The sequence below is a fragment of the Zalophus californianus genome, chromosome 1 (genome assembly GCF_009762305.2).
Source record: "Zalophus californianus isolate mZalCal1 chromosome 1, mZalCal1.pri.v2, whole genome shotgun sequence".
Classification (NCBI taxonomy): Eukaryota; Metazoa; Chordata; class Mammalia; order Carnivora; family Otariidae; genus Zalophus; species Zalophus californianus.
Window position 1 is genome coordinate 67,961,721 of NC_045595.1, and position 72,089 is coordinate 68,033,809.

Genomic DNA, 72,089 nt, shown 5'->3' on the forward strand with positions numbered 1-72,089 from the left:
GGAGAGGGAGAAGCAGGCTTGTCGCTGAGCAGGGAGCCCGATGCCGGGCTCGATCCCAAGACCTCAGACACTTAATGACTGAGCCACCCAGGCGCTTCCTGTGCAGGTTCTTTTAAAAGCTGAGCATATGGTGGCTCCACTATGAGAGGGGTGCTGTGACTGGGGAGGAAAGCTGGAAGAAGTATTAGGAAGGCAATCAATCAGTGGTTCCTGATGCACAGCACTCCCCAGAGGGCCCAGGGTATTCAGATGCTCTCTCTTGAATTCCTACCGTTGTCACACCCAGGGCAGAGGAGGTCTGGACCAAGGGTTTGGAAAAATTCATGTTGTCAGTTTTTCATACTGTTCTCTGAGGAAACATAAGGTGCTGCAGAGTTGGCTTCAAGGGTTTCACAGACAAATTATTTTCTACTGAAAGTGAAGATTTAACGTTCTCATGGAACACTTCTGTCATTTTTATAAGTTTTATACCAGAGATTCCCGATTCAAGGAGCCCTTAGCGTGTCTGTGATTTTTTTCATAGCACCCATAAACCGAAACAAATACCTAGGGGCTCCTTTTACATAGTAGCCAGGCCCAAATAGGTTAAAAATTTATGTTCTAACAACTTAGTGGTGATTTCAAAAACATACATAAACTGAAAGGAACGGTATTTTTATTTTTAGATGGCCACAATTCCTTAGTAATGGGACACGTACACTTGTTGGGCACTGCACAACTTCTCAAACTTTGGAATCAGATTTTGACACCACGGTTCTCATGATTTTCCTGTGATACTTGCTTTTTAACAAGCAAACATCTAAAAAGCCACCTTTAGGGGTGCCTGGGTGGCTCAGTCTGCCCTTAAGCGTCTGCCTTCGGCTCAGGTCATGATCCCGGGGTCCTGGGATCGAGCCCCATATCGGGCTCCCTGCTTGGTAGGAAGCCTGCTTCTCCCTCTCCCACTCCCCCTGCTTGTGTTCCCTCTCTCACTGTGTCTCTCTCTGTCAAATAAATAAATAAAATCTTAAAAAAAATAAAAAGCCACCTTTATAAAGATAAGGACATCATCTAAAGGAACATAACACAATCTGCTGTTGAAACAGCGAACTATCTCAAGCTACTGGTCCACGGGGTATAGGACAAAAGCCTGGTATTTTGTTGCATTCTTCTCAAAACTTTACACATGCTATGGGACCCCTAGGGGCTTGCAGTGGCACACCAGGGCTTCTTGCAGAGTTGGAAAGTGTGACTTTTACATACAGAATGCTACCTGAGATCCACTGGTGTGGCCCACAGCTGCTGGTTAGCTTGGATGGAGGACATGTTGGACAGAGAACACAGAGGGGAGGTTGACATGATGAAGCCGTGAATACAGCCATGTGTATATCAAACCTTTTTTTTTTCTTTCCAAACAAGATTTCCAAAACTTCTAACACAACCCTGAAGCTGGATAGTCACTGCATTTGCCACTGTCACCGTGAAGTTCTGGGCAGCACTGTGTGAGAGAGCACAATGCCACAGAATGACAAAAGCAGGGGACTTAGGTGCACACCGTTATTTTACTTGGAAGGAATGGAGGATTCTTCCTTGTAAGTAGCAGCTGCTTATGACAAATGTTTAGTATACTCACTTGACCAAGGGCAGAATTTCATTCTGGGATTTCTTTTTATAAAGTGGAAAGACATCGCTCTTCTCTTTACTTCAAATATCATGTGAAATTCTCTTTATGGGTAAATGAGTTCAAGGTGTGGTTTGTCATGCTTCCAGCTCTTCTCTTTCTTCAAGTAATGGGGAGGTTACGGGCTCATGAGATAATTACTGTGGGATATCTGTGAGGAACAACTGAACATTTCTCCTCACAAAGCCCTTTATAAGTAGCTGTCCGTGTAATTCCCTCTTGGGTATCAGAGCCGACCTGGCCAAGTTTGCTTTGAGTGAAGGTCCACTGGTCACTGGCCTCACCAGGCATTGAACTCAGAACTATTGTATTTTATTTGATTATTTTGTTATTTTATTATTATTATTTTTTAAGATTTTATTTTTAAGCATTCTCCAAACCCAACCTGGGGCTCGAACTCACAACCCTGAGATCAAGAGTCACCCTGAACTCGGAACAACATGCACGGGTGGGGATCTTTTTTATGAAAAAGAAATCTTGCAGCAGTTGTGTTGTACTCTTCGTCCTCTCTGAGAAATGTGCCCAAGGCAGTCACTGAGGCAGAGTTGCTGAGGAAAGAGAGGCTGAAAGAGAGAGAGAGAGAGGGAGAGACAGCAGGTGATTGGTGGTGCTGAGAATGCCCGGGGGGGACCGTTTTCTTCCCAGAGCCTTGTGAGAGGGTGAAGCGGCCGGCTCCACGCTACCGTGGAACATGGAAGATGCAGAGCTTCCTCTAACGAGGCTGCTCTTGCCCAGAAGCCAAACTTGGAGCCGAGGGGAGAGGAAGAAGGCCACTGGGATCTTCAGATAAAAACTGCGGTAAAGGTTGTGTTAAAGATGGTCTGTTCTCGGTCACACGTGTGCTGTCTACACTGACTGTGGACTTTAGATTTACAGTATCAGAAACCAGATTTTTAGTTCGTCAAGGGGCAACAGCTCAGAGAAGCCAGCTTCGATTACAGGGGTCTTACTGCACTCCAGGCAGTGCGATGGGCACTTTTTTTTTTTTTTGAGCAGATTATATGGGATCTGTGATTTTCTTGAGGCATTTTCTATAATTTATTTATTTTTTAAAGATTTTATTTATTTATTTGACAGAGAGAGACACAGTGAGAGAGGGAACACAAGCAAGGGGAGTGGGAGAGGGAGAAGCAGGCTTCCCACAGAGCAGGGAGCCCGATGCGGGGCTCGATCCCAGGACCCCGGGATCATGACCTGAGCCGAAGGCAGATGCTTAACGACTGAGCCACCCAGGCGCCCCTTGAGGCATTTTCTGAACAAACCACTGGATAATAAAATGGATGCTTGGCTGCTTGGTGAGCCAAGCCTAGAATTAAAATAAAGATAGTGGGTTTTTTTTGTTTTGTTTTGTTTTCTTAAATTTCCATTAACGTTGGGTCCCACTTCACTGTGTATATTTCTTTTCTCGGGGTAACTGTTATCAGTAACCAGCCCCAGGGATCCTTCACTGCAGTGTGCTGACATGTGCGGCACCCTCTTTAGCCAACTTCAGTCAGGCTCCTCTGGACACATTCCCAACTAGGTCTCAGCCTTGGGACTTCTGGGTCTGTCTTTGCATTGACCAATTTTTCTTTTAATTAAAAAAATTCATTTTTTTAAAGATATTTATTTATTTATTTGACAGAGAGAGAGAGATAGCGAGAGCAGGAACACAAGCAGGGGGAGTGGGAGAGGGAGAGCAGGCTTCCCGCCGAGGAGGGAGCCCGATGTGGGACTCGATGCCAGGACCCTGGGATCATGACCTGAGTGGAAGGCAGACACTTAACGACTGAACCACCCAGGCGCCCCCCCAAAAATTCTTTTTTAGTTTATTTATTTTTAGTAATATCTACACTCAATGTGGGGCTTGAACTCACGACCCCAAGAGTAAGAGTCAATACTCAACAAGAAACTTGCTAAGTCAGTTTAGGAAGAGTCCCCTCCACTCTATATCTGACCAAATTCCTCACCCCCTCGACCCCCAGGTGATGCCTCATCTCCCTGGCTTGTCTTCAGCAAGAATCTGGTCAAGTTGCTTTAACCAGAAGTATCCTGCCACCCAAAATTACCTCTTGGTAATTTTACCACCGGCTCCTCCAGCCTGCTCCTTGGCTATAAAGCCCCGCTCTCCATATTGTATTTGGAATTGAGCTCAGTTTTATACTGAGGTCTCTTTCCCCCTATCACAATAGTTCCTGAATAAAATCTGTTGTTAATGCTACTGCTGGGCTCTGGTTTTCTTTAACACATCACGCTGACACATTCTTATTCTGAGTCTCTCCTTTTGCTAGAATCCTTGCATGTCGCTACCCTGTGTCCACATTTTCCTTCTCTAGTGGTAATATTACAAGGGGTAAATCCATGCCCGGGGACCCGGAAGCTGAGCAGCAAAAGCATGTCATCCACAGAGTGTGTTTTAACACAGCAAGTTGGACAAAACCAGACCCTTAATTAGGGAACACAATGTACATTATTACACAGGTCCCCACTGGCCAGAACACAATTGTGACTGGGCCCCAGCATAGTGCAGAGGGAGAGGGAGAGCTGGGGCGTAGAGCTTGGGAACACACAAAGAAAGGCTTTGTCTGAGTGGCCGGCAGCTTAGCTGGTATCATAATCCTCTGTTTACCATTGAAAGCTGGGCACTGTGTAGTTAAAAATGTATAAGATCAAGGTCAAAGTCTTGGATGAGACAGATTTGTTCTGAAAGTGAAGATTGAAGGACAAACGAGAAACCATTTCGGTTTGTTTCTCTCTGGTTTTGATCAGTTCATTGGTAAATACCATCTTACAATAATTAGATGGTCTTACCGCTACTTATAAAACTACCCCCCCCCCGTATTTCTGCAGGAAAAATAACATTGTTGTCATGAACCTGAAAATCTCCGACTTGTCTTTTATTCTTTTAATCAAAAAACAACTTTTACAGCACATATTTTGATACATAATTTGTTAAGGGAACAATGATTGTCTAATTGTGGATATGATTTTTTGTACCTTTCAGTTTTTAGGTGAAATATGGGGATGTCCTTATCTCACCAATGGCTTTCCTAAGGTAACTTTCTTCCATAGATAATTTACTCATTTTACACTTAATTTTCAGTAATCCCCCTAACAAAATGTTTGCCATACTCTAACCCATTGTATGCTTGACTCTCTATGTGCTGATGTAAAATGGTATTATGTCTGACTGCTAATGAGTCTGGGTTTATTTTTAGGGTGATGAAAACATTATAGAATTAGGTAGTGGTGATGCCTCCACAACCTTGTGAATCTACTAAAAATCTCTTAATTTTACACCACAAAATTGTGACTTTTATGGTATGTAAATTATTATTTCAATAAAAACAATTACTTTGTGTTTTGTTTAAAAGTGGCAGGTTGGGGGCATCTGGGTGGCTCTTTCGGTTGAGTGTCTGACTCTTGATTTCGGCTCAGGTCATGATCTAAGGTCTTGAGATCGAGACCCACAAGTGCCTCTGAGCTCAGAGGGGAGTCTGCTTAAGATTCTCTCTCTCCCTCTCCCTTTGCCCCTCCCCCTGCTTGTGTGTGTGCGCGCTCTCTCTCTCTCTCTCTTTAAAATGAATACATCTTTATAAAAAAGTGGCACGTTGGGGGTGCCTGGCTGGCTCAGTTGCTGAAGCATGCGACTCTTAATCTGGGGATTGTGGGTTTGAGCTCCACGTTGGGGGTAGACATTACTTAAAAATAAACTACATTTTTTAACGTATTAAAAAAAGTGGCAGATTAACTACACATGCTTATTTTATCTATTCTCCCTTCCAAAAAATTATTAAAATTATTAATTTTATATTAATTATATTTTAAGGTATATTTTAAAAAAGTAAAGAATTAAATATTTTTTTCCAGAGGGGCAGTAGAGAATTTTTTAAAGGCTTTGGCCCCCCCCAAGAAAAGGAGACACCAAAAAGTGAGAGATTATAACACATTTTGGGGACATAGAGAGTGGATGGAGGATGGTAAGTGATTTGGCAGAGTGGGGCAAATTCCAATTTAAGTGCTTTCAGGGGTGATGCTCCAAAAATGCAGGGCAAAAGTATGTGCTACTAGGCATGGCAGGAAGCAGGACAAAGGCCTGGTGAAGCCAACGTTCCTAATGGGTTTCAAGGTTCACTGCACCAACTTGGTCTGGTCACTGGAGGTTTATTATGGAGAAATTTCCAGACTCAGAATCTGTGGAGAGAAGAGGAGAGATGGGCAGGGCTTGGAAAGGGGACACATCCACACAGTCATATGGTCTCTTGCCTCCCCGATCACAGAATCAGTAGCAAGATGTTCAAACTCCCGTACCTTCCCTACTCCGTCCAGGCTGGAAAGCAGATTACTCTTTCCTGAAAAAACTGCATGACTCTAGGGGAAAATCTTCCAGCTACTTAGATTTTGAGGTCTGCTCACATTAAGGCCAATATGGCTGCCCATTCCACCACTCATCATCAACAAGCCCTGTGCTTGTACTTGGAGCATCCAGTCACCTCTTGGATGTCTAACAGACAGAAAAGGACAGTGAAAGATCACCAGACAAAGGAAAAGGCTTTCAACAAGAAGGGGAGAGATGAAAACAAAAGAAGGATGAAGGAAACTGGGGTAAGCTCACTAACTCGATTCAAGGAACAAAGCTAACAAAGAAGCAAACAAAACAAAAAGTAAGCAACCCCCCACACAGTACAATTACTATTTTCTTAGAGTTCAGAGAAAGGACTATGTGCTTTGAAAAAGGGAAAGTCAGCAAATAAGAATGAGGTCTTAGACTTTAAAAATCTGATTCCAAAAGAAAATATAAAATTCAATAGGGGGTATATAGTGAATAAAGGTAGAACTAAAAATCAAAGAACTGGAAGTTTCCTAGAGAGAAGAATGAGGAACAATTTAGAGGATCAATTTAGTTTTCTGTCATTGCTTTTCAATAGCCAACTAATAAAAGTTTTCAGACAGAAGCAAGAAAATGAAAGGGAATAAATTAATAAAAACAACAGAAAAATTACAGAATAGAGTGTTATAAATTTCCAAGGGATAATGATCTACCAAGTGCGGATAAAAAAAGACTCACACTGAAGGACTGGGGGACTTTTAGCACAATTGGGATAAAATAAGATCTTGAACATTTCCAGAGATTTTAAAAAAACCACAGAAGAATGGGAATCTGCAAGTTCTAGAACTTCTCAACAACAGCCGTGGAGGAAGAAAAAAAATAAAAACAATACAGCCAGAATTCTGAGGAACTCTAATTTTCAATCCAGAATTCTATACCCAGACAAACAGGCAACCAAGCGGTGAGAATAGAATAAAGCTGTTTTCAGGCATTCAACACTCAAAAACATTCACTATAAATATGTATGTGTGTGTGTGCATGTGTGTCTCCTTTCTAAGGAAGATTAACTAGAGGATGTGCTTCAGAAAAATGAGGGAGCAAACCGAAAATGAGAATGATATGGGATCCAGGGCACAGGTGATCCATTACAGCAAAGCAATGAAAGGAAGTCCCCACCCTGCACTGGCTTTGAGAGCATCCAGTCTCAAAACAGAACATGAGAACAGAGAATTACAGAAGACAATAGATGGAAATGATTATTTGATGTATTGGAATGCTTGAGAAAATTGTTGGTAGATATTTGAGAGGTCTGTTAGAATATTTGGAAAACAATGAATGACACATAAATAAACAACTAAGCAAATTAAAATAAACAAATGAAAGCAAAAACAGGACGACTATTAACTCCAGGAAAAACAAAGTTGTAAAGAGAAAGGAAATAATCACAGTTGATCAGAAGTTTCTGTAGGAAATATTTACATATTTATAGGAATATAGATACTGAGATAATTGCATTCAGTGGGTGAAGGAGACCAGAGAGCAAAAAGGAGAGACTAAAAAAACCAAACCCTCATCAAGAAGCCAAAAGCCTACAATAAATAAGTACATAAATGGCTGTTTGTGGACTTATTTAGCAATGTGGAAATAAATATAGAAAAAATAGAATAAAGTTAAGTGTGGTTGCCTTCAGTGAGTGGGATTATGCAGTGGGGTGAGGTAACAAAAGGGGCTATTGTTTTGCAACATAAGCCTTTAAAAATGGGGTATAGTTGACATACAACATAAGTCTTTTAATGCCATTATATAATAACATTGTGCATGTATTATTTTGATAAATACAAAAACTAATTAAAATAGTACTTATAGGGACCGTGGTGTATTGGTTTGCTAAGGCAGCTGTAACAAATTACCACAAACCGGTGGCCTAAGTAATAGAAATGTATTTTCTCACAGTTCTCAAGGCTAGAAGTCTGAGATCAAGGTGCCAGAACAGTTGGTTTCTTCTGAGGCTGGTTCCAAATCTCTCTCTGTGACTTGTAGATGACTATCCCCCCGCCATATCTTCTCATTGTCTCCCTTCCATGTGTGTCTCCATGTCCACATATGCGGGCCCTGGGTGAAGGGTGTGTGGTTTGGTGGGGTGAGCTGGTGTGTTGGTTTGGTTGGACACGGCATATGGTTTGATGTGTGGAGTTGGTGTGGAGTGTGCCTTGGTGAAGGGTTTAACATGGAATGGATTATGTGGGATGTGGAAGGTAGGGGCCTGAAATATGTGAGTGTGTGTAGAGATATAGTGTGGATGTGGATGTGTGTGTGTGTGTGTGTGTGTGTGTGTGTGTGTGTATGTATGGTATGGCAGTAGCTTAGCTTAGCTTTTGTTTAGATTTTCCTTTGGTCTTTGTTTTAGTCTTTGTTTTTGTCTTTGTTTAGCCTTTGTTTTGTCTTTGTTTCACTCTTTGTTTAAACTTTCTTTGGCTTTTGTTTGGTCTTTCTTTAGCCTTTTGTTTAAACTTTGTGTGGCCTTTTTGTAGTCTTTGTGTAGCTTTTGTTTTTAAGTGGATCTTGGCTGAGAACCCATCAAAAATACCTTGTGTAATGAAAAACCCGGATATATAATCTCTCCCTATATATTCTGCATGCATTGAGGTAGCCTCAACCCCCCCAGGGACCTGGTACAGATGTGGAGCCTGTTGCACACAACTGCTACTTGAAGGTAAGGGAATTCCATAGGTTTTCATCTAACTTCAGGTTGTACTTTATCTTCAAGTGGCAACTGCACATTTTTGTATGGGCCATTTCATTATATTCCAGGGGGAACTTGCTGTAATAGCAGTCAAGACTGGCAGAACATAAAATGATAGAGAAAACAAGAGCAGAGGACACCAAGGTTACTCTAATGTGAGCAGAGGACTCCTCCCGGAATGTTCTGGCTAATGTTTGGGATTTGTCTGAGCCTTGGGAGAGGCTTCAAACCCTCACTAAGATTCTTTCAGGTTTAAAGCCTCATGTTTCTGGAGCTAGATTAATGGAATGATTGGCTTCTTCTTTTTCTATTTCTTCTTTTATTATTTGTCATGATTTGAAAATGAGTTTTTTCTTTTTATCTAGGAACAACATCTTCCCTCACGCAGCTGGGTTTATGCGTGGGGGATACTAATGGAACAAGAAGGCCCAAATCTTGTTAGAATTTTCTCCCTGTAGATTAGCAACCTTAGATGGAAAGATGTTAATGCTCTGTCTTGTGCAGAATTTCTTAGAAACCAGAGTTTTCCAGTGTTATGGTGGGTGGAACAAGGAAAGAAAAGATTATGTGTCAAGGGAATAAAGCAATGAACTTGGCTGGAATACTAGGAGAAAAATAGGGAAAATAATTTTTACTGTTTTGAAACAGGAAGTAAAAAACAGATTGCTGTTAGCTGTGTATCTGTGCTATTTTATGTTTATTTAGATTAACAGGAGAATGCCTTAGTGGATTTTATTTTTTATTTATTTTTAAAGATTTTATTTATTTATTTGACAGAGAGAGAGAGAGAGCATAAGTAGGCAGAGTGGCAGGCAGAGGGAGAGAGAGAAGCAGGTTCTCTGCTGAGCAGGGAGCCCGATGCGGGGCTCGATCCCAGGACCCTGAGATCATGACCTGAGCCGAAGGCAGACACTTAACGACTGAGCCACCCAGGTGCCTGCCTTAGGGGATTTTAAAAATTGTTTCAGAGGCACCTGGCTGGTTCAGTCAGTGGAGCATGTGACATATGATCTCGGGGTCATGAGTTCAAGGCCCATGTTGGGTGTGGAGCCTACTTAAAAAAATTGTTTCAGGTTTGCAGAAAAATTGCAAACTGTACAAAAATTCCAAATGTACCCAGATCACCCAAATGTTGACATTTTATCACATTTGCTTTATCATTCTCTTTCTCTGTATACATGTAAACATATTATTTTTTTCTGAGCCATTTGAGATTAATTTTCAGATATGATCAAAATCAGAAAACCAGTGTTAGGAAAATACTGTTATCTCATCCAGATACGTCTAGGTTTTGTCAACGGTTCCAGGTGTCAGTCCCAGATCATGCATCACTTTGGTTACCATGTGTCTTTAGTGTCCCTTATTCTGGAAAACACCTGAGATGGGCATTCTCTTTCATGATCTTGACAAGTTTAAAGATTATAGGCCCGTTATTTTGTTAAATGTCTCTCGGTTTGGGTTTAGTCTGATGTCTTCCCATGATTAGGTTCTGATTATGCAGTTTCAGAAGGAATATGCTTGCATTTCAGATCATACATCTCCAAATTCATACTTGAATCTGACTGTACAGACTTTTAACTTGAAGTCTGGTTTCTCTAATGGTAACTAGAATTTTTAAATGAGTACCTAAAACCTTACAAGAAAATACAAAAAATTTAAAATCCAGAGCTTTTACCGATAATTCCCAAGTATTCACCAAAAGTGTGTAAGTGCTGCCCTTTTATTAAAAATGATAATTGCTACAATATGTACATGAACTTGATAGGCATACAGTGAAGTATTTATTTTTTAAAAGATTTTATTTATTTATTTGACAGAGAGACACAGCGAGAGAGGGAACACAAGCAGGGGGGCGTGGGAGAGGGAGAAGCGGGCTTCCCACTGAGCAGGGAGCCTGATGCGGGGCTAGATCCCAGGACCCTAGGATCATGACCTGACCCGAAGGCAGACGCTTAACAACTGAGCCACCCAGGTGCCCTACAGTGAAGTATTTAACATAGATTTTTTGCATGTGTTAGATTCATGTCTACTGCTTTATGAGTGTTCATTTCATGAATGTGATCATTCTTTTCTAAGCAAAACCATCTGCTGAAAACAGATATCGTTCATAAAAGAGTGGTCCTGGATAGCCACTTCAGCCTCCCTGGCGACCTTTAGCATGTTGGCAAAGTGTCGAGAAAAGACATTTATTTGTATCCATTTTGTTTGTAAGTTGGAAAACTTCTGTTTGGAGGTGGCTGGAAGTTTTATTGTTCTGAAGGTAGAGACCAGCTTCCAAGCAGACTTCCTTTGTTTTGGGAAAGTTATCAAAATAGATTCTTAAGATTTCCAAATACAAAACATCCATTTTTTTCCCCCTAGAGGAAACGCCAAAGTCATCATAAATATAAATGTAGGGCAGTTGGTTAACTTGTTATATGACCTTTGTAGTCAAGTAAATGTATTATGGCTTTAATAGGACTGCTCCCTGGATGAGGTAGATAAATATTTTCTTTTCTGAATATGGAATTAGATTAGAAATTTGGAGTTCTGCACATGTTATTATTTAATGTTGAGAAACTCAGCTTTTGGGAAAATGTAGCATTAGCTATTTTGATTGCCTTATCTAGTCCATAGACATCACCCCAGAGTTTGAGAAAGTGCCTTTTACTTAAAGGAGATGATGAGCCACCCTGGGTTGGAAAATGAGGGTCTCCTTTTGTGACTCAGCCAAAAGAATTGGGGGCCAGGACATGGAAGGTTTGGAAGATCAGAAGAGTCTTGCGGATGGTAATTGAGTTGTTTTAATATCCTGGAAGTCTGCTGGGGTGGGCTGGGACCCTGGGATTAGGTTCCATTGTGTAGGCTCCAAAAGTGACCTCCTTTATTGGCTTTGCAGGCCTCTCTGGTTTCTGTTGCTCTGTTACCCCGAGCGCATTAGGTAAACCTGGTGATGTTAGCTGTGCTCTGGGTGGTTAAAAGACCAATCTGTTTTAAAATGTACTCAGAATCTTGTTTTCATTCATGCATGATGAGGGCAGCAGATCAGAAGATGATTGCCGTTGTTACTCACAGTTCCCAAAAGGAGGTTGCATGCCTGACCATGCAGGGCCATGTGAGGAAGCACTGGGATTGATCGGGAGCCAGAGGGAATGAGGGGAAAGCATGGGCAAGAGCTTTATTGTGTGTTTTTGTTTTGTTTTGTTTTGTTTTGCAGGAAGGACTGTGTGAGATGAGGTAAACAGATTAGGTAAATTTTAGGACGAGCTAGTTTGAATAATTTCAGTGGGTTCTGGGATGTAAGGGCTATCCTGAGTTGTCTGTTTCCTGGTCTTGGGGTGATTAGGACAGAGGAATGTTGGACTTAATCTGTGGGACCTTGATAAAAAGGGTAATTGGCAAGTGTAGGCTCTGGATTGGTTGGTTTGCGTGTGAAAGGCACACTCTTAAGGGTCTTAAGGTCTTAGGGCTCTTAGGGTTTGCTGTCCCTAGGAATTAGCTAGCCTGGGGAGAGGCAATGTCTCCAGGATCAACAGGTGCCAGGGTATCAAGAATACAGAAAAGAAAATATAGTTAATACATAGCAGCCACATTTGGAGTGAATGGGCAGGGGAAAATAGGGCAGCATTCAGACTCTGAAGCAATAACATTTAAGACCTAGGACATCTGATGCAGACAGGTTCATGGAATGTGTATCTATTTCTTATGCCAGTTCAAAAGTTAATTATGAAGATAGATGGGTTTTCAGTGATGCACAGCAGTGAGGATATTCATTTTATATTGCTGTGTAACAAATTACTATAAACTGAGTGTGTTAAAACCATGCCCATTTATTAGCTCACAGTTCTGTAAATCAGTTGTCCCGTTGTCTTGCTTAGGGTCTCACAAGGCTGAAATAAAAATGTTGGCTGGCTAAGCTCTTACTTAGAGGCTCTGGGGGAGAATCTACACCCAAGCTCATTCTAGGTGTTGGCAGAATTCACTTCCACATGGCTCAGGTCCCTGGGCCCCTCATTTTCAGGTCAGCAATGGTGGGTTGAACTCTTCTCATGCTTCAAATATCTCTGACCTCTTCCTTTGTCATATTTCTTTGATTCCAGCCAGAGAAAATTCTTGGCTTTTAAGGACTCACGTGATTAGATTGGGCCCACCCAAATAATCCAAGACAATCTCCCTATTTTAAGGAATATCTGCAAAGTTTCTTTTGCCATGTAAGATTACCTAATTCATAGGTGTCATCAACTAGGATTTGGAAATTGCTTGGGAGGGCCATGTTGCCTACCACAGAGGGTTTATGATTAAATGTTGAGCACTTGGTTAAGGCGGTATTTGCCAGAATCTCCATTATAAAATTACAATTTTTGTTTTCGTTTTTTTTTAAGATTTTATTTATTTATTTTAGAGAAAGAGAGAGAGAGAGATTGGGGGGGAGGAGCAGAGGGAGAGACGTAAGCAGACTCCATGCTGAGCACAGAGCCCGATGCAAGGCTTGATCCCAGGACCTCAAGATATGACCTGAGCTGAAATCAAGAGTCAGATGCTTAACCGACTGAGCCACCCAGGTGCCCTGTTTTTAATTAATAAATATTTATTGGGAGGGGAATATTTTGAGAGTATGCAAGTACCTTGTTTCTCCTTAAACTTTCACCTGCTATATTTACCATTCATTAGTGAATATTGCTTGCAAAAATTGTATTTTTGTATTGTATTCTTATGATGATTTTCTATTTCCTTCATTGATTCTACATTTATTAATTGGAATTATTCCTTTCTTTCCTTTTTTTTTTTTTTAGAGAGAGAAAGACGTGGGGGAAGGGCAGAGGGAGAAAGAGAGAGAGAATCTTAAGCAGGCTCCATGCCCAGCATGGAGCCCACCGTGAGGCTTGATCTCACAACCCTGAGGTTATGACCTGAGCTGAAATCAAAAGTCGATGGTTAAACGACTGAGCCGCCCCAGTGCTCCAGAATTATTCTTTAAGAAGAATTTCTCTTCATTTGCTTTTATTTTTTATATTCCACATATAAGTGAAATCATATCACATTTGCCTTTCTCTCTGACTCATTTCACTTAGCATAATACCCTCTAGATCTATCCATGTTGTCACAAATGACAAGATCTCATTAATTTTTATAGCTGAGTAATAGTTCATTATATGGATATGAACATACCACATCTTCTTTATCCATTCATCTATCAAGGGACCCTGGGGTTGCTTCCATATCTTGGCTATTGTAAATAATGTGGCAATAAACAGGGATGTATATATTTTTTCACATTAGTGTTTTCATTTTCTTCAGGTAAATACCCAGTAGAGGAATTACTGGATCATATTATATTTCTATTTTTAACTTTTTTAAAAAGGTTTTATTTATTCATTTGAGACACAGAGATAGAGAGAAAGCATGAGCAGGGAGAGAGCCAGAGGGAGAGGGAGAAGCAGGCTCCTCACTGAGCCAGGAGCCCGATGTGGGGCACGATCCCAGGACCCCGGGATCATGACCTGAGCTGAAGGCAGACGTTTAACCATCTGAGTCACCCAGGCGCCCCTCTATTTTTAACTTTTTGAGGAACCGCCATACTGTTTTCCGTAGTGGCTGCACCAATTTACATTCCCACCAACAGCGCACAGGTGTTCCTTTTCTCCACATCCTCACCGACACTTGCTGTTTCTTGTCTTTTTGATACTAAGCATTCTAACTGGTGTAAGGGGATATCTCATTGTGTTTTGATTTGCGTTTCCCTGATGACTAGTGAGGGTGAGCATCTTTTCATGCACCTTGTTGGCCATCTGTATGCCTTCTTTGGAAAAATACCTATTCAGGTCCTCTGCTCATTTTTTAATTGGATTATCCTTTTTTTTTTTTGGTGTTGAGTTGCACAAGTTCTTTATGTAATTAGGATATTAACCCCTTATGGGTGTTGACCAAGAAAAAAATTCACTGAAAATTTAAGCAAAGAAGCATATATTCGGGGAATTTGAATTCCAATTCCAGAGACACAGATTTAGGTAGAAACCTGAATTATGTTTACAGGAAGACAAAGAGAGGGCAGGGTTATCAATGCAAAAGGTTACAAGTGCACTTCTCAGTCAGGGCTGTTTGGCAAAACAGGGATTGAAACTAGGTCCACTGGGTTTGGTTGTGTTAATATACAAATCAGGGATTGAAACTTGTCAAATCTCATTGGTTCCTTCTGAAGTGAAGAATGGAAGAGTCAGGTGTCATGGTGAGGAGGGAGTTAAGTCTAGGCCCAGGGCTTGTAACGCAAAAGTTCATAGTTTCTTGAGGAGCATGTGCCTAAACTCCCCCTTCCATATGGCCTCCTGACCCTATTTTATTCTATTTTAAGGATTTTATTTTTAAGTAATCTCTACACCTAACATGGGGCTCGAACTTACAACCCCAAGATCAAGAGTCGCATGCTCTACTGACCGAGCCAGCCAGGGCCCCCCACTCTATTTTAAAAGAGACTCTCTTAGCTAAGCTTGCTTGCTCTATCTTGAAATCTTGTTTTACACCAGATATATTATTTGCAAATATCTTCTCCCAATCAATTTCATTTTGTTGATGGTTTGCTTTGCCATACGAAAGCTTTTTATTTTAGTGTAGTCCCAATAGTTTATTTTTGCAATTTATTTTAAAAATTAATTTAAATTTAAAAAGAACATGCTCATCTGGGATTTGACAGAGAAATCTTACAATAATTTTTACAGTTAGCAATACAGAGCTGTCAATTGCCTCATTATTACTACGATTAGTTATCAACTAATACAAATTATCAACTAAGACAACTGTGATATTATAATTTATAAGGAATATATATATTTGGTCATGTGAATGATTTCTGTTGTGTGTTTGGTCTTTGTCAATGGTTTCTAGCTCCTAAAACCTTTGAAGTTTCCTACAAGGGCATAAAGGCATCTTGTGTTATGTTAATTAGATGAGTTTGGAAAGCCCTTAGGTAACATAAGGATGGGTGGCAGGGTGCCAGGAGAACCAACCATGTGGTTAGAGGGATGGAAATCTCAGTCCTACTCCCTGACCTCTTGGGAGGGGAGAGAGGTTGGAGGTTGAATTGACTAAAGGCCAGGGACTTACTCAATCACGGCTGTGTAATGAAATCTCCATAAAACCCCAAAGGTTTGGAGAACTTCTGGGTTGGTGAATGCTTGGAGATGCAGGGACAACCATGTGGCTGGAGAGGGCATGGAATCTCTTTCTCCTTTCCCCAAACCTCATTCACCATCTACCGTGTCTCTTCACCTGGCTGTTGATAAGTGTTTCCCTCAGTTCTGTGAGCCACTCTAGCAAATTAAGGGAACTTAAGAAGGAGGTTGTTAAAACCTCCAAGCTGCAGCCCATTGGTCAGAAGCATAGGTAACAGCCTGGGGTTTACCACTGGCCTGGATTCTGAAGTGGAGTGTGGAAGGCAGTCTTGTGGGATGGAACTCTTAACCTGTGGAATCTGATGCTATTTCCAGACAGATAGCGCCAGAACTGAATTGAATTCCCTGACACCCTGCTGATGTCCCAGAATTGCTTGGTGCTGTGTGTGTGATGGCGGGACACACCCCTCCCCCACAACATTGGAATTGGGTCCAGGAACCTTAAAAGAACAACTAACAGAATGACAGGTTTCTTTTGCAGGTTATTTTTGTATCTAGAAGACCTCTTTGTTCAAACACTTCCAAGATCTGATGTATAGTAAGAAAGAAGGGGACAAATGGTTACGGATGGCTACAAATCTCCACATTGCATGGGAAAACAAGATTGATATTGTGAAATTCTTGATTTAATGCCCTATCAAATTGGATTCCTTCCTTGAGTTTTTAATGTAAAAAAAACGCATCTCTCTTCCAGAGCTGTATGGAATTCCAACTCCCTTCTTTACTTAAGGGACGCTTTACTTAATTGTAATGACTTGCATTTTTAAAGCCAGACTCTAAAATTTCATTTATTTTAGGGCTTTCATTCATTAGTGTTATAAGCAAAAATCAGATTTGTAGAGCTCAGATTTACTAGGAGAAATGATTAAAGAGTGCTTACTTAATGTCAGTGAATTACCTGGACACATAGCATTTCTTCTCTATAATGATGATGGTCTTTAAAAGTTTGCATGAGATTTTGTTCTTATATTCTCTCCCTAACTCCCAAATGACAGATAACATCTAAATTAAATGTCATAATCCTTCCTAGGATGGTGAGAGTGAAGCTCTGTGTATAATACTTTTGGATTAACTACAACTTAAATAACCAAAAATGCTAAATTAACCAGAACACATTCTACTGCTTCACTTTTAGGAAAAAAAGGAGCAAATGATACCAAGACAAGCTCATAACAGAGATCTAATCACCAGATGTGTACGGATGAAAATACAGGTACAAATGAGTTTCTTATACTCTTTTGGATCTGCATCTAAATTATTGTATAATGATTACTAGTATTCAAAATGTCAAAGTAGAATGCCGAATCAGCAAAAGACTAAGCAATCAAACTTTCAATAAGAGTTAAACACTTTAGAAAAAGTTATTCCAGATGTTTCACAGTATCCTGGGTTTTGGAAGGTAGAAATATGAAAAAAACCAAAAACAAAAACAAAACACAACCACTTCTCTGCATCAGAGGGATAATGACCTCAGCCACCATTTATCCATTTTGGCAAACTCGTGTACTATGCATAGGGGAAAAGCCATTCCCCCATGGCTTCAAACCCTACTCAGGAGATTCCTTCTATTTCTTTGTCTCAGCTGAACCCAGACAGTCTTCTGAAGGCTTCATCTTTTAGCTTGTCAAATGGGGGACATTTACGCTCCAAGTGGCTCCAAAGTTTAGTGGGCCAGTGTCCTCCCCATTGCCACTGTCAGGCTACTACTCCCCTCTCTAGCTGGTCTTCTGTACTTTGAAGCTTGTGCTCCATTCCTTGTGCCAATCTTCACCTGACCTCCAGTCCCACCTCCTCCACCAATGCTTCTGTGGTCAGCCTCCCCACCCCCTCCGCTCCAACTCCATCCATCAGCATACGTAACTTTAATGTCCCTATGAGTGAACTATTCACCACTCCAGTGAATTGCCCAGTTTGCCTCATCTATCCATTGCATGCTATGGAACTTGGCAATACTCAAAACTACTCCATTTCTGAATCTAATGGTGCAAACATCTAGCATTCATCCACAACCTTCCTTTCCTTCAACTTGCTTTAAGTACTGGACTACAACTATTCTTCCACTAGGCACTTCGAGTTGACTTTCCCTTCCATTTCTCTATCCTTTTATGAATCTATTCATCAGTTGCTCCTTTCTACCTATTTTCTATTACTGGTAGATTCTGGAATCCATCTTTTCAATTATTTTCCTGCAAATTCTCTCCCAACCCTAGATGACCCATATGTCTTCTCCCTGTCTGCACCCTGGCTGCTGAGAACAACTGGGGAAAAACACAGTGGAGCAGACTGTTACCACTACACATTAATGGTCAGTGACCCGACCCAGGCCATCATTACTACCTGGCACCTTGGTCTTCAAATGTTTACAAAATCTCTTTTAAGCCTGTTTTTTTCTTTCCAAATTTCCAACTTTGTCATTCTCAGGTATGTTTGCTTCCCATTTCACTGGAAAAATGGAATCCATTAGATAGAAATTTCATACAGCCAATTCTTTTCCCTCTTCCAACAGAGGCTAACTCTTCTGCATGTGTTCTGTACTACATCTCCTCAGGGTTTTCTCAAGCATACTAATTATTTTCTCTCTTGTTTTATTTTAACCCTTCCTCTCAGCACTTACGCTGCTCTTATCTGTCTTGTTATAACAAAAAAATCAGATCAAGAAACCAACCAATCATCCCCCACCCCCAACCAAAAAAAAAGTCTGATGACCACATACTCCTCTAGCTACTACCACTCTCCTGCCCTTCATTTTCAAATCTCTGGCCTGAGTTGCCTACAGTGTCTCTCCATATCCTCAGCCACTATTCTCTTCACAAACCCTCTAATTTACCTTCTGTCTCAACCACTCCATAGAAACAGTTCTTGCAAAGTCACCAGTTATCTCCAAATCACTTAATTCAATGTACTCTTTTTCTTTTCTTTTTTTTTAACTTTTATTTATTAAGTAATCTCTACCCCCAATGTGGGACTTGAACTCAAGACCCCGAGATCAAGAGTTGCACGTTCTACTGGCTGAACCAGCCAAGTGCCCTTCAGTGTGCTCTTTATAGTCCTCATATCACACAACCTCTTAGAATCATCCCACCAAGTTGACCACTCACTATTTTGAAACCCTTCTTCCCTTTGGCTCTGAAAATACCACACATTCCAGTTTCCCTCCCCGACTCTGACTCTTCTCTTTACCCTTTGCCAAACACTCCTCCTCCAACTGCCCTGTAAATGTGGGAGGGCCGCAGAGCACAGCCCTACCCTCTCCTCACTCCACATTCTGCCACCAGGCAATCCCATCCATGCCCCTGGCTTCAATTGCTACCTATATGCCCAACAAATTAAATTCTGTCTCCTACCCAGACTTCTCTTTTGAATTGTTCACTTGACATCTCCATCTAGATGCCCTTCAAACACCTCAACCTCAAGGGCACCCAGAACTGAACTCCTGATTCAGCCTCTTCCCCTAAAGCTTTTCTTCTAGTAGATACTTCCACCACTCACCTAGTTCCTTGAACTATATACCTTGGACTCATCCTTGACTCCCATTCCTGCTTCTTTGATTAGATGAATGATTTCAATATAATATAGTAAATATAAAGATAGAAGCATATAAATTGCAAAATGGAACAAAGATAAGTGACATTTCATCCATCTGAGGAAGTCTACCAGTGTAGCTGCCAGTGGGTGACTCAGACTGTGGCCTTGGACACAAAATTCAGGCAAAGGGGTAGTCAGCAATCCAGTGCCTATTTTAGCTTCCCTCTGGCTGGTTCTTTCTTTGTCTCCCTGAGACTGATGACTTTGGAGAACCCGGGGCATCTTAGCAGCTTTCACCTTCCCCGAGCTGTCAGTGGAGCAATAAGTCAGCCCATCAGGTAATCTAGGTTCCCCCTTTGCCCCCTTGCTGTGACCATAGGCCAAATTAACATTTAGGTTTTTCTATAAGACAATGCAAATCTGGAAGATTGGTGTCCTGTACAGGGAAAAGGTGGGCAGGGACCAAATTACGAGGAGTCTTGTGTGACATATAAATTAAGAAGCACAGGACTTTGCTTTGTAACTGGGGGAAGCCTCTGAAGTTTTTGAGTTGGAAAATGGATACACGAGGAGACAAACTCATGCCTTTGGTTCTTTCTCCTGGACCCTCCTGCCCCCTGTTTATAGAAAATTGTGGAATTATTCATCCATAAAAAATTCTGGTGTAAGTTCACCTATCCATACATTACACCAATGTATTGCATAATTTTTAGAAAAAAAGAATGTCATGTTATCAAAATTACATTCAGAAAATTATTGTACTTCTTACATGTTTTTCTGGCCCCACTATAACCAAGGTTTTTACTCCCAAAACATTTGCTAAATATATTATCTATGTGCTAAGGATACCAACCCTGGGTCACACTTGTTCCTTTTCCTATAATAGCTGGAGTCAGGTAGTTTGTTGTCAGAAAGGGCTCTGCACAAGTCTATGAGAGAGTGGACCACTGTACCGTGTCCTTGTTGCCTGGCACAAGGCAAAGCAATTGGGGCTTTGTTGTCTCTCCAGATGGGCTGTTCAACCCCTAGACAAATCGAGGCACTTTTATGCTGTTATTTTAAAGCCTCGGCAGCTCCCCAGCTCAGTGCTGGAGCTTGGCAAGATGCTGCTCTCTGTTGAAAAGCACCCTGATTCCAAATAAATATCTGTATGAAATTTTCCATTACTTGGAACTGGGTTCCCAGTTCAAGAACCCACTGTTTAACATTCATTCCATTGATCTGTAAACATTTTGGTTGCTATGGAGATAGACAAATGGATAAATGTGGTCAAATGGATAAAGACATTCTTAGGGACCGCATGTAGTAGACAACCAAAGTTTACTTCCTAGATGTAGTTTTGTGGCTGTGTAAGATCAACATGGAAGCCACTGCCTTTTATTGTGTAAACCTACGCTCAGAGGAAAGCATTATCCTTGGTCTAGGCCATTAGCAAGGTTTTAGAAACCATTAAGGGTCTCCAAGGAAGGTGGTGAATGTGGAATGAATTTGAGCTGCAGTGATACTCTTTTTTCATAGTGGAGGAGCTGGGGCTGAGCAGCCTTTGGAAGGCTATGGTAGGTGAGCGAGACCTCTGAAACTCCGGGTTTTATTCCAGAAACAGCTCTTCTACAAAGCATTCCTTACGTGCCAGCAACAGAGGCTCTGACAGCCCGGGGCGGTCCCTCAGGCAGAGCTCCAGCCCAGGGTCTGTTCGGTGATTTCCCGACCCCTGCGCGTCTCCCAGGCCCGCTGGTCCGTTGCCTCTTGCTCGCCTTTCCCAAAGTCCTTTTTTAGCTTTTTTGGGGGGGAGGCGGGGGGGGGTCCGTCAAAGTGGGCGTCAATTTACATTTCCTTGTTGTCATGTCCTTGGGTCCTCCAGAGTTAAGCGTATTTGTATAGAATTACTGGCTTTTAAAGATTCCCCTTTTCTGTTTTTTGCCTGTTTTAATATTTTTTAAAAAAATTTACCGTTTGTTTTTTTCTTTAACACTCTGATTATGAAAACTTTGTACTTTTATGTGTCCCTGTATTTTCTTCTATAATGGCACCGGTCTGTTACCTTGTAACTTCATGATATCTTTTGTTCTATAAAATCATAATCTTTATGGTTTGTTTTCTTTCTCTTCACGTCTGCTGTGTTAGAAGGCCACGGACTAGCCTACCTTGGTTGGGATCCTGGGGATCCATTTACTAGTTCTGTGTCCTGGGGCAGGTTATCTGACTTCTCTGTATCTTTGCTTTCTCATTTGCACCACAGGGCTCTTGTGAGGTTGTGAGGACTACATGAGTTGAATACATAAAGCCCTTGAATAGTGCCTGGCTGGTATCTCCCGACAGGGGTTTGCAATTGTTATTCTTATTGGGGCTATTAGTCTGCTTGCATTTTGTCTCCCTTTTGAGTAGTCCATCCATTTTCCAGTAAAAAAAAAAAAATGCCCCCTCTGTTATGAACCATACTGCTATACCTATGTGGGTCTGTTTCTAAGCTCTCTGTTCGGTCCCATTGATCTATTGGTCTATTTCCAAAGCAATACTTTATTGTTGTCGTTTAAGATTTATCTATTTATTTGAGAGCGAGAGTCAGAGTGAGAGAGAGGGAGCATGAGAGCAGGGAGAGGGGCAGAGGGAAAGAGAATCCTCAAGCAGACTCCCTGCTGAGGGCAGAACCAGAGGTGGTCAATCCCAGGACCTTGAGATCATGACCTGAGCCGAAATCAGGCGTCCCATGCTTAACTGACTGAGCCACCCACGTGCCCCAATACTCTATTGTTTTAATTAGTATAGTTTATGATAAGTGTCTCCATCTGGTAGGACAAGACCCTATGCTTATTTAAAATTGTCTTGACTCATCATGGTCTCTTATAGTTCCATAAGAACGATGAAATCATCTTGTCAGTGACATGAACATTTGATATTTATTGGAATAACATTACGTTTACAGATTTATTGGGAGATATTCAGCATACTTACATTGACTGTTTTTTTTGCAGCCTTCAAAAAAGATTTGCAAATTTCTTCATGAAGGTCTTGGATTTCTTTTATTAGATATATTTTTTTATCTGAAGGTGCCCTGTGGTTTTGCGGTCAGCTTGAATGGATTATTTTATTTTACATTTCTAGTTGAATCCTCCTAATCTATAGACATGATTTTGATTTTGGAATATTGATCTTTGTCCAGAAATCTTGTTGAACTTTCTTTTTAGTTCTAATTAGTTTGTAGAGTTTCAGTGTTTTGTTTTGCTTGTTGCTCTGGTTAGGATTTGAAGTACAGTGTTGAATAGTAGTACTGACAGCATCCTTTCTGGGGTGTCTGATTTAGATGAAAATGGTTCTCAAATTTCACCCACAGTAAGCTGTTATTATAGACTTTTTGGTAGCGAGCTTTTAATATTAGGAACATCCCCTTCCCTTCCTTCTATGTTAAGAATATTTATCATGATTGGGTATTGAATTTTCGTGAATGCTTTCTTGATATTTATTACTGATCTCATTTCCTCCCTTATTCTGTTAATATGGTAAGTCATACTTACAGACTTCCCAAATCTGAAACATTTGAGATTTACCCTGTCTACTTTGCATTACGAAACATTTTACCTATCAGATTGGCAAAAATCTGAGGGTTTAATAACCTACTCTTATTGTTGAGGTGATGGGAAAATGGGCTTTATCATGCATTGTTTGTAGAATAATAATTTGTACAAATCCCATGGAGAGCAAATTGGAAAATATCTGTCAAAATCTGCAGAATTACAAGTACACAGATTCTTTGACCTAGTGATCCCACTTTTAGAGATACATCCCTCAGATGTTTGCATGTGTGTGAAATGACGGTTGCACAACTTTATTTACTACAACATCATTTGTAATAATAACAACAGGTGAGACACAAACTTTTTACTTATAGGAAACTAGTTATGCTCTGACCCTTAGCAATTTCGAGGCGTCTGCCATGCTTCCATTCTGCCATGTGTCATCATCAACACTAGATCCTCATAAGCATCTCAGATTTAACATGTTTGGGGGGCGCTTGGGTGGCTCAGTCGGTTAAGCGACTGCCCTCAGCTCAGGTCATGATCCCAGGGTCCTGGGATCGAGCCCCGCATCTGGCTCCCCTCTCGGTGGGAAGCCTGCTTCTCCCTCTGCCACTCCCCCTGCTTGTGTTCCCTCTCTCGCTGTGTCTCTCTCTGTCAAATAAATAAATAAAAATCTTTAAAAAAAATAACATGTTTGGCACACAGTAGGTTCTCAGTTAATATGTTGAATAAATGAATGTTCAAAACTGTACCCTTTCTCCCCTCCCCTGCAGCTTTCCCCACCTCAGGAAATGGCTCCATTGGGCATTTGCTCAAGCCGTAACGACGAACCCCACATCTGACCCATCCTCAAGTCCTCTTTGATTTCCAAGACCCACCCCTGCTCCCCTGCCCTGGTTGGAGTCCCTGTCCTCTGTCATTGGTCTCCTGGCTTCCACTCCTGCCTGTCTCCAGTCCACACTGCAAGAAGCCTGACTGATCTTCATGGAACAAAAGTGGAAAGGCTTACCTCCTCCAGTCAAGATCTTTCAATGCCTTCCATTCTTCCTCTTCTTTAGCTCACCTTCAAGGTCCTGCATGGCCTTCCCACCCCACGCCTTACCTTGCAGACTTGCGGTGCTCCAGCTATATCCTTTCTCTGTTTTCTCCAGCACATCAAGTTTCAGTACTTTTGTCTGGAACTCTGTCCTCCCCTGTGCAAGGCCGAATCCCATTCATCCTTCAGATCTCAGACAGATATCTCTTCTTCAGGAGCCCTTCCTTAGCCCCTCAATCTAAAGTGGTCTCCCCACTATATTCTCTCCTAGGACCCCACTCCCTTCCTCCAGACCCCTTGTTACATTGCAGTCATACTTTCTGTCCTGTTCCTGAGATGGTCTGGTAAGTCTCTCTCCCTTGTCCCCTGAGCTCCGTGAGTACTGAGGCCTTCTCTGTCTTGGTCACCCCCAGCACTTCGGCACAAGTGTTCGAATGAATGGCTGAGTGTTAGTGTTGTGTTGGACTGCATTTACTTCAGTCTTGTTCTGTGTATCATTTTTACATGTGCAGCCTGATGTCACCTGGCTCCCTCTGCCATCTGGGGTCACAAATTGTTTCCAAACTCCTCCTAACACTTCAGAGGGAGTTCACCAGCTTGAAAATTTGCCCAAGATTGCTTGAGGTCTCCAGAGGATCAGTATCTCATCTCTTCAAGACAGGGTCTGAGTGTGCAGCCACCTTGCTGGGGGGCCCCCTGGCTCCTGTCCCAGCCCATGCTGAGGTTGCTAGCACTGGGGTTGCTTGAGACACTATCACATGGGCTGTGAGCTAGCTTTAGTTGGGATGGCTGGCTTCCTCGAGTCGATGCCATGCAATAAATAATCTAGCTTCCGGTGGCTTTCACTTGATATTTCAAATGTATTTTCTATGTTAATACAGCTTTTTTCACCTTCTAAAAGGGCTGCCTAATATTCGGTCAGTCTTCAAATGGCTCCTTAATAGTTCTGCGATTAATCAATTATAAGAATATTAATAAACAAAAATCAAAGCCTTACTGATTCCACTGTATTTGTACAAAAATGTTAAGATTCCCTTGCCCATCTTCTCTCCTTTCATAAGCTACCCTGATTTTAAGAAATGTATAGAATAATGAATGCTGTACTTTTTCTGTTCTGACAATTTCTTGAAAGACCATCCCCCTGTTGCTGGGGAATATGCAGAAATTAAGTTGGGGATTTTCCTACCATTCTCCCCAGAGAATGTCCCTCCCAGTAAGTAAAAACCCATTTACTATTTCCCCTCCATATTCTTACATTATTACTGAAAATGTATTTTACTTCTGTCTCCTCTCATAGAAATGAAAGTTTAAAAGATTTTTTTTGCTCTTAAGGGCTTTGCTTTTCAGAGAGTAAATGTTAAATTGTAAAATGGAGGCAAGTTTTGACAGAAATTCATTCAAGACTTATAAGTATTCAAAGCACTTGAAGTTAATTCTCCATGCTTCGAAATAATTTAGTATTTTTATATTTATTTATTTATTTTTAAGGTTTTACTTCTGAGTAATCTCTTCATGAGGCTCAAACTCACAACCTTGAGATCAAGAGTTGCACGCTTCATGGACTGAGGCAGACAGGTGCACCTAATTTAGTATTTTAAATATCAGACATTTCATCTTGTTCTTGAAACCAGTCTATGAAAATTGCTATTCCTGGTTATTCCCATCTCTTCCTTACTGTTTTCCTAATCACTTGAAGGCACAGAGGTGGAAGTGGGGGATTTAATGAGAATTTACAGCCATATATGGGGAGGAGTTGGGTAAACAAAAGAAAAGGCATAGGAAGAGCATGTCCTTATTTGCTTAAGCCTTCTCCACTTTGTGAATTTATGGAGGAACTCTGCACTCTGCGAAGCTTATTCAAGGAAGGGGGAGAGAGGGAAAGCTAAGGAGCAAACATTCATGTTCTCTCTTTTCTCCAGATGAAGCTTCAGAATCATGGCAGGGGATGTTATGGTGCTGTGGAATCATCCAGATAGGTTTTTTTGTGTATGCGTGTGTGTGTTGAGGGTGGGTCCTATTGACACACTTGAATAGGAACAGTGAGGACAGGCTGCAAACCCCCGGGGGAGGCCTGCCCTCAGCTACATCCAGTGTGGCCCATGAACGAGTATGCAGCTTTGGTTGGGGAGCTGTCTAGGCCAATGACCCCAAGATAGGGCTCTTGACTCCCCACCTGTAATGCAGGGCATGCATGGGAACCAGTAGTTGCCTTGAGTAGACATGGAGGAGCTGAGAGGACAGCTGGACCGGACTGGGGGCTATTGAGCAGGGACCCTGATGACCAGTGGCTTTGCTGGGGTCAGCAGTAACTTGTGCCATTCATGCTATGGCACTCCACGGCCAGGAGAGGAGGATACTACCCAGACTAACCACCCCACCCTCATAGCCATGAAGACTACCAGCTTCCCCATACCCTTATCCATCTTTAGAAGGATCAGAGAGAGGCTGGGAATAGTTCTGTCAAGGAGCTGAACTTTATTTTTATTTTATTTTATTTTTTTTACGATTTTATTTATTTGTCAGAAAGAGAGAGAGACAGAGAGAGCACAAGCAGGGGGAGTGGCCGGTAGAGAGAGAAGCAGGCTCCCCGCTGAGCGGGGAGCCCAATGCGGGACTTGATCCCAGGACTCTGGGATCATGACCTGAGCCAAAGGCAGATGCTTAACCCACTGAGCCACCCAGGCGTCCCAAGGAGCTAACTTTAACTGACCACTTATTAGGAAGAGATAATTTACGCCAGAAGTGATCAAGGCAGAATAAATTCCGAAGCTAGTTTTGTCTCTCCTTTCCCAGCCAATATTCAGCATGGTATAGGTTTGTAATACTGTACCAATTATATAATTATAGCAAAATGAAAAAGCCCTTTTTGGAGGGTACAAGAGAGATGATTTTGAATAAATTTAAAATTTCTTGCCAAAAAATAAAATAAAATTTCTTGCTTTGGTATTTTTTTTAAGATTTATTTATTTATTTGAGAGAGAGAGAGAGAGATTGAGAGCAAGCACAGGGCAAGGCAGTGGGGAGAAGCAGAGAGAGAGGGAGACAGAATCTCAAGCAGACTCTGTGCTGTGCGTGGAGTCGACCCGGTGCTCAATCTCATGACTCATGAGATCAGGACTTGAGCCGAAACCAAGAGTCAGACGCTTTACCAACTGCGCCACCCAGGTGCTCCATCTTGCTTTGGTTTTTAATCAAAATTTCTTCCCAAGTATATATGAAACATCTCATTCCTTAACCATATAACATATTAAGTCCTTGGGACTGATCATAATCTTCCTTTGGAGTTTTGTTTTCTGAAGACAGAATATTGTTCTCATATAGACTTCAGACCCTGATAGGGTGAAGGTTTGCTTCCTGTCTCTCCCATGTTGAGCTCCTTAAATGACACAAGTGCAAGACTTTGCTCATGCCTCTGACTGACAAGAATGGAAGAACTGTTCTGTTTCCCGAGTACTGACCGGCATCCACTCTTCACTTTGCAGAGCCTGTAGCCATTTCCATGTTTGACTTCCTGTGATGCCATGTGGATGTAAGGAGTACATGGCTGCAACATGTCAGCTCACTACGTGCATTGTGTTTCCTTGCCAGAGGACTGCCCGGGACAAGGGTCACATGCCACTTCTAATAAACATTTACCCCATATCCCAATTCTCTTTTAAGAAAACATGGTGGAAAAGAAGGAAGAATGGATGAAAAGAAGAAAATCCATTTTATACTTAGGGTTCTAATATCCACCTGCAGTCTCCTTAGGGAAGAGTGAAGCTATGTTTAAACACAGCTGGTGGTTATATAGAGCTGCTAAAGCCATCTTTAGAATGTGTAATTAAATGTGTGTGTGTTGACTAAAGCTTGCTAATTAATTTGCATGAATTAAGAAAAGATGTAGTGGGTTCACAGAGTCTTTAAATTTTTTTTCCTAAAGAACCCAGTTTTAGGGCGCCTGGGTGGCTCAGTCGTTAAGCGTCTGCCTTCGGCTCAGGTCATGATCCCAGGGTCCTGGGATCGAGTCCCGCATGGGGCTCCCTGCTCTGCGGGGAGACTGCTTCTCCTTCTCCCACTCCCCCTGCTTGTGTTCCTGCTCTCGCTATCTCTCTCTCTATCAAATAAATAAATAAAATCTTAAAAAAAAGAACCCAGTTTTATAACTTTCAAGATCATTTGGGAAGGTCCCTTCCTGTGTTGCCCTTCTCACTGAACAGATACTGCTGCCTGAGCCAGAGCAGAGATCCCTGTGGGGACATCTGGAGACAGGCTGCACTTGTGGAGACATCTTTGTTCATTCTCTCATTTTAATCAAGTATCTGCTGAACACCTGTTCTGAAACAGGCATTAAACAAGGCTCTAAGGACAGAAAGTTTAAGGAGGCAGTGAAACAGTAGGGGTAAAGTAAAGCTTCCAGATGCTTTCCTAGAATTATGTATAGCACACAAGGTTAAGGCATGAAAGAAGGAGTGATCATTTCTCATCGAGGGAAGGGAAGCTCTGAAAAGGCTCTAAGAAGTGACTTGCCTTTGGGCAAAGATGTTGGAGGTGTTTACTGTATAACTGTTGGGTGGGAAGGAAGGAGGGGGAAGGAGCCCTATGGACCAAGGTCCAAAGTCTTGAAATAATCCTACCTCCTGGGAGCTGGGGACAGCTGGGTTGGGCTGGATGCACACACCAGGGAAGAGTCTCTTCTTGAATAAAGCTTTATTTTCAAAGAATAGTCATCTCTTTACGGATTTTTGCCTAGATCTCATTGGCCAGAACATGATCACATGGGGAGCTGTACATATTTAACTGTGCATATCATGGTACCAAACAAAACCCAAATTTGCTATTGAAGGGAAGAGTGGATATTGGGCAATCAACTAGTCGTATTGACTGTGATGAGTTTACTATTTATAATTATTATTATATGATCTTGGAGCATTTACTTCTTCAGGCTTCAAATTCCTCATCTCTAAAATGAGGTGAGTAGGGACTACCTAAAAGAATTATTTTGAGAACTAGAAATGATGGCTATAAAGCATCTGGGACATAGCAGGTACTCAATAAATAGTGGGAGGGAGGTTCTTGTTCCTCTCCCTTTGGTTCCTCTCCTTCACTCCCTTTTTCTCCTTCTTCAAATACCTGCCTCACTTTCCCTCCTCTTTAGTTTTAGTGTATATGGAAACATCTGGAAAGCGTGGAGACTATATTTTACAGTTTCAAATTAAAATTCTTCATCCTGCCAGATAGTTCATATTATCTTTGTTCTGCAATTAGGTGATATCTTTTTTGAAAACATCATGTAGTATTTATAATGATTTGTCTTTAGCCACTAATGTAAATAAAGATGTAATTAATGCTTGAATTAAATGTCATCAGAGATACACACTGAGATTCATAGAGAATGTGTCTGAAGAAGTCAGTAGAATTAGGTCATTTGAATTCTTGGTGAAAGGGAAACAGAATTTATTAGGTAAGTGATTTACATAAGGTTCAGTGCTAGGTTCTTTACCTGCTTTATTTAATATTTTCAAAGGTCCCCTGAGGTAAGTATTATTATTATTTGTTCTTCCCCTCTGTTACGGACTGAATATTTGTGTCCCTAAAATTCATATGTTGAAATCTAATCTCCAATGTGATTGTGTTAGGAAGCAGACATTTGGGAAGTGATGAGGTCATGAGGGAGAAGCCCTAATGAATGGAGTTAGTGTCCTCATTAAAAGAATCCCCAGAGAGCTCCCTTGCTCATTCCACCACATGAGGGCATAGCAAGAAAAATGTCATCTCTGAACTAGGTCATCTTCTCACCAGACACCAAATCTTCTGGCAATTTGATTTTGGACTCCCCAACCTCCAGAACTGTGAGAACTAAATTTCTGTTGTTTGTAAGCCACCCAGTTAGATGAAGAAACTGAGCATATTTATTCGAATTGTATTTGCTTGCTTGTAACTGAAATAACAGTGGTTTAAATGAGGTGCAAGTTTGACTTCTCTCTCATGTAAAAGATGTCTAGTGTTCATGAAGATGTAGATTCTTTAGAGGCTAGCCAGCCTGGCTCTCGGCTGAAGGACAGAGCCAAGTAGTAACCCGGCTATCCTAAGACCAGAACTTGGAGTCTTGACCACAATGCAGTCTGCGTCCTGTAGGTAGATATATAAGAAGATTCAAATGTTTAGGTATTAGGAAGCCCCCACATTTAATTTATAATGTATTGTGAAGAAGTGCCTGGATTGGACTTGTTTATTAAATGTCATACTATCTTAAAAAAATTTAAAAAGATGTGCAGTGTTCAAGAGTTAGGCCTAGAACAGCAACTCCACAGGCAATGGACTCCGTCTCCTCTAGTCTTTGTGCTCTTCCATGGGGCTTCCTCTGCGGTGTTGAGCCATTATCCGAGATGACTGCTATGCCCAAGAGTAGATTGCTAAATGGTAGTTTGTGCACATCTTTATCTTCACTAGATAATTTCAAGTTGTTCTGGAAATCACAATCTTTTCAATCACATGTGGAACATTTAAAAATATTGACTATGAACTAGGCCATAAAGCAAACCTCAGCACATATCAAAGAGTCATTATCATACAGGCTACTTTCTCTAACTAGAATGCATTAAAATTAGAAGTCAATGTACACTTGGAAATTTTGTGACAGATTTTTATAAATAATGGATGAATCAAAGAAGAACTCAGCCATATTTAAAATGAAGTGAAAATGACTTACATGAATATTTGTGGTATCCAGCTAAAGTTGTACTTAATGGAAAAGTTATAGCCATAAAAACACATGAGAGAAATGTTTGACTCAAGAATAGAGAGGGGCACCTGGCTGGCCCAGTCAGAAGAGGGTGTGACTCTTGATCTCAGGGTTGTGAGTTTGAGCCCCATGGTGGGTGCAGAGATTACTTAAAAAATAACTAAACTTAAAAAAAAAGAATAGAAAAAGAACCAAGGACACGAACCTAAAATAGTTGAAAAAAAGAAATAATAAATGCCTACAGAAGCTAATGAACTAGGAAAAAAAAAAAAAAGCAAAGACAAGCAAGAAAACCAAGAGCTTGTTTTTGAAAAGAGTAATAAAGTAGGATAACTACTGGTAAGATGACTCAAGAAAAATGAGACAAGATGCAAATATATGATATGAACTATAAAGGGGGCTATAACTATAAATTCATGACAGATTTTAAAAGCCATAAGAATACTGTACATAATGTGTATATCTATAAAACTTAAACAAAATGAATAATTTTCCAAGTATGTAAATCTGAACAGTATGTAAGGTGTAGTCCTGCATTTTATTAACTATATATTTATATGTAAATATTATCAAAGAAAAATGTTAAATATTTTGTAAGTGGTTAACTAGGGGATACAAATTTAGGAATTTTTATTATTTTTATCCATCTAAGTTTTCTCATTCTCAACAGTAAATATAGATTTTAAAACCCACTAAGGGCTGGTTAGGGAGGGATGGAGGAAGCCCCCAGGGGTCACACTGCCTTCAGGACACTGGGAGTTTACATTCTAGTGTCCCATCATGCACCTCTTGGTTTGGCAGGGATGTCCAGGCCGCCATGCTGTGTGATGTTCCCAAACCTATTCTCTACCCTTCCTTCTTCAGTGAGCTGTTTCTCCAACTTACAGGTTTTCTCACCCTAGGGCAGAGACCTTTGCATCTATGCAGCCTTATCCCATTCCCCTGGACCATCTCCACTCCCCCAAAGTCCAGGCTTTCTGGGGAGAAGAGGGCTGAGCACCCGGGCACAGATAGCGTCGGGCCTGGTCAAAGGACACAGGATGTTAGAGTCACAAAGACATGGATTCATATCCCTTGTCTGCCTCTTTCTGGCTTTATGAAGTTGGTCCTGTTCCTTAGCTTCCCTCATCTTTAGTTTGTTGGTGATAATGCCCATGTCCTAAAACGAGATAAAGAACACAAAGCAACCACCATACAATGGGTGCTCAGTAAATGTGAGTTCTTGCCTCTGCTGTTAGTTATTTGCCTGTGGTTGTAACTAATTTACTAGTAAGCCTGGAGTGTTGGGAAAGGATGATTCACCTGTGTATTGCTATTGCGTAGCATGTGGGGCTTAGCATTCCTAAACTGGAGCATGGTTGGGGCAAAGAGTTGGAGAGGCAGCACGTATTCGCAATTAATCAGGTATCCCAGCTAAACGCTGTGTTTCTGCTACCAGGAGAAATGGTAGCCAGAACCTTTCCACAGACTATAAACATTTTACTAAGGGAAGGAGGGTATGAATTTTCAGCTGATTGCCTAGAAGAATGTCAGGGTCCATGGAAGAGAACTGCTTTTCCTTTAGGGAACCACACACAGAGGCTAGCAGGAGGTGAGGCTGCCCCCTGCCAGACATGGTAGGGGAAGGCAGAGGATGAGAAAAAATGGAATGAGAATTTGAGAACTTTCTCCTGATGTGCTGGGGGAAGAGATGGCTGGGTGAAGGTCTGGACAGGCATGGGGTTGGCCAAGGCATCACGTCAGGTGGGTGAGAATTGAGAATTCAGTCTGAGCAGGAATTCGGAGTCACAGGAGACTTTAAATCTCCCTCTTACCCCATGCTAGTCATTCTTAAAAATTTGGGACATGTGCTAGATTTTCTGCTATTTGTGAGAATGCCTGAACCATTTGGGAAAAGAGGATTCCAGAAAGCCAAAGGAAATGGGGGATGTCCAGGTTGGCTGTGAAAAGTTGAGTAACACTCTCTCCATGTGCTGGGGGTCTAAAGAAATGACTGTTTCATCATTTCCTCTGAGAGCAGGAACTTGAGCTGAACTTTGCCACACTGTGTGGGACTTGGGTAAGATTTTGGCAGATCTTTCAGGGTCTTATGATGAATCGGACCCTAAGAATCAACTTTAGTTCCTCATTGGTCTAAAAATGCCTGTTTGCACTAAGGGTTTCTTTGGGTACTGCTGACCATTTCCTTCTCTGCAAATTTGGAGATTGCTCTTCTAAGAGGTGTTGCTCCTCCCACCTCTCTGGCTGCCTCTGCCACTCCTGCTCCTTCTTCCCTTGTCCCTCTCCTGGCAGCTTAAAGGGAGGCCCACTACCACTCCTGGGAGACTTCCCTGGCCTGGCTCCTTGCTCAGTTCATACTCACCACATCCATTCTCAAGGCTGTGCCTCTTCCATAAGGCGAGGGACTCTCAAGATGAAGGCCATAGTGGCCATGCTCACTTCCCCATGATTGTCTTGAGTGCCTTCAACTCACAGTAACCGAAACAATGAGATGATCTCCCTCCTTCTCATCTATTTAGACTACCGATGGTCTGATGGCCTGACAATGCTCCTAATCACCAGGACGAGATCCTTCATGGTGACAGGTAACTCCTGTCCTACCTCATCACCTGCATCTGGCCACCCACTCCTCTCCCACAGTGTACTGCTGACTGAGTGGGCTCTTGGAGGGACTGTAGTTGACCCCTCTGTGTCTTTCTTAGGTATCAACCATTCCCATCCCTCCACAAACTTATTTTTGACTGTCCAAACCTTAGGGTGAGTGAGATATAATGTTTGCCCCCATGATGCTTTACCTGCTTCTCCAAGCCCAGCATATTGCCCCTCTCCTGTGGACCCTCCACACCAGTTTACCCACATATTCTCATGTTGCAGAGCATGCTTTCTTTGTATCCTATTTACTGACATCTGTGCAACATTCTTCCATCTACACTGTGAGCTCAGTGTCAGCAGGATGTTTATCTGATCCATCCCCTTTACTCCCTCAGGGTCTGGTACATGTTTGGGCCCCATAAGTGGGTTTTGTGGCCATCAACACCCTATGTGCATCCTTGCCTATCTCCCCAGCTTGTGGATAACCTTCTTGAGGACTGGACTAAGCATGATTCATCTCTGTGTCCATAACATCAGCTGAGCACTGTGCTGGCTTGACCTAAGTATATGATAAGTGTTGAATTGAATGGTTGAATGTAACCCCATTAATCACGTAGTGTTTACTGTACCTAGAAGAACTGTAACATTAAAAGTTTTGGATAAAGCAGGTGAGCCTTTATCCAAAGGATAAAGAGGGGTTAGAGATGGAGATGGGACTCTAGGAGAATGTAGTGTGACAGGCTTTAGATGGAGGAAGCCTTTAGATGGAGAGAGGAATCAAGAAGACAACTGGTTTGACAGCATGGAGGTCTCTGGGAGGCTATGGAGAACCATTTTTCTTTGGGAGAAAAAGAACACAGGCCATTTTGGAGTGCACAGAGGAGGAGATGAGGAAATGGAGAAAAAGAGTATTGATAATTTTTCAAGAACTTTGCCTATAGAGAGGAGGAGTTATAGAGAGGAGAATAGATATGAAAGTGGGATCAAGAGGGACTTTTCTTTTACAATGGGATACACCTGACTATGTATAAAAGCTAGTGGAGTGGATAAAGAACTAAGAAACTTAACTACATAAAAAAATATTTTTGCATAATAAAAGCAGGTGAAACTCCTGGAAAGAACATTTGCAACACACCTAATAGGTGTAAAACATGGTTTGGACTATACAAACTGAGATGCCAAAAAAAAAAAAAATGTTATTTTCTTAACTGCGTTCAATGTGTTCTTCAGCCCTCATTTCTATTTGTAGAAGATAGCCCCATCAAAAACCACAAAAATTAGAATATCCCCTCAGTGTAACTTTGTTGTTTTTAATGTATTCATCCTTAAAACCCAGATCATCTGTTCTGTCTTCAAAGGATCCATTCCTTTTTGGTGCTTCCCTTGACCTTTGTACATACTTCTATTGATCACCATCACACTGTTTGTGATTACATACAACACAGCTGTGTGTCCAACCTGACCTTGGGTTTGTTGAGAGCAAGGACATTCTCAGTGTCTAATATATGCATGTCACCTGTGTATATTTGTTGACTCTTGGTCGATTAATAGTCATTTAAGTCCCCTGTGTGCTACAGTGTTTGGAGTATTAGGTAGGACTATTTCTGCATTTGTCACATTTCTAAAAATCATGTTGTAGTAATTAAATTTTTTGTCCTTGCTTGGGAGTTTTTTCAAGTCTCAAATTTCTCTTTGATTCCTCCTCCATCCACTCCTCCTTTTTCTCCTCTTTCTTTTTAACTGAAATAAGTTGAAATAAACAGAAAGATGCACAAAATTTAAGTGTGTAGCTCACTTAAAGGGCAGAGAGGGAGGGAGAGAGAGAATCTTTTTTTTTTTTTTTGAAGAGAGAGAATCTTAAGCAGGGTCCACACCCAGCGCAGAGCCAGAGGCAGGGCTCGATCTCACGACTCTGAGATCATGACCTGTGCTGAAACCAAGAGTCAGAAGCTGAACCGACTGAGCCACCCAGGTGCCCCACAATGAATTTTGACATGCATGTGCACCCAAGCGATCCCTCTCAGATCCAGACCCAGAACATTTTCTGGCCTCAGTGGGCTCCCTAATGCCCCTTCCTAGCCAGACTTCACTTTCTCCAAACATAGCTACATTCTGATTTCTAGCACCATAGACTAGCTTTGCCTGTTTTTGAACCTCATGTAAGTTGAATCATACAGCTTATATTCCTTTGGGTCCAACTTTTTTTGTTCAACCTTATGTTTGTGAGATGCAAACATGTTGATCGTTCTTTTTCATGGTTATGTTGTAATTTTGTATGAATGGTGATTACGGTTTTGGTACCAAACTGTTATTATTATTATTATTTTAGAGAAAAGGCCTTTCCTAAACCTAGACTAATATTTTGCCACAGATATGTTGGGTTTTGTAATATTTTTCCTATCCTAAATGGGTCACTAAAACATAAGTGACAAGGTGTCCATTTTCAGAAAACATGATTGAAAAAATATGCAAATAAAAATTAATAAATGCTTAATTTAGTTCCTTTCCATAGAGCTGGGCAAGAAGTTGATCTTCCAGATTCAGGGTCTAGGACAAGGCTGAATGTGAATACAGGACTATAGGAATAGCAGAGAGCAGACTTCTTGAGTAGAAAGCTCCCTGCCTGAACTGCTGTTTTATGTCTCCCCACCACTCCTTGCTTCAATGATTTCTAGTGAGATGAGTCAGAAAACGACTAAGGAGGGCCCCAGACTCTCCAAGAACCAAAAGTTTTCAGAACACTTCAGCATACGTTGCTGCCCACCATTCACCTTCCTCAACTCGAAGCGTGAGATCGTGGACCGGAAATACAGCATCTGTAAAAGTGGCTGCTTCTACCAGAAGAAAGAAGAGGACTTGATCTGCTGTGCTTGCCAGAAGACCAGGTAAGTGGTCTGCACTGCCCACTTGGCGCCTGGCTGGGCACTGGCCTGCGGTCTCTCAGCAACACGCCCCCCTCCTGTTCCGCTCTGGTGATTTCTGGGCTGCTCTTCCCCCAGTGCCCTGCAGTCCACTCCCTGTTAGGTTCTGCCACTGGAAGGTACTGGAGGGCTATCGGAAGGTGGGAGGGGGAGCAGGGCCTGCCTCCCTGTTTCCAGCTCCTGTCAGTATCCCTTAAGCAGCAAAAGAGAGCCATGGCTCCAGCCTCCAGCTTCTTTTGGCCCCCTCAGCCCCAGACGCCGTGCAACGTCCCCTCAGAGGCCCAAGCACCAGCCTGCTGCACCCCCCGCGGTGGTCAGAGCACCAGCCAAGCCACGGTCCCCTCCGAGGTCCGAGCGTCAACCACGCCCCCGCCCAGAGGTCCGACCACCACCAGCCAAGCAGCGCCCCCCTCAGAAGTCCAAGCAGCCGCCGCGCAGCAGCCCCCAGAGAGGGCCAGGCACCAGCCGTGGGGGGTCCCCCATCAAAGCTTCTAGGTTCTGGTAACACCATCTCTTCCCTTTTGTTCCCCCAGCCCTAAGGTTAGTAGCTGCCTCCTGTGTTTACTAACATCTGGTTTACCTCGATGGTCCTCTCTTGGCCTTACCAAACCTGTGTCAATTCCTTGCATTAAATCCCCTCCTATGAAATACCTAGTGTGGCTTGTGTTTTCCTCATAGAGTTGCCAGAACAGTACTTCAGATGGCAGTATCCATTGCTTGTTTTGTCTAGGCGGACTGCAATTGATTAATTTATCAACTCAGAGTATCCACCCCAGTAACAGATTGTGAGACTGAGGCCCTCCTTCGCTGTGCCTTGGAGAGAGGAGGAAGGGTGACTCTAGGGATATTTGTGCATGTGTAAAAATGGAGAGGTTCAGCCAGCTCATTCATCCATCCTCCTGACAGACTTTGTCTGATGTTAATCTCAGTGACAAGATCATTCATTCATTTATTCAGTCATTCAACAAACTTGATTGCATACCATATAGAGTTCCATATCATGCAGGGGGTTGGGAATACAGCAGTGAACAAGCTAGGTTGTGACTCACCAGGATGAAACAAGAGAAGAGATGGTCAAAGTGTAGGGCATGATTGCCTTAATATTGTCATAATCAGTTAGTACACTGGGCTATGGGAGCCTGGAGCAGGCTGCCCATCTGGGGCCCCAGAGAGGAGGTTAGGCTAGGGTAAGCAGAGAGTAAAGGGAGGCCTTGCAGAGAGAAAAGGTGAACAAGAGACATGTTTGTCTGTCCCATCTGAGGCAGGTCAGCTTTCTTCTTCTTCTTCTTCTTCTTCTTCTTCTTCTTCTTCTTCTTCTTCTTCTTCTTCTTCTTCTTCTTCTTCTTCTTCTTCATTCTTCTTCTTCTTCTTCTTCTTCTTCTTTTTAATAGACTTCATTTTTAGATCCATTTTAGGTTCACAGCAAAATTGAGTGGAGGGCACAGAGATTTCCCATATACTCCCTGCCCAAACACATGGCAGGCCAATATTTTAGTCCTCTTAATATTTGGAAATGAAGCTGTTTTGCAGATTAATAGTGGGTGCTAATTGTATTTGAGATTCTCATACCTACTCTGCATAGCATGTTACCATGTGTGCATGTCATGGGCTGTTTACCAGTTTACTATGCAGAGGAATGAACCCAGGAGCATGTTAAAGATGCCCCCAGAAAAGCTAATTCCTTGGGTCACTGATGAGGTCTGGAGAAGTGCATTTCCAACAAGCAGCACCTCTGCCCCAGTATAGTGACACAGGTAGTACACAAACAACCCTTTGATAAGCACTGATCTAACCCATCCATAAATAAATGATCCACATTATCTGTAATGCACAGTAAAGACATGTGGAAGGGGCCACATATATTACACTAAAAGTGAAAGCATTAAAAATATGCAAGATCAGGTGAGGTTAATTTGTGAAGAAGGTAAGAGGCTGCCAGTCTTTAACCCTGAAATAGGGAGTTGTATGCCGGGTTACCTAGTCATTAATCAGGGTCTCCTGCGGGGCCTGAGTCCAAGGGGGCTGGCCAGGTAAGTTGTGATATATGGAAATGGTTAGGAAGTGTGAGTAGCAGAGGAAACTAATTGGACACATGGCACATCATCTGTGGGGGTGGCTTCAAGCCACATTTGCAGTGGGTTGCATGATGGCTGCTTGGGTGGCTGGAGTTCACGCCCGAAACAGATGCAAGACCATGAAGGCCAACTTCATCTGTCTGCACCCAGCCTGCTGGTTTCATTCACCTAAACTCCAGAGACATTCTAATGTTGGTGTAACTTGATTCCCTCAGTTAACTGTTCTTATTAGGTATCAGGCTGTCCGTGCCTCCTCAGTCCTTTTTGCTCACCCAGAACAGGGGATCTGAAAGTCTCTGTTCATAGTGGTCCACAATATTGAGGATGAAGGATTTGAGCCCTTCTCAAGACACTCATTCTTCCTTCTCAGATTCCCCGAGGTCCTGAGGAAATGCATTAGAGCCATTGTTTTGCCACATTGTTTACTCCCTCTGTTGATGCTGGTTGGCTGTTCCCAAATCAAAGGGGTGGGAAGGTTAATGGGAAAGAAAATGCACTCTTAAGCAGAGCTGCTAAATTGCACTTGGAGAAAGGGTCAAAAAAGAGATTCTGAAGCAGACTTTCTGAAATGTTGCCATTCCTGAGTTCTGACCTTTAAAGGTTAAGCAAATATTGACAAAGGCCTATTGGATCCTTAGTAGCTCCCTTGGATAGATCTCAAAAACCAGAGAATATTTAAATCTTAGGATCTGATGGGTGAAATTCCTTGCAGCCTGATTGAACATGGTAACATTCTTGTATCTGATGGGAGGAAACCCTGGCATCTTCCTCTTAATTTATTCTACTTTCAATTCCTCAAGATTTTAGGATTTCACAGGTCATCCTTGCCTTTAGGTTTAATACATGTTTCCTGGGCCAAGCCTCTCTTGGCTCCTCAGTGCTCTGCTTTAGGTGCAGGGGATCTATGGTTTTGTGATTGATTTGCAGCCAGTCACACAACTTTGAGCAGTGCCATGTGTGCCTTTGACTCATTCTTTCACAAAATGTCTTGTACCAAATTGAGCCCTGCACACCAGAAGCTTGGAGGACCAACCTATATCTATATGTATTTGCAAGCCTATTCATCAAGATCATGTGCACAGCACGGCACCAAGCTCTGGGCAATCAAAGGAAATGATGTATGCCCCTGGTCCAGCTGCTCATGGTATTTATGAGTGGCTCCTCCCTCGGTGATGCTGCTCTTCCCTCCAGGAACCACCCTGAGCTTGGCTGCTTCCATCCTGCCTGGTCCCTGCCTGATCCCTTTCCTCCTCCAGCTCATTTTTTACCATCTTGTCTCATTTCAGCAGATGATAAAAATCAAAGCCCAGGAAAGTAACTGATTGCTAGAGGGTTAAGGTTCTAAGTGGTTTCAGATTCTCCACAGAATTTGGTCTTTCAGAGACAGAGTGCTTTAGCTTTGAGTCTCAAATTGAAGCAAGCAGGGTTTGGTGTTTTATTGATCATGCATTGTCCTGAGCTAGGCATGGCAGTGCATTGCTTCTAAAGGTTAGGACAAGCACACCCACTGAATGGCAACATGCTGGTTACGTTGGTAATGGAGTAGAAACCATTCTATGTACACACACACACACACACACACACACACACACACACGTATAGTTTTGAGTTTGTTTGGAATCATCAGGACTGCCAAACAACAATGCAATTATAAACACTTACATACTTGACAAGCTAGAATTTACTTCTGAAGAGCACTTACCCAAAGCAATTACTCTGATGGTCTGATGGTCTGAGAGTGTGCACTGACTGAACCAGGTATTGGGGCTAAGCTTCAGCTGTCAGATGGGGGTACCTGTCTCCTTTTCAGGTGTGCAGGCCCAAACTTATTCCAGACACTTTCTATGACATGATTTGTCCTTGCTTTGTCCTTCCTGATGCCAAAAGGTACACCCTGCACTTTGTTCTTCTGGAAAACCATGGATCATTTTCTCTTTCTTTGCACAGGACTGGCTAAACTAGCACTTCTGGTCCCTTTTCTGAGCCCTCCTTGTATTTACACAAGCAAAAACACTGAGTTTGTACTCATGTATTAGAAAGAATTTATTTCTTACATGTTTGTGGAAAAACCCCACCCAGACATATATTATGCTTAATTGTATCCCAGTGTTTACACCCTGGCAATCTATTTTTGGTCTCATCAGCCAAACAGAATCAGAAATTCATCTATCAATGTCCAGGTAATGGCAGAGTTAGGGAAAGAGCCTGAGTACTTTGCTCTTAGATCAGGCTCTGGTGGTTCTGCCTGCTTCTCAGATTACATTAGTGCTTTTATGAGTTTGGATGACTGAACTCTTGAGTCTTGCCCTACCTAAGTCATAAATCCCTTCCTGTCCAGGAGTAGGCTTCTACACACTACACATATCACAGTGCCTGTGTAGAGCAGGCACTCACAGAGGCCTGGGTTAGCCAGAGAGGTCTCTGGTTCCATGAGCTGTGTGCATTCTTCCATTCTGACAACTCCTGCCTGGTCCCATGTCCTTAGTCTAGACCACATGGTTAACCACTCTCTCTAACAGCTTTAATGCCATTGCTGTTCATCATCCAGCTACACTCATCACACAAATCCCTCACGTAGATCAAGCTGATGATCCATGTGCACTATTCCAACTTCCAGCTGCTGAGCCCAGTCATGGATGCAGAGAGTTGCTGAGCACAGCTAGGAAAAGCCTCTATATAGCCTTAAGGGTTGGTGCTACCACCAGTGGAGGAGCACCTGCCTCTCTCTAGACTAGTTTTCCTCCACCAGCCCCAACATGTTTATCAGGGTATGCATCTGTCTTTCAATCCTTCCTTTTAGCCTCAGAGGAGGAAGCATTTTTTCTTGATCAGATCAACCCCTCCTTTCCCCTACTCATGCATGATCTGTGTGATCTTCCTCCCCCCACTCATGTTTCCTCCAGGGTCTTGCTGAACCTCCCTGACCACTTCAGCCTTTTTCTATTGTCTAAAGAGAAAGCACTTTAGCTTTTAAACATGGTCACCTGTCTCTTAATGACTGAATTCACCTCTGGCCCTGTCCTGTCTCTCCTCTTCTCAGGCAAATTTTTAAAAATAGTGTAAATTCATCACCTTAACTTCTCTACATTGCATTTACTCTTCAACTTACTGTGCTCTGATTCTTCCCATAGCACCTCACTGGAATTTCTCCTGCCCCCTATTCCCCATCCTCCACCTTTGGCAACCATCAACCTGTTCTTTTTATCTATGAGCTTGGTATTTGCCTTTGTCTGGCTTATTTCCCTTAGTGTAATGCCCTTAAGGTATATCCATGTTGTTGCAAATGGCAGGATCTCATTCCTTTTTTTATGGCTGAATAATATTCCATTGTATATATAAACCACAATTTCTTTATCCATTCATCCATTCATCCATCAGTGGACACTTAGGTTGTTTCCATATCTTGGCTATTGTAAATAATGCTGCAGTGAACATGGAGATGCATATATCTCTTCGAGTTAGTGTTTTCATTTTCTTTGGATAAATACCCAGAAATGAAATTGTTGGATCATACAGTTGTTTTATTTTAATTTTTTTGAGGAACCTCCATGCTGTTTTCCATAGTGGTTGCACCAATTTACATTCCCATCAACAGTGCACAAGCATTGCCTGTTCTCCACATCTTTACCAACATTTGCTATTTGCAGTCTTTTTGGTAATAGCCATTTTAACAGGTGTTGATGATCTCTCATGTGTTTTTGATTTGCATTTTTTAAAAGATTTTATTAATTTATTTATTTATTTGAGAGAGAGAGAGAGAGAGAGAGAGAGAGAGAAACAGCATGAGAGGGGAGAGGGTCAGAGGGAGAAGCAGAGAGCCGGGACCCCGATGTGGGACTTGATCCCAGGACTCCGGGATCATGACCTGAGCCAAAGGCAGTCGCTTAACCAACTGAGCCACCCAGGCACCCTGATTTGCATTTTTCCGATGATTAGTGATGTTGAACATCTTTTCATGTACCTGTTGGCCATCTGTATGTCTTCTCTGAAAAAATGTCTACTCAAACTCCTTTCTTCACTTTCCTCCCTCTCTAAATTAGAAGCCATGGCTCAACATTTTAATCTCTTTCAAAAATACCCTATAGCCCCCCCACCCTCTGAATATCTGTCTCATATCTTTGGAAAAACTCTAACTTTGGATGAATCCAGCCATCTGTCTTCACCATGTCTGTTTCCAGGCAGCTGAGTCTCATTGGAAAATAACACACATCAGGGCAGTAGTAGTTGGGTATAAGCAGGATTTTGCTCATCATATCACTTAGCACTATTAACTTTTGGGCAGTCATAGTTCAGTTACGTGCATTCAGATAAAGGAGAAAGCCATGGACCCCAAAAGTGTCATGTATATATGTAGAATATACCCACCCACCCCCACACATACCCTACATATATCAGGTTTATTGAGATATAATTTGCATGCAGCAGCATTTGACCTTTTTGGCAAACACTTCTATACACACAATCATGTAACCACCATCACAGTTGAGACATCGGGTATTTTTATCACTTCCTCCCCCCACCAAATTTCCCTCATACTTCCTCTTTGCAGTCCATCCCCAAACCCCTGACAACCACCAATCTGTTTTCTGTCCCTATAATTCTGTCTTATAAGTCTAAAATATCATGTAAATGGAATTGTACAGTATGTACCCTCTTGAGTCTGGCTTCTTTAACTTAGCATAATGCATTTGAGATTGAACCATGTTGTTGCGTTTTTTTCAGCAGTTTTTACATTTTCATTGCTGAGTAGTATTCCATGATGTGCATGTACCTATCATAGTTTTCCATTAACCAGTTGGAAGGTATTTAGATTGTTTCCGGTTTGGTTATTATGAATAAAGCTGCTGTAAACATTCATGTGAGTGTAAATTTTCTTTTCTCTTGAGTAAATAACTAGAACTGGTATTGCTGGGCCTTATGGTAGGTATCTGTTTAAATGTGTAAGAAACTGCTAAATTGTTTTATTTTGTATTCCCACTAGCAATATGGATGCTCTGCATTTTGTCAGCTCTTAAAATTTTATCCATTCAAATAAATGTGTAGTGCTATCTCATTGTAGTTTTAATTTTGTATTTTCTTAATGACTAATGATATTGAGCATCTTTAAATGAACCTATATATCATCCACCAAAAATAGGTGATATTTATTTATTAGTCCAGTGTGTGCTCAATCGTTTGCCCATTTTAGAAAGTGGGTTGTCATTTTTCTTATTATTGTGTTTTGGGAGTTTAAAAATATATCTGGATATATTTTAAATGTATAATCAAATATAACAAATTTAATATATTTATGTTATATGTACGTTTTGCAAATATTTTCTCCCAGTCTATGGCTGGCTTGGCTTGCTTTTTCATTTTCTTAACAGTATCTTTTGAAGAACCAAAGTTTTAAATTTTGATGAAGTTCAATTTATCGATTTTTTCCTTTTATAGATCATGCATTTTGTATTGTATGTAAGAGTTCTTTGCCTAACCCAAGGTCACAAAAATTTTCTCTTATTTTTTTTTCTAGAAATCTAAAACTTTAGGTTTACATTTACATTATTGTCCATTTTGAGTTAATATTTTGTAAATAGTGTGAAGTATGGATTGAGGTTCAATTTTTTTGCATATGGATATTCAGTTGTTCCAACACCATTTGTTGAGAAGATCCTCCACTGAATTACTTTTGCAATTTTGTCAAAAGTTGGTTCACTGAATGTATGAATTTATTTCTGGACTTTCTATTCTGTTCTGTTAATTTATATATCTTTCCTTTAACAACTTTATTACTATAGCCTTATAGTAAGTATTGAAATCAGTTTAGTGTGAATTCTCCAACGTTGTTCTTTATTTTTGAAATTGGTTGTGACTATTCTAGTTCCTCTACTTTTCCATACAAAATTTAGGGTCATTGTGTCAATTTATACAATATATTCTGGTAGAATTGAATGGGGTTGTGTTGAGTTTATAAATCAACTTGGTGAGGAGCGTAACAATATTGAATCCATGAACATGATATATCTGTCCATTCACTTAGGCCTTTTTTTGTTTTGCATTTTCAGCATAGAGATCTTGTACATATTTTGTTTGCTTTATAATGAAGCACTTCATGCTTTTAGGTCCTATTAAAATAATACTTTTTTCAGTTTCAATTTTCGTTTGTTGCCAATATATAAAATATAGTTGATTTTTGTATATTGATCATGTATCTTGTGATCTTGCTAAACTCACTTAGTCTAGCTTTTTTCTGGGGCAGTCTCTGGGATTTTCCACATTAACAATCATGTTATCTGTGAATTTTTTTCTGCCTTTTTTTTTTTCCTTTTCAATATATATGCCTCGTTTTTGTATGGTTTAAACTACTATTTCATTTAGAACATTTTCTTCTTAGAGAAATATTTTAACAAGATTAAGTTCTTGAAAAATTGGTTTTCTGGAATATTAAAGGAGGTTAAAGCCCAAATTAGATGCTCTGCTATGTGGACAATCTTTATAATTTTCATCCCTCAAAGCTGTGCTACAACAAGATGACGAGGGCATTTTACGTAGGGTTTGACTTTTGTGTAATAATGACCTGTTATTTTCCTGTTTTGAGTTGGTCAATGGGGATGATGTACAGAGTATTTCATGTAGCCCTAGAACTCCTCCTCTCCTGTGTCTGCAGAATCATCATATTGTCATTGCTAAGGAGTCTAGGCATAGCCCTTTGACTTAAGAGTCTTCACACCTCTTGCTATCAGGTGGCCACCTCTCCCCTGGGCTTGTCTGGTACTTCCACTGCTACATTTCAGACACAGTAGTGTGCATCTCCCTTGCTGGAATGTGCAAGAGTCAGGACCTGGGACTCTTACACTCATATCCCCTGATTGGCTGATGTTATTGACTGAATAAGACTTATACATACAACCTACCTATTATTCTGGCACAGTGGAAAGGGCAAAGACTCTGATATCAGATTTGAGTCTGAGCTCTGTTATCTGTCAAAGTTATTCTTTTAAAGCTATATTTTTCCCACTTGTAAAATGAGGATATTATCTTCCTCATCAGTTACTAATGTAAAGTGCGTAGTTCATTATCTTATACTGTTAGGTAAGTGGATGTTATTAGAACTGTTATTTAATAGATACATTGTGTCATTTAATCCTGACCACTAGCAGATTCTCCCCAACTCAGTTGCTTCCCCTGGTTGAATTGGAGTTAATGGACTATTGCTGCACAATTTGGCCACCCTTAGTGGCACCTATGTAGCTGCTATTGCCATTGGAGGGCTAATTAGATAATAAGGTGCTCACACCATCTAAGATGCCACAGTGGCTGACTGCAGTGCTACCTGCACAGGGTGATGCCTGGGATCTGTGAGCTTCCATGTCAGTGTCAGCACCCAGGGTTTCATATCTAGCATGATTTTTGGGGGGTTCTATTATGAACAGGCTGTCATGTCTGGCATTCATGGAAGCAATCCAGAAAATGTAAGGAGATTCTCTTCTCAGATTTCCAGGGACGTTTTCCAACCTTCTCAGGCTACAATTCATTCTACAAGTTTCAATAAAGTATTTCTTCTTTTATTTTTCTCGGTATCCAGCCCTGTTAGCTTGATATATAATTTGGGGTTTTGGAAAATGGTATTGCTAACACCTGAATATGAATCTTATTTCTAATTTTGAACACCTACCCCCAAGTTATAGGAAAAGCTGTGTTTCTCATAGGTTTAGTTTTCAGTGTTAAAAGTATGGCACATTCTTAATGTGTGTATCTTGGTGGGTTTTTTTTCTTGTTTGTTTTTTAAATTAAGAACTTTGATGATGTTCTGAAACTATTTGACATGGCCTCATTTCCAACGTGGTCACATGGAGTTCTGTTGTCTAAATAAATTGTGGTTAATATAATGCAATCCCTCAAGCTTGCAAGCAATTGTTGTCTGGGGCCACATATTTATAATATTTTTACTGGGTGTTGTTCATCTCCTGAACACAATCTGTTCCTCATCAAAATAGGAACATGTCAATAGGGTCACAATTTTATAATGTGAGTTCAAATACCCTAAATGTATATATGTGTACATCATGTTTTTATGTCTATGGGCAGTAAAACTAGTTTTTTTTTAAGGAGTGGGGTGGTATTTTTATTTCCTTTGTTTTTTTTTTCTGTGTCTTAAAATTTGCAATGATTAAACAGAGAAGCAATAATTATTGTGCGTAAAAATAGAAGAACTTCAAAAGAATATCTTTCCTAGGCTTAGGCCAGGAAAAAGTTATCATATTATTTTGGCCAGATACTACCAGAACTGGGAAGTTAAGAAAAGGAATTCTAAGGTTAGATTTCCCAGAAAAATAATAACCCCAAAGGTAGTCTACAAATTCACAATTATGTTAACTGAGCACAGAGAGAGTGTTTACCACTTAGAAACGCTGTGGATTTTTGTTTCTCTTTGTAAACCAGATTGAAAAGGAAGACCAAGCCCACCCCACGGAAAAAGTGAGGGAGGAGTTTCAAGCGAATGGACCACCTCAGGACCTGGACTCACTGCTTCTTAACTCACGTGCCCTTGGGCAAGTTATCCAGCTTCAAATATGATGCAGGGGCAGACACCTGCTGATGTGGCAACTGCCAATGCCCACAGTCCCCTTGGTGCAGGGGCAGCTGGGCAGCCTGCCTGGAGGTGAGAAGGGGCATCTCTGTGTATCATACTCCAGTTGGTGGGTCCCAGCAGTGTCCCTTGGGCTCCAGAGCTCAGTGCATGGCTTCTTTGGTCTCAGCAGCAGTCCTTTCTTTCCCAGAACATGCACAGAACTCCAGGGTCTTTGGATCAGGATGGTCAGGTGCCAGTCCTTGTGTTGTCCTCCAATTTCTGTTCCCCTCTGTCCTTGGCATCCTGTTGCCTAGTTTGACATTTGTTCCTTGACCTTCTTCTTTGTAACTAATCCTCTATCTGGTTCCTCTCTTTCCCTGTGCCATTTGGTTTCCATCTGACCTCCTTAATCAGTTCCCTGTACTAGCACACAGTCAGAGGCACAGCTGGCTCTGGGGAAGATCCAAGTTCTTTTGAGTAAGATATTAGGCTAGCAGATGAACCAGATATGCAAGGAAATTCCCAAGGAGGGTAGGAGTTGTCTAAATCAGCCAATGTGCTGTGTCAGAGCTGAGAGTAAAGTCATAAAGAAGTATCTCCTTCCCATTCCCCAGGCCCCTCTCTCCAACCTCACACAGGGATTTGTGAATGTCTTCTTCTGGTATCTGCCTGGGTGAGAGAAAATACTCTATAAGGCACGGCCTTTGAGCCTTATCCAACCCATCTGGACAGTTCCAACTCCAGAATTAATTGCTCCAATTAGTTGTAACCTTGAGCAATTTATCTGGGCTTACTCAATGCCTTACCCCTTGCCCCTCTCCTGAAGGCTCCTGGAGACAAGGCTGCTGAGAGGGGCCATCTGTGAGCCAGAGATGCTGCTCTCTCATGCTCCCACCTCAGGACACAGGCAGGTGGCCCCATGGCCCTTTCATAGGACCAGAAGAGGTACTCAGAGAGTTGCTATTTCCAGGCCATAGTAGCCCAAATTCCTGGGGAGAGCTGAGTCCTGGTCCCTCTATGTTGTCCCTGGTTGGTGCCTCCACATACTACAGAGGGATCAGGCAAAATAGGAGAGGAGCTTGGCCTTGGGGAGAGGAGAATTAAGTGGGGGGTGGGGGTGGGGAAGAGGCAAGTTAGGGTAGATACGCAGTCCAAGACTTCCCTCCCTGTGTAGGAGGTTAACCCATGATATATGCAGATCTGAACCCAATTACAGTGGAGTATACGTTAGGAGTTTACCTCATCTCTGATTTGTTCTCACTATCCATAGCCAGACTCTTGGAAGGGCTTTAACCTTGAGTATGGGCTCTCAGTCACGGGCATAGGAACTAATCCCCTGACTCTGCCCTCCTTAGACCACATCACTACACAGAGCACATCACTACACACACACATATTTGGTGGGGGTTGCCCCTGGGTTAAATGGAGGACTCTCAGATCATCTTGCCCTCTTGTGGATTGGTGTGTGTGTTTCTGTATGTGTTGGGGAACTTGGCTTTGGGGGAACAGTTATGGGATCTCATTTTCTCTCCCAGGCACAAATCCTAGAGAGCTCCTCCAAGTTTCACTCATTTCCATCCCCCACCCCCCAGAGGACCCTGACCACTGAAACTCATCACACGAGAAGACCACATACTAATAGACTCCCCTCAGGGGCCTGACCTTGACTTGGGATTCCACTGTTTGCCCAGCAGCAGCCTTTCAGGAACCTCTCTTGGACCACTTTCCCTACTCATCTCAGAGTTGGGGGATGGAAGGAGAGGGTTTGGAGTGGGCCCATTGCTCTTGAGGCTCTAGCAAGGTCCACTCCAGGAGCTACCTCAGGTTGTTGTAAGCCCAAGCTTGGCTGATTTGTTTGTTGGCTTTAAAGTTGGACTGAAGGGTGAGAAATATAGGCAGTAGATCCAAGTCCCACTCCTCCTCAACCCCTCCAACACTTTTCTACTTAAGAGGACACTGGAGGGGAGCTGTAGCCATGCTCCAGCCCCAAAGGTACAAGGCTTATTGCCCTGCCAGGTTTCATCTACCCCATTTGAGACTCAGAAGCCCTTTCCCTGCCCAGCAAGACAACACTTTCCTGTCTTCTTTTTGTTCTCTCCTTTTGTATGTATAAATGATATGTTGTCATAGCTACTCAGTGCTTGTGCTCATTTGGGGCTCTGTTCTTGCTATTCACTCTGCCTGTGATGCTCTGGTCCAAGATCTTTGCCCTGGTGACTTCAGCTCAAATATCATCTCAGAGATGTTTCCCTTGGAAACTCACTGTGGTTTCCATAGTTACTCTCTATCCCACCACTTTAGATTTGTTAGCTGTGTTTGTCTTCACAGTGCTTATCACCCTTGGGAATTATCTTGTTCAATTATTTACTTGTTTATTGCTTGGATCTCCTTCTGCTCCTAATGTAACCTCAGTGATCACCAACATCTGTTTCTTGCTATATTTTCAATTCCCAGCACTAGGAAGAACTCAATAAACACTTGTTGACTGAATAGATGTTTGCTTGTTGTTTTTTAATTTAGGAATAGTTTTTCAAAAGTTTAGATACTTTTGAGAAGTCAAAGGTGTCTATTGTATTTAGCAACAAGGAACTATTGGTGACATTTTAGGGCATTCTTGGAGTAAATGGGAGATGAGGAATAAGAATTTGACCATGAAGGGAAGCAGAAGATAGTCCAGTAGCTGGGGTGTTTCATGAACTCAAGAGATGCTTGAGCATGGTGAAGACTGCTGGAAAGGAAGCAGCAGAATGGGTGTGCAAAGGAGGAGGAGATATTGAGGGAGTCAAGAATGGAGGAAGTGGGAGGGGGAATCTGGGGCACAAGTGAGGGGATCAGGCACAGAGTAGGGATTCCTTTTCAGTGGAAAAGGGGGAAGGAGGAAAGGAGGGTGTAGATTTTGGTAGGTTTGCAGGGTTAGTGGCAGACGCTTGAGGCAGTTCCTGCCTGTGGCTTTGATTTTCTTTTGATGTCGGAGGTGAAGTGACCTGTTCAGGACGGGATAGTTGGTGGTGTCAGGGGTCACATATATAAGGGCAGTGGAGAGGATTATAAAAAGATCATTTCAGATCTTTGAAATTCTTCTTTAAAAAAAAACCCCTTTCTCCAGAGGAATATAATTAATTAACAATTCAAGGCAACATTTTGCCACTAAGTGGTTTCCTAAAATTTCATATTTAGATATAAAACCCAGATCTAAACTTAAGTCCCATAAGGTCTCAGATAGAAGATGAAAGAATTAGAGAAAGAAAGGCAGAGTCTAATCTTCTCAAGGAATAAAGAATCACAAGGAAGCTTTCACTATGGGAAGCTGCAAAAATTCTGACAAATCACAGCGAGATGGGACTGTGTTCTGAGACAATAATTTGCTGAATGTCTGTCTGGATTCTGTTCCAACACCAGAGAAATGTGAAAACTCAGGCCTGAAAGGGTCCTGGGAGGGTTTCTGGACTGACTCCATAGCACATGTCTCAATCCCACTAATAACACCATTAACAGGTACTTATTATCTCTGCTTAAACAAAACGAAGTGTTCTTAATGGACAAAGATGATTCTGTTAATCCAACAGTAGATTGTACAGTTGTAACTTGGAAAGATTTTGCATACTCACTCTTGTTTGTAACATAAGTGCACACTTGTAGGAGTGTTGGTTAAGTATAGTGATAAAAATAACTTCTTTCCATTAAATATCAAGTATACATCCATCCTATACTACATGGTGTTTTGAGTTTGTAAATGGGAGAGGTTGGCCATGGCTGCCATGACGACTGAAACCATGACCTTGGCCTTTTTGCTATCATGCTGCAACCTAGAAGTTTCCAAACTGGGATTGGTGGAGCCCTGGGACACTTGGGGTACCATATCATAAGATGAGAGGGAGATGGAGCCAACAGGGCTCCAAGCTGCAGCTCCACATCAACCAAGGCAGGTTTTAGGGTTTATGCTGACTTCTAATTTTATATAGATGAAGGGTTCCCCTGAGGTAAAAGAGTCTGACAATCTCCTGTCATGACTGAGAGCAAATACTGGTACAATACTTATGCTAGTGATTTTCTAAATGATTTATTGAATCAGTGATTGTACTATTTGGCATTACATCATAGATTTGGGTTTAGTTGACTGGTGTTTCAGTGACAACTTATTTCCTCTTAGGCAACAATTCACCCACCACCAAGTTGAGTGTTTTGACTTATGATCAACTGGCTAGGTTTATCCAAAGTATGGATGAGCAAAAATATGTAGATTAGCAAACAGTCCTGATAATTATACCTATATTTTATTTTTAAGCTAATTTATGTAAAAGTATTATATTCAACATGGTACTAAAAATCCATTTCTGGATATGGATGTAGCATAAGCTACATTAACTAAATAAACTATATTAATAATACATAAAATAGGTTTGCAGAGAGTGGAGAAAATGGGAGACTATAGTGTAAGTGGTGGTCTTCATAGCAAATCAAGTATCTATCAGATTTGAGTCATTTGGTTCAAAAAGATCTTAGAACAATATAACTCAGTTCTAAAATAGTGTTAAATTTAAGTACCAAAGTACTATTTGTATTGGATTTTGAAGCACATGCACTGTCACAAGAGTCCATTCATAACCTGAGGCTGGAAGCCCTGGGGGCCCAGTGGTGGTATCTGAAGAGGATGGTGCACTCCTCCCTAGAACCCAAAGGCTATAAATACTTTGTAGAGAAAAAGATAATGTCAAGTAATTAGGCCTAGAAAGAAGGTATTTTACAGCAAGAGGGTCTAGGTTTCCAAGATTTCCTTTAGTTAGGAGGTGTAAGCTCACTAAGAGGAAAGGTTGGGAGTGTCTGGGTCCATATTTGAGAAGGTGGTGATGGCAGTTGGAAGTTTTTCATCTGTTGAGTTAATGACAGATATTTCTGATAAAGATAGGAAGTTATTTGCATCAGCATTAGCCAAACCAGCCCTCACCGCAGAAAGTAAGAGATTTTGGGCCCAGTCTTTGTTAATGAAGCCATGTTAGGGCCAGTATTAGAGGCAGATATATTATCAGATACTGGAAATGGTCCCTTGGCCCAGGTGATGGTCCCTGCACAGCCCCCTGTTGACCTCTAGGCAAATCTGTTTGATTAATGCTGAAATGGAGATATCCTTATTATGCCCACCATCATGGAGGGTTGGGTAGTCTGTCATTCAGTGGGTACAGGACTCAGTAGACATTCTGGCAACTTTTCATCAATTAAGTTCTGTGTACACAAAGATCAGGGTAAAGTTTTTCCTGACACCTCACAGGTTGCCCTACCTGGATGGCAGCCCATTCACAGCTAATTCACTTCCAGGCATGCTTCTTCCATAGCAGGAAAAAAGTAAATGGCACAGTGGGGTATAGACTGCCCCAGTACTCATAGGGAGTGTCCCATGGGAGCCAGCCTGGCTTCCCGGACCTCTTATTGATAGGAGTTGTTTAGTGATCTTCCTGGATGTGGTTTTAAGTCTGAGATCTCTGACGTACACCAATCTCTGTGTTTGCTATTTGTAATTTCTGTCTCAGGAAGGCAACATCTCTTTTCTAACCAGGAATAAATCTTAATGCATCAAAAAGAAAAAGTCTGGTATCTTAGGCTTTCTTTACCCTCACATGGTGATCCAATAGATTTCTACACAATCTATTTTCGCTACGTTCACTCCCCATTTCTTGAATTCTCTGTGAACAATCCCTTCTGCAGCTGACAGCCTCTGTTCTTTCTCTGTGGCTTATAAGCTTTCTGAGTCACACCCTTTAACAGAATCTTGGTTTTCTGCTGATGGAGATCATTATGGATCTCTACTGCCAGCTGCAAGATTTTGCCTCTAATTTTCAACTAGAGCTTTGGCTACAAGCAGTAAAAAAAAAAAAAAAAAAAAGAATAATTTTCCAACTTTTGTCTTCCTGCTGATGCCTTGCTGACACCTCATTATTTGGCTTGGAATATAAATGGTGTCTGTTTTCTTCAACTCTTGTTAATGTAGATTTTGGTACCATCTGATTTCCCTGACTCTTTATCTTCTTACTGTGGTAATCTGCCAACTAACTCTTATTTTTTAAAAATGATCCTGTTTATTTCCTTCCCTATGATTTTTCTCCTCTGATGCAAAGATGAAGAAAAAGTGGTTTCAGCTGTAGAGCACATTTATTCAGAACTTCAACTCCATTATTTTCCTAAGTCACAACTCTTTTCCGAGACTTGAGATCTCCCCTGATTTGCTTGCTGATCTCAGTAGGTAGGGCTGGGAAGGCAGGGACAGCCAGGGGCAGGAGGGAACTACAGCCTTGTTTCCACTCCACCCCCTCCAATGGCTACAACTTCCTTTCCTTCAGCTCCTTTCTTCCATCCTGCATCTCTTTCCTCACTCATCTGTTTTCCTACAACTTAAATTCACAAAAGACCTTGGTTTTTAGATTTCTAGTAGAGCTACCGACAACCTTCATACATTTTTATTGCTTTGGGTTTCATACTGTCCTCCCCAGATCTTGTTCCCAGCTGCTAACTGAGATTCTGCCCAAACCAGCAGCGCTTTGAGTTATGCGGATCCCCACTGTCAGGTGACCAAGAATGATTCAGATGGGGTAGTGACCCAAAGCTGGTTTCATTCCATCCAATTCCAGTTTTCTTTGCCTTCCCACATGGTTTGGTGCCAAGCTGCCATCGTGCCTTGCAAATGTGCTTATCTGAGTTAGGATGGTTATGTCACAGCTGTTTCTACCTCCTTAACTTGCTTTCACTTACAGTTTTAATTTGTTGATACTTGCATTGTCTCACGTCTCCAAAAGTCCTCAGTCAAATACTTGAACTTAGGTTCTCATGTGATACCCACCCCTTTCGTCTGGTGTGAGTTTCACTTCAGTGAACTTTTGGAGTCCTAATAAGAGAATCTCTGAGGTCCAAAGGAAGATCTGGGAGCATTTGGCACCAAACATGTACGTGGGTAGCAGAGGGGAGGGAAAGAGATTCTTTCCTTTTTGTGGCTTTTTTCCTTCTGCTGCTTCATGTGCCCTGGGGAAGGCGGTTTCTTTTCCTTCCACTCCTTGTCTTCCCCTTGCTCAAAATCATATGCAGGTGGAAGGGAGGGGGGTAAACTTGGTGATGCCTCTACCTATACAGAAGGAGATTTGGTGGGCATGCCATTCCAATTTCCTCTCTCTTCTGCTGTGAAAATGAAAAATCATTAGTCTACATATATCACCCAACAAATCTTCATATAGCTGCTTCTCAAGGCAGCTCTGTGTTCTGAACATTTTTAAACCTCTCTGGGATATAACTGATTTAGAACAATGTTATATAGTGACTTTTTCATACAGAGATTCATTATGTGACCAACTTGTTTATTCCAGGGCATTATTTTTATTTAGTTATCTATCTATCTATCATCGATCTATCATCTATCTATCTATCTATCTATCTATCTATCTATCTATCTATCTATCTATCTATCTATCATCTATTTGAGACAGTGGGAGAGAGAGAGCACAAGCTGGGGGGAGAGGCAGAGGGACAAGGAGAAGCAGACTCCCCACTGAGCAGGGAGCTTGACATGGGACTTGATCCCAGGACCCCAGGATCATGTCCTAAGCCAAACGTAGATGCTTAACTGACTGAACCACCGAGGTGCCCCTATCCCAGGACGTTATTTACACAGGGGAAAAATCAGGCTTTTTTATGTGTGTTTTCTTCCTAGGTATAGAACACATTTTGTCTTAAAATCTGAGTTCCCACTTAAAATTTTCAGGGGACTATCTGAACTTTGTTCTTCATCCATGTTTTTTAGGAGCCCTCCTTCTTTGGGACCCAGGAGCACTAAGCACTTTTGTACTTGTATCTAAGAGATCAAAACAAAAGTGTCTGCAGGCGAGTCCAGGGATAAGTGTGCTCATCACGAGTGTCCCTGGTCAACAGGGTCGATATTTGCTGATTGGATAAATCATGAAAATATATTGAAGAAAAAAATAATTTAGAGATTTATTATTAAGTAAAGTCTCAGAAGTGAAATTTCCAACCATCAGGGCTTTAGAGACCAAGCTCATACAACTATTCCAGAGGATAACGGAGTGCACCTAAGTGTATGCTACCATTTCCTCCACCCATACCGGACTGGACACCAGGGCTAACAGGTGCATTGAGCATAACTTGTGTTGGTGAGTGCTCGCTCTATTGGTTGATAGTCTCGTGGTGGAAGGTTGTGGGTATGGGTTTGGGCCAAATCACTTTTCCTCTGTCCCAAGCAATATTTCTATGTGTATTCATATTTAGGTTTTATCCACAATTGATATTTGTAAAGTAAGATTATGTTAACCTTTTAGTATAATCTGATTTTTAAAAAAGTTTATCTGATTTCTAAATATATACTCAATTTCTTGATATTTCTTATCTTGTTATCTATATCTTGGCTATTTTGCAAAATTTCAATGCATTCATGTTGACCAAATATAGTAAATTAGTAAGTTTTCCAATTGTTGGTGTTCAAAGTAGTAGCTCAAAGAAAGTTTCAGGAAAATGGGCAAGAACCCTGGATTCTGGAAAGAGCATTTATGTACATAACAAAAACTGAGCTGGGACATGGCTTTGTTTCTCACTAGCTGTATGACTTTGGGCAGGTCATTTAAGCCACCTTTCCCTTCTCAGGGCTGTTATGCAGACCAAAGAAGATAAAACGTTTGAGTCTAAAAGGTTTAGCACACTTACATGGAAATAAACTTTTAGAAGGAATATTATAAAGAGCGCTAGTTGACAGAGGTCAGCTTACCTGTTTTTAGTCATATAGAACTTCAGGAACCTGAGTATTGTGATCAGATAGAGTCTAGGTGGTCTGTTTATTGATATAGGACAATACTTGGAGTCACACTGGACTGAGAAAAGAATGTGTTGGTCCCATACTCTGGGCAGAGAAACTTGCATGCACTATCTGTACCCCTGACTGAACGAACTGATCTCCCTGAGGTGGGGCAGCCTTGAGGAACATGAGATAATTGTCTAACCAAAACACTTTGCCTTGCCAAGTGGTGTTTACAATCCTGGGGTGGAGGTAAAGGGCTCTGGACAAAGGAAGGGGAGTTCAAGACAGAGGAGGCAGGAAAGAAACTCCAAAGGAATAAGACATATGAAGAAAAAGACTTTAGAAAATAATAAAGTAGAGTTGATGGCAAAATCTAAGTACTACCAAGTGGATTGTGAGGTAGTCTCTGCTCCAGTGCCTCTTGAAGGCTTCACTTTTTTTTTTTTAGTAGGAATTTTTCATTTTGGGATGCATTATTTTGAACATGAATTTAAGGAGGACTTGGAGCAGAGTCCACACCAAATTGCTGGGTCACATTTGGTTTTCCCACATCAGTGTACTGTCTGCTCCAAGATACCTTTTCCCACCCCACTTGGTTATTATGATGGTATGGGCTAACCCCCCTCATATGCAGGGGTGGGGTCTTTAGCTTAACAGCAGTGTTGTAGGACATCAGCTTTAACATTAAACCCAAGAACTTTCTAGTAGAGGAAAAATGGAGAGACATGGGAAGAGAAAAGTCGGACATAGTGAATAGCCAGCATTTAGAACATGCCTACTACAGACAGAGAATTATACCAGGCACATTAGGAAAGCCACTTCAAAAATTCAGTCCATATGGGTACAGAGGTGGTGTGACTAGGAGAAGAAGAAGTGACTTGGAGGTTAGGAGATCCAAGTTCTGTTTCTATGTCTGTCAATACCCAGCTATGTCGCTCAAAGCACATTAATCTGTGGTCTTTGATTCACCATCCATACAAAGAAAAGTGCTTTTAAGAAAATTTCCAGGTCTGAAATTCTGTGATTTAAATGCACTATGTTGTCTTTAGTTTGAAGAAAAAGAACATGGATGTACAATACAAGGATATCAGATTTACAGATTCTGTGCTTGTGGAGGGAGTATTCACACATTGAGATGCTCTGTTTCCTGGGTTAAGTTGTTGGTAGGTGGGGCCTGTTAAAGTTCATCCACTGATGGTCAGTACTTTCATCTGGTGGGTTTTTTGGTTGCCTCTGTCTCCCATCTCTCACAGTGGTTGGGCTACATTTTTCCCATCCATACACCCTACCTGCCCTCTACTACTCCTATACCTCCAGTCAGTTAAAAAAATGAACTCTGACTAGAACCTTTTAAATTGCCTCTCTCTCTCTCTTCCTCAAAAAGCTTCCTCTCAGTACTCTTAGATGGAACAGGCCAAAAGGAAGAAGATGCTTGGAAAGAGAGCTCTTTCTTTGTTTATATACCTACTCTTTGAACCAGTCATGTGAACAGAGGGCACGAGGCTCTAAGATTTGCCTAGCTTCAGACACCTACCCAACCCTTCGGTCAGGGGGAAATATCTGTTCCTGAAGAAAGGGGGGGGAGGCCAATTGAGGATGTGCTGATACAACCCCTGGGAGAATAACATAGAGTTCTAATGTGACAGGTTTTTCTTCCCCCAACAGCCTTGTGAAGATACCACCCTATTATCTTCTGACCTCTGTCACTGCCAATGAGAAATACGTTGTCAGTCTACTTGTTCTTCCATTGTAAGTAAATTGTTATTTTCCCTTGGATTAAGATTTTTCTTTTTGTCTTTCGTCTTCTGGATTTTCACTATGATGTCACTAAGTATAGACTTATTTTTATTTATTTTGCTTAGGACTCAAGTTTCTTCAATCTGAAGATACATATCTTTCTTCAGGGATGCACACAAAAAAAGATATGGTTGTATAACCATCATAATGGCAAAAATAAAAAATTATCAAGTGTTGGCAAAGATTTGGGGAAAATTCTGATAAGCCACTGATAAAAATTCATAAATTATTATAACACTTCTGGGGTGCAATCTGGGAATGCTAGCAAAAGAAAATATTATATAACTTATGATCAAGCAATTATAATGTTAGGTACTGATCCTGGACAAAACGTGCATTCATAAGAAAAGGAGGTGCACATATATCTATTCAGTGAAAAATTGTTTGCCATTGGGAAAAAAGAGAGAGAAAGTGAAAGAAATTAATAAAAATGTCCACTAATAGAATGAATAAATCAACAATGGTATATTCATAAATAAAATCCTTAGCAGCAGTTAAAACAAATGAATCATACATACCTACACCAGGTAGACAAATTTGTAAGACAAATGAGAAATATAAAAAGCAAAGAGTAGATGGTAAATGCAATCTGATGCCCTATGCGTACATTTTAATGACCCACAATACTATAATTGCACAATAAGCAGAAACCATGACATCTCAAACTATATATCTCTCTATAATGGAATAGAATTAAAAAAATGACAACAAAATGAAAGCCTATCTAAGAAATATCTATCCCCCTGGAAGTCAAAAGGAAGATTTGAAATAATTCCTGGTTTGAAGAAATAACAGAAATTGAAAACTATGTAGAAACAGTCAACACTATTAGCCAGACACAAATGAGTTTGGCGGGATAAGTGGGAGACTAATGAGCAGCCTAGGGTCTCCCCAAGGTTTCAAGTCTTAGAAAACAGAACACTTGCTCATTTTGGACCTGGGTTGTGCTGTGGCTTCAGCAGGTTTCTGACATAGGGACAAAGGAGTAGAGTTAGAATACACCATCCCTCCCAACCTTCCTGTAGTAATAGGTAGGAAAGCACAGTAGAAGATAATGGAATGTTGTAGAATGTGGAGGGATGTAAAATGGGCAGTATTAGTAGAGGGAAGCTCAGAATACAGGAGAGTGAGGGCATCTGAAGTGGTCTTGTGCTGGGGGTTGGGTGGCCAAGCACAGGCAGATGCCTGAAGCTCCAACACGGCTGTGGCTCTGTGTCCTTGAGTGAGCACAGCCAGACCCAGCCAAGTTTAAAAGGCAAGTGGGAATATGGGGCAATGCCAGAGGAAGTCTGCTCAAGGTGTGGGGCTGGGGGGAGAGGGAGACCAGAGAGTAGGGAGGAAAAATGCTAGACTCAGGTAAGATGCAGCTCAGAAGGCCATTCCTCTGCAAAGTGGAATCAGGTCAAATACTCCCCAGGCAGTTGGAAGGAGGGGACAGAGCATTTGGCTTCCTCACTTGCGGAGGCCACTTCTCTGGGCAAGTGGCAATAAAAAGGCAGGGGAATTGAACTACACAGAGCCCTCAGGTACAAATGTTTCTCCTGCCTAAACTCAGGTGCTAAATGAATAACAAAATGAGAACCTCTACTATGAACACTTTTTAACGATGAGGTATGTGAGGCCATTGCATTCCTGGGAATGACACCAGGGGTGCCATGACAGACCACTAGAAAGAACAAGTTAGTGGGCCAGTTCACTCAGACCCAATAAGGAAACTTAATATTCCTTCAGTCCATTTTAGATTTTGGCAAAGCCAGACCTCATACTCAGAGAGAGCTTCCTTGGATCTATCCTCCGTATCACCCAGAAGATACAGTTATTGCAGAATGCAAAATCAAGAAGGAAAGAGCATGGTGTGTATTAACTCACATAAAAAATTGGATATTACCACAGAAATGTTAATAACTAGAAATTACTGAATTTTCTGTGTTTGTCTGTTGTGGAAATAAAACCCCTGGGGATGGATCAAAAATATCTGGAAATTACTTGAAACTGGTGGATAACTAAATGGATATTATAACTAAAATGTGCTATAATCCAATTGTATTTTTTTGTTTTGTTTTGTTTTCTAAGGGTTGGTTCTGGGAAGCACTATGCCGTGAATATTGCAAAAATTACATAAAGTTCCAAATGCTATTCTATGTAAACTTCTTAAATGGGGATTCTTGACCAGAATGTTTGGCATATTAACTCTGATACTTCTGTACGTTAATTGATTTTATGTTCTGACATTTTGACTGGTTTTGGGAAAACTGAGTTGTCCCAAAGCTGAAACCAGAGTTGTCCTGGTAAATGCTTAACAACTGGTTCTTTGGGTGGAAAGCCCTGATTTATAATGTTTGCCAATTTCCATGGTGTAAACACTTCTGCTATGGCTGAATGCACGCTGTGAGCGTGACGTCACTGAGTGCAGAATCGGGGGTGATGAATGCAGCAGACTCTTGTAAGTTGGTGTACCCACTGGTACCCATGGGCATGAAATGCAGTTTTTTTTCTAAAAATTCTGCCCCGATATACAAAGGCCCTAGTGAAAAAACAAATATAAAGGAAAAATCAAATCAAATAAAATTGGGAGCTCAAATGGAGATAACTGACAGTGGATTTTTTTTTTTTAATTTTAAGAAGTGGTATTTGTGTATTATCCGCATTTTATTATCTTTTATTATGCAAACAAGGTATCAGTGTATCACACTGAGTGCTCTGAACTCTTAGTTTCTTTGGTGTTCCCCTAGACAAAGGCTAGGGCTGCTTCCCTTCCAGATATTGGTGTGAAGGCAGTGCTGACCAAAGAATCAATGGGACCTGCACACTGTGGAGCCAGTTTCGGGATGGCTGAGCTGAAGGTCAAGACAGAAGAAAAGATATGAGAGTTCTGAATTTGGGGGAGGCAACACTGATGTTTAGACTCATGGTTTGGTATGATAATATAGAGTGGTTTTTTTTTTTTAATTTAACATTAATGAAAACAAGGAAAATGAATTGTTGAAAAACTGAAATGGATGAATAACTCTTCTATCAGAATAAGGCAAGAAGAACTTATTAAAATAGAGGTGAACTGGAAATATCAATATGAATTCTGAACATTTTTTAGAGGAGGTTTTATCTGTTCTGTCCCTAGAGTGATTCATACTGTTGGACATTTTTGCTATCATCCTGCCAAATTCCAGTCAGAATGTGGAACAAGTTTATTTGTAGAACTAGTGCCTGTGGCTTCTAAAACTATTCTCTAGTGAAAAAGACAAATGCCCTTGGAGGATAGTTGATTTCGTAATTCTGGGCAGGGAAAAGAAAATTAGGATTAGTTTGTGGACCCTAGATGTTGAAAGAAAGCAAGGTTGCCTTAGGGTGTCAGAGAGCCATAAGTCCATAATGATGTAAAAAAGAAGATAAAACAGATTGGCCTGAAAAACATACCTGGTCTCTGAAATTTTTTACTTAAAAAGCTGTATATTGATTAATACAAAGTATGTGAGGCCTACACTTAAGTTTTATAACCAACAGTTTGAAAATGCACGATGCTGTTTTTCTCTATAAAGAGATGGACCTGTAGCAGGACACAGTCAGATGGGGTATCGCAGGACATTATCACTATTCTAAAAATCTCTGTGAAATGTGATTTATGGGACTAGCCAAAGATGTCAGCGGATTGGAGAGAACCAGGATTTCTGGTTATTCCAGGGATGACCTTTAAGAGTTGTTTCTCCTATCTTCCCAGCAGTAAATCACAATCTTGCCTAAGTATGGCCAGCAGTGGTTGCACCCTGGTTAGCGGCGTCCCCTGAAAGCCAGCACAGGTGCACTATTGCAAATTATGTCATGTTGCTATGGTCATTTATCCAACAATGATTCACTTGGTACAGGTAGGGGCTCTGCATCCTATCTCTTTATTCTTTTTATTACCATGTGGCTATGTGCTTCAGATGGCCAATCAGAACCAGCTTCTCTACCTGTAGTAGATCGGACTAGGCCTCACCCCAAGGGGAGAAAATCCTACAGATGTCAGAAAAACATTAAATGGACACTTATGAACAAAAAATATTGAGCGGGCAATCTCAAACAAATATAAAAACATACTGGTGAAAAACTACCAAAGGTATTTAAAAAGGAAAAGGAAAATGATGAAATAAAGAGAGAATATGGCATAAAAATGTAAATTTTAACTGAAGTTTTCTTTCTAAGGAGATTTTAAAATTAAAGAAGCAGGGGCGCCTGCTGGCTCAGTCGGAGGATGATGTGACTCTTCATCTCGGGGTTGTGAGTTCGAGCTCCACACTGGGTGTAGCGATTACTTAAATAAATAAAGCTTTAAAAATTAAATAAAATTAAAGAAGCCAAAGAAATGAGTGAAGGAACAGAAAATAGAATGGTAAGGAGTAAGTTCGGTCATAAATATATGAGGAAAAAGGTGTTTGTGCTAAAAACAACCAAAAGCACTAAAATCAAGTGGAAAATGGGTCAATATAATGCCAGTTGATGTCTGTAAGAACTAAAGGTATGATAAAACAAGTGAAGAAAGAGTCATTTTAGCACTAGTTGTTGCCTATGATAACATATTATTCTTTGCAAACTTCGTATCTTAGACATATACTGTGGTTTACGCAAAATTGGAATAAAACCAAGTAACAAGAGATTTATCATCAATAAAGTATAGCACAGTGCCTGACATATGTAAATAGGTCAAACCCCTTTCCCCAAAGGAGGTGGTGGTAGAGGTGTGCCCCGGGCAAGAAGTCGGCAGCGTTGTGAGAGTCTGGTGGAGGCAGGATGGAGGTACTTAGTGGAAACTCGATGGGTTTTAGGGAGGAACAAGGGAAAGAGGGGTTTGGCTTTGTATAACCCATAAATCCAAGGATGGGGGCTTCAAGCCTGTGAGCCGTGCCCACTGTCAGCATCAATTGCTTGGGATTGGCAGGTTTGCCCTACTTCGTCTTCTCTGCTCTGGGGGTCACTGTGAGGGTTATAAGTCAAATGGGATTTGTAGTAATGGAGAGAGCCTACTGCTGTAACCAAACTGTCCTTGTTCTGCCATCTCAGGTGGGACCCCTGGAGAGAAGCTATAAAGGGAGGCTGTCAACATATGAACACCCCTTCCTTACTGGCTCTTTAAATCACAGAATTTGTGGCAATTTGAGGGATACTTTGGATATCACTGAACACCTGGATGTATGTAAGAAAACATCCAGAAGGCTCTCTCTCTAGGCCTTTGGTAAGTAGGAAAAACAGGGAACTTTGCAGATGGTGAACATCAGCTTGAAGAGAAGACTGGCTGGCTTTAATGGTAATTGCTGAGGAAGGCTGGGTTGTCAGCCCTGCTGTGAACACTCAGAAAAACTTAGGGGTATTTTCTTCACAAGGTGGGGACTGGAGTCGTCGTTGGAACAGACATATAAATGTCATCTCCCTTCTGTAGCCGTAGGCTGGTGAGTCCATAGTCCAAATAATGTCCCACTTACAAATTCACTCATTCCTACCCTCACTCTCCCACTTCTCTTATTTACTTCCTTATTCATACAGAATGGATTTTTATTATATAGTTTCTGATGATGCCCTGCTTCTTCCTGGTTCTTGCCATCACTATCTACCTTTATGTAGACCAATACAGCTTTCCCTCTAGGTCCTGGGCAGCGACCTCTACTTAACACTGAGAATCTGGGCCATCTGTTTCTAGCTTTGCTCCTCTGACTAAACTCTAATACCCATGCGTCTCCATGCCCCCAACCCAAGACACAAGTGGACCAGATTGATCGTCTCTTTCATTGTGGGTCAATCTGTCTCTGTTCTCCTGTATTCCAGAAAGAATTTTGCTTGAACTAATTCTTCACTAACATTAGTGTTAAACAGAATAGATCCTATAGTTTCTTATAAGACCGAGTAAAGTTTTAGAATCAGAAATGTCCCCATGCATAGGTGCCATCTGAGTCTATAAGGCAGCGGAGGTTCTAAAATCACTCCTTAGAATCACAGACCTAGAACAAGTATAGACATTAGAGTCCATATGGTCCAACAGGCCTAATTCACTCCCCAGAGAGGGTAAGTGAATTGCCACAAGTCTTTCAGAGAAACTACACTGGAAACCACACTTCCCGATGCAGTGTTTGAAACACTCTCTATCATTAAGAACTTCTTAGTAAATTACATCACTCTGAAGTCTGTGAGGAGAGTTTCAGGTAGGGAGAGACTGGCAGGAGAAACATCTAGGAGGCTGTTGTGAAGATACAGGCAATAGTTGATGAGGGACTCGAGTCCAATGTTGAAAGAGTAGATAGCAGTTCATCTGTTGGACTTAGATTTCCTCACCTGCCAATGACACAAAGATCCATCTGCCCCATCCCTATCCTTTCCAGGGACCGGCCATTCCAAGCTGAGGTCATATTGTGTATGCAGAAGCTTTAAGGGATCTCCAGGTGATTCAGTCTGGGTAGGGTGTAGGAGGCATGTAGGAGCAAAGGGGGAGATAATCCACTTCCATGGAAATAGAGTTTCTTTGCAAAGTCTGCAATAGATGGTTCATTGTACCCAAGAACTCTGCCATTGAGAAGGTTCCAGAGGAGGATCCAACACAAGTGTGGAGCTGTTGAAAGCTCCGTACTAAAGAGAATGCCAACACAACCACCACCTGTCTGTGAACTGGGAGCCACAACCCAGGGGGCAGTGAAAACTAGGATGGAGGCCATGGGGAGACATCTGGAGCAGGGAGGAGGCAAGGTGTCCCAGACCATGGTCAAAAGTAGCTATGGGAACAGGGGAATACTGCTGAGGAAATAGAAGTTTCTGAGGCTGGCCTACTGGATAGAACATACACTTGTTCATAGAGTCTTAAATGTATTTACATATCAGAGCCAACTCAGCACATCCTGGACATTATGGTTTACTCACAACTAGTAATGCTTCCAAGTGTGGTTTTTAGAATAAACTGAATTGTTCCCATGCCTAGCCCAGCCACTTACCCATCATCACAGACCATATAGACACCATTTCCTCCCTTCCACTGACATGTGTTAAAGATTTCTTGAGCTATGACCTATTAGGTATTTCATAAGATAATATTTATTTAGTTCATGATGCAGCTCTTTAAATACTATCATATTTTAGATGAGAAAAAATTAGGTTCAAAAACTCACCCCAAATTCACACAGCAAATGTTTAGAGGATCTGAAACTCTACTCTTCAGTCCTCTTTTCCTGGTAAATCTCAATGAACTGACACTGCCTGGTGTCCCCCTCTGAGGCTGCCAGACCCTGGGGTTCCTCCCCTCGGGGATGGGTGATTCCTGCTGTTGTTGCCCCTTCCCCCATGTAGGTGGCCGGCTTGCTCTTATATGCTACTCCAAACTTTCCATCCAGGTGGGGCAAGACCAAAAGTCAGAAGCGACAGCTTCAGATGGGAATTTGTATTGAGCAAAACCCTGGTTCTCACCCTTTCTGGCCTTGTTCCTGGTTTGTGCCAGAGACTAATTCCCCCGGGTGTGCTCCATCATCATTCTCATTCGTCTTAATAAAAAATAGTCATCATTTATTGATTGCTTACTATGTGCCAGACACTGAACTTTAGATGTATTTAATTTGCACAACAACCCTTTGGGACACATATATATTACCCAAGTTTTATAGAAGAAGAAAGAAATCAGCCCAGAGACATTAATAAGTTGCTCAAGACTCCATAATCAGTAAGGAATGAAGTTGGGATTTGAACCCAGCAGCCTGGATCCTGGCTTTCTCAACTTCCATATTGACCTGCCATCCCCTGGGTTTCTTGATTTTGCCAGTGCCTGACTCCAGACACTCACCACAGCTCTTCTTCCTGGCTGCAACTCAATGACTCACAGATAATGTGGGCTCCTCAATCTCCAGTTACAGTCCTGTGTTATTTGAACTTATAATGTCCCTCAACTGGACACCTCCTGCCCCAGAAGCTTCTTGAGGCTCATGGCAACACTGCCCAAGTGTTCTGGGTTTAACCCTTTGGAAAGTCAATTATCCCCCTCTGCCAGCAAACCTACTCCAAAGTTGAAAACCAAGACTAACTCATGCCCTGAACTGCTATTTGCTGGGTAAACGTCTGTCAAACTATTTCCTACCTATTAAAAGGCCTGTTGAAATCCAAATAGAAAATGTGGGTTTATTGTGCTTTGTGTCAAAATCACATGTATTATTTGTGCTACATTAGGCTGAAGTAACAAACACACCATGATTAGTGGCTCAAAGACAATATTTGTGCCTTGGCTCAGGTGACAGTCTCGGGCGGTTATGTGGATTGGCTGGACACCTCTCCTCCACACAGTTACTTAAGGTCCTAGCATAACAGAGGCTCTACCATCCTCAGTACAGGGCTCCTGATGTCACTATTGTTATGTCTTTCTCAGTCAAGAAGAGGGAGGAAAGAGTATGGAAGAATATACAAGGAAGGTTTTCATGGGCCACAGCCCAGAAGTAGCACATATCATGTGTGTTCACATCCTATTGGGTGAAATTCAAACAAAGGGCTCCAGCTGCAGAGAGGCTGGGCAATGTAAGCTAGATGCATGCCCAAGAAGAAAACCTGATTTTGGTGAACAATAAATTATTCTTGCCACTTTCCACTTCTAATAAGTGACTGTATATACATTCATATTTTAACTTTTTTCTTCAGTTTGCTTTTCTGAATTTTCTTGGACTCAACTTTTATATATTTATAGTTTTCTACTTTGTTGAGTTCGTCTGTTCTTTAAGTCTATGGAAGGTGGAAGAAAAGATATTGAGCAAATAAGCAATAGTACAAAGAATGTACAGCAAAGTATAAAATGATGCCTGTCATACATGGAAGGGAAAATGGGAAGATAGCAGGTGGTTTGGGTTTTGAAGAAAAGGCTGCATTTGGGTAACATTTGCCAAGATTTTATAGGAGTTAGGTTGCACCCTGGACATTGTTCACTTCTATATTGGTATTTCTATAATTGTAATCTGGGTCACCTGATACCCTTTAGTGACTGGGCATATTATAGATGTAGATGACTGAGGAATGCAGACATCCATGCTTACCTGGAGTTCTAGTTATGATATTTTCATGAAGACAGAGCAAATAAAAACCACTCTATTTATAAGCATTTCATATAATGAAAGGCAAGGTTTTTCTCATTTACCTCGAAATGTGATTCTTCTCTAATTAATGTATGCCATTCTACCTTCAGACTTGAATGCAGATTTCTTGACTTGAATTTCATTAACAAAACTTGCCAGATTAATTACTGGAAATTCATTTATTGGACTAACATATAATATTGAAAAATGAATTAAAGCTTTGTTTGATATTATTGAATAATCTTCAAGACATTTGAATGAAGAAAGCAAAGTTCTGGTTTATATTTACAGCGATGCCTGCTCATTTTCAGATGAAGGGAAATGGGAAGACTGGGAGACGTGGGTCACTTTTGCTCTCCGCCCAAAGAGAAAGCCAATTCTTTTGTTTGTTTTGCTTTTTTGTTTTCTTTTGTTTTGAGAGAAAGCCAACTCTTCTATGAGAGCCACATAATTGGGATTTTATTCAGGAACTGCTGGGAAAAAAAATATAAAAGAAATCTCTTTAAAGAAAAATATACCTGAAATTCCAATATGGACTTATTTGTGTAAGATAGTGATCTTCTCTTGCATATTATAAGAAAGCAACAGATGGTGGGGGGGGGACTGTATTAAATATCACTTAAGCAAAAAAACAGCCAAGAAATCAGGGCTGCAAAGGCACTTGAAATAAGCTCAGAGGCTGCTTAAGGGAAGTGAGTAGAAAGGTGGCGGTACCAGTAGTGGTAGTAGGAAGTAGGAATGTAGGAAGTAGTAGTAACTACTAGTAGGAATGTAGGAAGTAGTAGTAACTACTTCCTGTAGGTAAGGATACACACTGAAGTGGTACAAAAGCATTTCTTGCACATGTCAGGAGCTGAAGGATCTGGGAGGTCGGGGTGAGGATTGAATAGAGACTATCTTGGGGTGGGAGAGAAAATGCATGGTAGAATCTTAACAGAGGGTTAAATTCTTTATTATTAGAAAATACATGATTTTTGTTTCTTTTTTTTTTTTTAAGATTTTATTTATTTATTTGAGAGATAGAGAGCACGAGAGGGAAGAGGGTCAGAGGGAGAAGCAGACTCCCTGCTGAGCAGGGAGCCCGATGTGGGACTCGATCCCGGGACTCCAGGATCATGACCTGAGCCGAAGGCAGTCGCTTAACCAACTGAGCCACCCAGGCGCCCACATGATTTTTGTTTCTAAACAACATCAACAAAGAAAATGTATGCTGGAAAGCAAGCAAAGGCAAATCTCAGAAAACACCAAAAAACAAAACAAAACAAAACAAAACCCAATCCCCCAGAAACCCCCTAAAACTTAAACAACAAAAAATACCTACTTGCTGAAAACAGACAGGAAAATCCAAACAATCAGTGCTGAGAATAATAAAAAGCAGTTGACCAAAAATCATGGAAAGATAAAATTAAAAAATCAGCAAAACTGATCAGATAAAGAATAACAAAGAAACTTGCAAGGCAATAGATGAACATTTTAACCAAATTTTTTGTCTTGAGTTAAAAAAAAAAGAACTCTTAAAAAATCAGTTGCCCCTATGAAGGAAGATTACCAAGCAGAAATAAAAAAACCCAAGGGAAGACATACAATGTGAGCTGTCAAAAGAAAAACGAAGAAAATAAAAAGCAATAACTCATTATGAAGAAACCTTGTAATACCCTCTTGGTTTGCAAGCTCCTTGGGAGCTTCCCCAGGTGTAATCTGAAATTGGCCCCCAAACATGGAGGGCAGGGAAAGATGGAAGAAAGAGGCTGGCCAGCCACTCCAGGTTGGTAGGTGGCAGGTTTGATAAGGAAGGGAACTTACGTATGAGGCTTGTCTTGGTAGGCAGCAAAATGAATGGATCTTGGTACCCGCGTGCCAAAGCTTAACAGTTTATACAGAGGCCTTAGTTGAGTTCAGTCACACATACCCTGCAGGTGTTCTCAATACTACATCACCATCTCAAGGCCTTGGAGCAGTCGCTGAGAGCAGAAGAGGCAAGTGGAACCCACATCCCAAGGACAGGGGAGGGGGTTAGGAGCTCTGAGTGCCCAGCTCACCGGTCATCCAGCAGTTACATCCTCAACCTTCCCCCAAACACCCTCATTTTTCTTTCAATTAGTAAATTCCATCAGTGAATATTTGTAAGAGTTCCAACCAGGGCCAAAACTGCCTCATTCATCCCCAAGGAGGGAAGGACGAGTTCAGGCCACTATAACTTCATCTTTCCCACAAACCTTCTGAAGAAGAAATACACACACAAAAACAAGCAAATGCACACTGCAAAACTTAAAGAAAACAGAGAACACATAACATTTAATAATATGACAGACCAAAGGCCAAATATATTTGTTATATTACTAAATGTAAATAGGTTCAAATCACCTATTAAAAAATATTTTCAGATTAGACCACAAAGCAAACTATAGAAGAAAAACATCTAAAATAAAGTGATTCAGAAAAGCTAAAAATAAAAGGAAGGGCAAAGCTATACCTGAAACATGCCCCCTACCTCAGCTAAAAAAAAGACAAGGTCACAATCTCAGCATCAAACAAGAATATTAGTTAATGCCCAAGAGTATTAAGTGAGCTAGTGCTTTTTACACAATTGTGTGCACCTGATACAAAAGTAACAAACATCTATTCACAAAATAATGCAATGTTAACATTTATTAAACTGAAATTATTTAAATTATTATTTAAAGCAAATAAAAATTAAAGTACAGTAGTAGATGACTTTAACTTACTTCTCTCAGTCCATAACAGAGCAAGTAGGCAAAAGAAATAAGCAAGGATATAGAAATCTCAATTACACAGTTAGTGAGATAGATGTAATTGATGTGTATGGACCTATTATTCCTGAAAATACAGGTGACTATGGAAGATCAAGAAAATTGCCCCTTTTCAAAGACATACAAATAGTCAACAGACACATGAAAAGATGCTTACCATTTACACGAGGAAAATATAAATGAAAACCACAATGAGATACTGCATCACACCTATCAGATGTCTATTCTCAGACAAGAGGTAACAAATGTTGGTGAGGTTGGGGAGAAAAGGGAAAACTTGTGCGCTGTTGGTGGGAATGCAAACTGGTGCAGCTACTGTGTAAAACAGCATGGAGTTTCCTCAGGAAGTTGAAAATAGAGCTACTCTATGATCTAGCAATCCCACTCCTGAATATACATCCAAAGGAAACAAAAGCCCTATCTCAAAGAGATCTGTACCGCTACATTTATTGCAGCATTATTCACAGTGGCCAAGGTATGGAAACAATGTAAGTGTTTCCATACAAGTGTCACACACACACACACACACACACACACACACACACACACACACACACACACACACTGGACTATTATTCAGTCTTAAAAAGAAGGAAATCCTGCCATTTGTGACAATTTGGACAAACCTCGAGGGCATTATGCTAAGAGAAATAAGCTAGACAGAGAAAGACAAAAATACTTTGTGGGATCACCTACATGTGGGGGAAAAAAAAAGTCAACTCATAGAAACAGAGTGGAAGGGTGATTGCCAGAGGCTGGAGGGTGGGAAAGATGGGGAGATGTTAGCCAGTACAAACTTCCAGTTATAATATGAATAAATTCTTGAGATCTAATGTATAGCATATGACTATAATTAATAATACTGCTTTATATACTTGATATTTGCTAAGATAGTAGATCTTAAACATTCTCACCAAAAAAAGAGGAGGTAATTAACTATGTGAGGTGATAGATGTTAATTAGCTTGATTGTGGGAATCATTTCACAATGTATATGTGTGTTAATCATCACATTGTAAGCTTTAAAGATATCGCATTTTATTTGTCAGGTATACCTCATTAAACCTGGAAAAAAATCCTTAAGTTCCACAATGTAAAACAAAAAAAAAGAAAAGAAAAGAAAAAGAAAAGAAAAAAAATTAATAATGTTAAAACGCAGAAAGACTTTTTCCTTCTCTACTCTAAAAATACCACCACACCTTAGCAGAAAAATAAATTTAAAATTAAATAAATAAATAAAAAGGGGGGCACCTGGCTGACTCAGTTGGTAGAGCACATGATTCTTGATCTCAGGGCTGTGAGTTTGAGCCCCATATTGGGCATACAACCTACTAAAAAATAGAGAAAAAGTAAAAAATAAAAATAAAAATACCACCACCATTATACCTCTCTCAATTTTTTGGTCAAGGAGGAAATACAAGGGTGTCTAAGTGCCTCAGTCAGTTAAGTGTCTGACTCTTGATTTAGGCTCAGGTCATGATCTTGTTTCAGGATTTCTTTTCCTTTAGTGTCCACGGTTCTTGGTCCTGCCACTTTTGAAGAACGAAGAGATAGACCAGACAGAGAGTGGTGGGCAGCAAAGCAAAACTTATTAGGTGGTAGTACAAAACTCCCAAAGAGGGAGGGGACCTGAGAAGGTTGCCAATGGAATTCCTAAATCTAGGAGATTTTATGAGCTCTTTTGTGGAACTATCTTAAACAACCAGGGTGTGCTAAGGCGTGCCAATCAGGGCTTCCTTCACACATCCGTCTACCTATTAGGTTAAGTTCATGTGCTGATGGTCCTGTCTAAGCTGCAAAACAGGATTTTTTTTTTTAAAAATATTTTTTAATTTAAACTCAATTAATTAACATATAATGTATTATTGGTTTCAGAGGTACAGGTTGTGATTCATCAGTCTTATATAACACCCAGTGGTCATTCCATCACATGCCCTCCTTAATGTCCATCATCCAGTTACCTCATCCCTCCACCCCCTCCCCTCCAGCAACCCTCAGTTTGTTTCCTATAATTAAGAGTCTCTTATGGTTTGTCTCCCTCTCTGGTTTTGTTTTGTTTTATTTTTTCCTCTCTTCCCCTGTGATCCTCTGGCAAAACAGGATGTTAGTGTTGTTTTGTCTTAGCTGTCCTGACTCCATGTTTTCTTGTTGGGGACCCTGGCCCTGACTGCCTAACTGTCCAACTAACTCCTAACAATCTCAGGGTCATGAGATTGAGCCCCATATTGGGCTCCATGCTGAGCGTGGAGCCTGCTTGAGATTCTTTCACCTTCTGCCTCTGCCCCCACCCCTTTGTCTCTCTCTAAAAAAAAAAAAAAAAAAGGAAGCATAAACCATAAACCACAATTTCAATATTTTGAGAAAACAATACAAATCATAAGGATACAGCTAAAGCTCTGCTGAGATACGAATTAACAGCATTAAATTCTTATTTCAAGAAAAAAAGAATGAAAGTAAACAAAATAAGCACTCTACTCAAATGTTAAAAAGTAAAAAGCAAATAATCCAAAGAAATGCAGAAGAAAGGAACGATGAATATAAAGGCAGAAATTGATGAAGTAGAAAAGAGAAAACCTAGTGTTTTCCTGAGTGGTCCACAGAAAGCTTAAATAATGATTGGGCCTCAGGCAAACTTTTATCAAACTGAAGAAAAATACCAAGATAATTGATATTGCCACTTGCCAACTGAAATTCGTTGCCAGTTGGCAACTTGCTGGATTAGGAAGAGAATGGGTTCAGCCGACATTTATCAAATTTGTTGCAGTGCTTTGTCAGAGCGCCAATACAATGTTAATGATGCTGTGGGCTGAGAAGGAATTCATTAAATATCAAGGAACCAAAACACCTTTCCTGAAGGTATTTTACAAATGCCAGCCTTCACCTCA

General features: G+C 41.2%; 1 protein-coding gene across 2 annotated transcripts; it reads left to right on the forward strand.

Annotated features, from left to right (window-relative positions):
* The first annotated feature begins 8,556 nt into the window (after window positions 1–8,556).
* Window positions 8,557–49,286, forward strand: LOC113917270 (myelin associated oligodendrocyte basic protein). 2 transcript variants are annotated; one of them, XM_027584970.2, is made up of 5 exons: window positions 8,557–8,682; window positions 16,993–17,070; window positions 35,925–36,134; window positions 36,348–36,671; window positions 46,667–49,286. In XM_027584970.2, coding segments are annotated over exons 3-5 (531 nt in total). In that variant the 5' UTR covers window positions 8,557–8,682; window positions 16,993–17,070; window positions 35,925–35,928; the 3' UTR covers window positions 46,668–49,286. The 2 variants fall into 2 exon arrangements, with proteins under 2 accessions (XP_027440771.2, XP_027440772.1); XM_027584971.1 differs by lacking the exon at window positions 46,667–49,286 and having other exon boundaries at window positions 36,420–36,675.
* The last annotated feature ends 22,803 nt before the right edge of the window (window positions 49,287–72,089 follow it).

What these genes read in the sequence shown, in the direction of transcription:
- LOC113917270 (XM_027584970.2), top strand. Translation starts at nt 35,929, where the DNA reads ATGAGTCAGAAAACGACTAAGGAGGGCCCCAGACTCTCCAAGAACCAA. An exon ending in TGTGCTTGCCAGAAGACCAG is followed by an intron (nt 36,135 to 36,347) that starts GTAAGTGGTCTG and finishes CCCTGTTTCCAG; the next exon opens with CTCCTGTCAGTATCCCTTAA.